The 71,805-nt window shown below is 43.1% G+C and overlaps 1 protein-coding gene across 1 annotated transcript; it reads left to right on the top strand.

The window, feature by feature from the left end:
• Positions 1 to 12,616: 12,616 nt before the first annotated feature.
• Positions 12,617 to 54,831, top strand: BCAS1 (brain enriched myelin associated protein 1). Its single transcript, XM_050313925.1, has 11 exons — positions 12,617 to 12,685; positions 12,790 to 12,871; positions 20,883 to 21,439; positions 26,889 to 27,044; positions 27,553 to 27,597; positions 30,063 to 30,197; positions 33,444 to 33,479; positions 33,780 to 33,983; positions 39,305 to 39,472; positions 48,455 to 48,721; positions 53,925 to 54,831. Exons 1-11 carry the CDS (start codon positions 12,617 to 12,619, stop codon positions 53,997 to 53,999), a joined length of 1,794 nt encoding a protein of 597 aa, XP_050169882.1. The 3' UTR covers positions 54,000 to 54,831.
• The last annotated feature ends 16,974 nt before the right edge of the window (positions 54,832 to 71,805 follow it).

Raw genomic sequence — 71,805 nt, forward strand, 5'->3', positions numbered from 1 at the left:
CCTGATGCCATCTGAATTATTGAACAATCAGGCCAATGAACCAGTGAAATTACCATTCCAGGTGAGACCTTTGGTCAGTCAATGATCCTGTTGTCTCCAGGAGTGATCCAGGAGAGATTGTCTTAGATCCTAAAATGTTTGATCTAATGCTATTTCAGAAGCACCTCAGCAGTAACCACTGTTATCCTGGATTTATTTTTTCGTGTGGCAGCCAAGGTGTCTGAAATCCTCACTTCAGCTGTGCTGAGGCCCAAGCTTTGCCATTGGGGTTGGTCGTTGTGTTCCCCAAGACAGCAGCTTTAGAGAAGATGAAAGGCCAAAGCTATAAGTGATACACGGAAAGTTGTGAAGGAGACAGGTGTGGCAGCAGGAGCAGCATTTACCAAACTGATAAACTCCACAGTTTATCAGGGATATAAAGGACTGAAATGATGACACAGCTATGTCTGAACCAGTACTCTATTAAACCCAGAAAACCTCAAGTCCATAAGAAATTCTAGTTGTAATTCCTGGCCCCATTTCTGTGCAGATGACTTTCCTGATCAGATTGTTGGGGAAAGTGAAATGCAAAGCAGGCCCAGTGTTCCAGGCACTCCCCAGTGAGTCACTGCTGCAGCCACGACATCAATGGGAAATGCTGACTGCCAGTTTTCCATTCTTTCCCAGATGCTCCTTCCTCAACATCTCCCTTCACAACTCTTTAGCTGTTGGACTCACCCCTCTGAGCAGCTCCTTCCCCTTGGTCATCTGCCTGCAGCTCCCACCTCTCTGAAGTGCCTGAGGAATGCCAGGACACTCCGGTGAGTTTGGCCCCCAGGAACCCTCATTTGTAATTCAGAGAGCCCGAGCTCCTTCCAGCTGCCTACACCATTCACTTGGAACTAGCCAGGCACATATTTTCCCAAATCCATTTGCAGAATTGCCAGACAACAGGCTCCCATTGACTCAGGGCGTTCTTTCTGTCAGGACAAGTGCAGGAGTTACGCGCTGTCATCACAGCAGGGCAACAGAGAAAGGCCTTTTGTCTGCCTCGAATGGTTCAGTTTTGTGCTGCAACACGGTGGGCTCGGCCAGTCTGTCAAGAGAGAAATGCAAAGTGATTCAGGTGAGGTTACACAGCATATAAATGTAGGGAGTGTGAGAGCCAAAATCATCCCATGGGTCGGGGTTTAACCCCAGCTGGCAACTAAGTAGCACAGAGCTGCTCATTCACTGCCCTCACACTCGGGTGGGATGGAAAATGGTAAAACTTATGGGTTGAGATATGAACAATTTGATAACTGAAATAAAGAATAATATAATATATATAATATAATGATGGTGATAATGATGATGTTGGTGATATAATAGAAGAATGAAGGAAGGAGGGAATAAAGGAGGGAAGCAGAGAGAGGAATAAAACTCGTCGTCTGTTTTTGGCTAAAACGCTGAGCTCAGCTGAGCGAGTTGAGCATCTCCCCGCTGAGCGCGGCTTAACGCCGCCACCTGCCGACAGTCTGCCGGGCATCCCTCAGCATCCCTGAGCTTCCCCGAGCTTCCCCGAGCATCTCTGAACTTCTCTGAGCATCCTGCGGCACCCCTGGGCATCTCCCTGGGCTGATGCTAGGAATGTGATAAGAGGCAAAGCTGTAATTGTGTTTTCCAGGTGGGTAAAAAGAGGTTAGGTCATTCAGGACGGGTCAGCTCGGGTACTGGTCGGGAGTGTCGGATATTAACCTGTCAGCTCCTGGAGAGCTCCACTTAAATGAGGTGAATCTTCTTCATGTAAACCTCAAAAACTGATACGTGATTTTGAATCCAAAAGCAACTGCTCCAAACTGCACCAGGCCTAGAAATCTTCTGAATTTATTTTTTTTTTTTTACTGATTTTGAATTTAGATGTTGCAAATTAAAATAAACCATTTTCCCTTCTACCCTGGGAGTATTGCTCCTCACTACAAAATTAGCAGCAGAGATCTTCCACCAGCACCGAGCACCTGTGGGAGGATTCACACCAAGAGCTGAACTGTGATGGATGGAATGTGGATCAGAGATGTATTTACCTCCTTACTTCTTAATGCACAGCTCTCACTTCTGCTTTTGAGGATTTACACTTTTAAATATTATATAAATAAAATATATAAATATTTAATATTTAGTAAGTTACTATCTGGCAGTATTATCCCCTTCAAAATTGTGTAGTATCACTGGATTTGAGTATCACTGATTTTACTGCACGTGGTTAGACTGTAGATCCTTGAATTGCAGGCTGAACTCTGAATATCTGATAATTCCTCTGCCTCTTTTTGACATCGTGACAAATTTTTCACACTGATATTTAATTTCTTTAAAACCCCAACATACCAAAACATTTCTGAATGCATTCAAACACAAGCACCACCAATTTAATAAAACTACACAATCCCAAGGTGCACATTATGCATTTTTTTACACGAAACAAATGGTTTCACGAACCAGGAGGATTTAAAAGCCCTGAAATTCCTGCTTTGTTTCTCCCAGCTGAGCTCCTGTGCTGCTGTAATGTCACTGGCTGCCAGGGAGCTGTGCTGAAGGACAAGCCTGGCTGGAAGCTGGAGTTATTAGCCTGGAATAAAGCTTCAGCTCATAACAATCCATAATTGCTGAGTAACACGGTGAGGTCACACGGTTTAACAGGAGTGCTGAGATGACAAGCTCAGAAAGGGAAAGGGGCAGTGCAGGAGCTGGCACAGGTCCTATCTGATATCTCAGTGGCAGCTCATCTCCAGTAGCAGCAATAAAATCATATGAAACTCTTATGCTTCACAGCTTTTCACTGAGATCAATGTTTCCTTGCATAGTTTGAAGCTTTTATCCCTTCAGTGTCTGAAGCTGGGGCTGTCCACCCTTATGTTTTCACTCGACAGAAATCAGCAAATCATATTTTTCCAGGAAGAAAAATTGGCTCCAGCTGTCCTGATCCTGTACTGACCTAAAGGGCCTCTCCTGCACTGAAGAGCAGCAGCAACTCTGGGCACCACGGCAGCTGCAGGAATTCCCACCTGGAGTTCTCCCAGATGATGCCCTGTGAATATGAAACACCAAACAAAGTGCCCAAGGGGCCAGTCAGTCAAGTTTTCTTGGGAGAAAAGACGAGACCAAAGTAAATAAAAGAAAATGTAGGACCTTCCCCTCAGCCCAAAGCCACAAGGGTGGTGCAACAAAGGTTTGAACTCAGCACCAGGACAGAAAGGCAGGACTGTCAACACCACTGCACCCGTGTCCAGCTGGCACCAGGCACCTGCTAAGCCCAAATCTGGCTGTGGGGACTTTTCTCCTGAAAGCCAGGTCCTGTTTCCAGCTGAGCCCATCCCATTGTCTGCTGGAGAAGTCTTAGCTCCTCCTCCGGACAGAAGAACATCAGAGACACAATGCACATGGATCCAGCACCCTCCTAAAGATAAATCCTTCTCCTACTGCAGGTGCTGCTGCAGGTGCTGATGTGTCCAAGCCAGTTTTTCACTAAAGTGAAGAATTAAATTCATGGTTTACAATAAGTGGTTTTTTCCCCTGCTTTTTGTTTTTTTAGTGACCCAAGCTCCTCAATTTTTTTCCATGTTTCAGGCTTGGGAAGGGAAAGGATGATAGACTGACAGGGAGAAAGTACAGGCAGTGGGCATCAAAGCTGTGATGGCTGGTGGAAGTTGTGACCCAGCCTGTGCAGAAGCTGCATAAAGGAAGTGGAATATTTAACATAGTATTGTTATCATCACTGCATACTTGATAGAAACTTAAAATGCTCATACAGGAGAATAATTGTGGTTCAAATGTCTGTTCCACCCACTGAGGCACTACGTCTACAATAACTCTCTGTTTGAATCCTGACACAGTAACCCTTTATCTGTTCTAGGAGCTCCCACATGAAGAAATAGCTGGTATAGATTTTGTAAGTCTCTCTCTCTAAAAAGCAATAGTGAGAGCAGGAACCTGGGTGGTTTTTTTGTGATGGGGGAAGGAGAGTCAATCCCAGATTACCAACTCCTCTCCTACATCAGCACTGTGAGCCACAGCCAGTGTCTGCAGAAAACAGAGGTTGCAATATAGTTTGAAAAATGATGTTTGAGGCTCTCTCTGGTGAGCAACTGTTTCTCATTCAGCGTGGTGCTCCAGCTGCAGTGTGTGAGCCAAATTCTGCTCCCACATCAGTGTGGATCTGGAGGGATTCCACTGGGTTTGGAGACCACAGTAACCCAGGCTGCAGCCTCGCTCGTGGTCCCTGCTGAGAGGTATGAGAAGCATGGTAATAATTAGGGAGGATTCTGCTTCCCTGGAGCTCCCTGCACTGAAGCAATTATTCTCTCCTTTTCATTACCCATTCAAGACCACATTGGCTAAATATAAGACAGATTCAACAATTAATATGAGCTCCGTAAGAGACAGCGGGGAAAACCTACTTGCTGAAAACATAATTCTTCAGTAATCACCAGGAATCACTAACTGTAAAGGAGCCAGATCCAATAAAGCTTCAAACTTAAGCAGAATTTAAGCAGAAACAGTTTTTCCTGTAGCTCTGAGTCAGGCATTTCAGTTTTGGAGGAACACAGGTTTAGATGTGTTTTCCCTTGTCCCATTAAAAACAGCACCTGCTCCCTGAGAGTTTTAACAACAGCAATCACAGCACTACCTCTGATTTTTTGGAAACCTACTCTAAGTAGGTAACTTATATTGAACTGGCAGATCCGAACCTCAGAGGTCTCACTCAGAGTTTTTTAGAAATGCAGGTTCCATCTGAAGACCAAACCCTGCTTGTGTTGCTCCCTCTTCTCCCTTTCTTCTGCACTGACTGTGCCAGTGTGTCGAAGCTCCCACTGCCAGGACAGCCTTCCCTGAGACACGGTACTAAAGGATGCATTTGGGCAACATTTTCATTGGGGAAAACTCTCCCTGGGACATTCAGATCGTATTAAATGTGGTTTGGATGTTCAGGATAAGCTGAAACCACAGGAAGGTGGAAAGAAAGATGATTACGTAGCTCCTGGTGTATTTATAGAGTTTTCATAAAAACAACTCTACATCACCAACTCCACTCACTTTGGTGTCTCCTTCCTTTCAGTGCTGACTGGAACCAAATCACCTCCTTCAGCCTTGCAACCCTGCTGCAGTTCTTGTACCTCAACTAAAGAAGGCAGAAACGTACCAATTTACCCTTTCCACAGCCTTCTTGGACAGGACTCAATGAACTTGGATTTTTTCACTGCAAACGAAGCATCTCTTATCTCCCAGCTCATCCCTGTGTCCAGCTGTTTCCCAGCCATCAGTGCAGGGATCCCTGTGGATCTCAGGGGCCGTTGTGTCACCCCTTGGGCATCTGTCCAATCCTGCCCAGGTGCTGAGGGCAGGGGGGGTTGGCCTGGCTCTGGGATTCAGGTGGCTCCAAGCTCTCCCTGCTTGGGATCCAGGGTAAATTAAGCAATGCAAACGTTGAGTTGGTCCTCTCACATCTGAAAGAAGTCCATGATTCACTTCATCCATCCTCTGGGGACTGAAGTGGGAAAGGCTGAGTCAAAGCTTCTTTTGTATTCCATCTGAAACTGTCAGAATTTGACTGGAGTTGTGCCTAATTTTTTTATTGCTCGGCTGTTCTCCTGCAGGTTCCTTCTCTCATCTCTCTCTCGTGTTGCCAAGGGTGTATTGCTGCTCATCCCTCCTGCTCTGCTAAATAAACCTTGACAGGAGCAGCCAGATGGAAGCTCTCACCTTAAATTAACACATCAGCCCCTTTCAAGACCACGTGTAGCAAAAGCAGATGCAAATACAGACCAAGAGTAATCTGCTCTTCCCTTGTCAATATTTGAATGGTCTTGGCTCTCATTCTGGACAGTAATAAAAGAAGCTGGTTAATCATTTATAATTGTTGGGAGCTCTGTGCCATTAATGAACAGGAAGTTTTATGCAGCTGTCAGATGCACAAGCTGAGCATTTCCTGCAGAGGAGAAAGATTTATTTGGTGACAGTTTCATTATAGATTTTTAGAAAGAAAAAATAGCATTTTGATCACCAAAAAATCGAGCAGGAAGCACACGGTTTCCTGTGCTTTGGAGAGGATTCTCTGTGGCTGCCACCCAGCTAAATAATTCCCAAGCATGAGGCAAACCAAAACTCACCATGTGCCCCTCTGGAATGTCCTGGGTGGATACATGGGATGTCTTTGAAATGGCTGTAAAACAATAACAAAACCAGAGCTGAAATACACCTCAAAGAATGGATGGTTAATTGTCCACCAGGACCACATAACTGGGGAAAATTAATCAGCACAAAGTTCCCTGTGATGTCTCTAATTTAATAAGGTCACAGCAGTGTAATCAGCAGGAGCATCTCGGTGACTGCACAGCAAATTAGCTCTGGGTGTAATTGCACCGATGCTGGAGGAGTCACAGAGACATTTCCTCTGGTATTTGCTGCAGTTATTTCTGCTCTTGGAAGTGCTGCCAAACCAGGTCAGAGAAGGATGAGCCACGAGGAGGAGGGAGAAGCTTTGATCTGCACACAAACAGCCCTGATACCGTGGAAAAGCACCCTGAGACACCCTGGGTATTCCCACTGCCTGGCTGCAGGCCCAGGGATTGCATCTGGGAGAGGACAGCACCTGAGACAGGTATCACCACCACCCTCTGGTTCACCCAGCACAGCCTGTGTAGGACCCAAAGGACATTTGTCCCCTCACTTCAGCACTCGGGTTAAACCCCCAAAGCAAGGCAGTGACCTTTGCTTTTAAAAGTATCTAAATTATTCCTGCACAGTTTGAGTCATGAAGGGGGAAAATGCCTGGATGAATAATGGCAAACACAATTTCTGTGGGAAATAAAGGCAAGAGTGTAAACATCCTGCAGCAACACTGCCATCTGTTTGGGCTCAATTCAAGGAATAGCCTTTTTTGAGGAAAAGGAGTATTTTTATTCTTAAATTCACAGCACATGCCATAAGATGAAGTATACAATAATCTAAATTATTTTTTATAATGCACATTAAGTTTTTAAGGCTGAATTTGAAGGTATTTTAGGAGCAAATACATCCACAGAAAGCAAAACATGATGCAAACATATCCTGAAATTAATGACCTTTTCTTAAAGAAATGAAGAATTTCTGGAATTGAATATTTACATCATGATAGTATTTCCTGCATGATAATATTTAAACCCAAGAAAAAATAAAAAGAAAAAAGGCAATGAAAACTAGTCCAGTGTCACTGCATGGGTGAGGTTGGTAGTTTGTGTCTTAGCCCACAGGTAAGTTCTGTTGCCGCTGATCCAGAGACTGTTCCCAAACCAGATTCTTTCTCTGACAGGATTATGAGACTGAACTCATGGGGTATCATCAGAGCTCATAGCAGGCAGGTATTTACACTATCTGAGGTGATAAAATAAGGGGAAAATAATCAAGATGCTTTAACCAATGCTTGGAGAGATGAGGGAATAGGAATATTCACTCCTCCTCCCATGCAGTGCTGAGGTGTTGGATGCAATCAGATGCTGTTTCCACCCTTACAGTTTCTTCATCATCCCCTGAAGCATCTGACACCATTCACAGCCAGCACATCCCCCTTCTTACAGATCTGTTTTCATTTCTTTATCATGGCTAATAACAGAATTATACTCAAAACCAAAAAGCAACACTGAAATAAAAATGCCATCCAGGCGATAGAAGTAAGGTAATAGAAAGAAAGATCACTGGGATTGCAATGGTGTTCCTTTCAAATTATAAAATAAGGATTTTTTTCTTGGTATTGCGACAGCTTGTGGGAAGCCCACTTTTCCAAACCAAGTTTTATTGACTAAGGTGGTGTGAAAACTCAGAACAAAAAGCCTTTCCCTGCTCCAGACACCCCCAGTCCGAGTGTGGGCTTAGTGACTCACCTGAGGGAGCAGCAAATCGTGACAATAGGCTTAAAATATCAACACTTAGTCAGTCTGCACATTATGGAGGGATATTAAGAACCACTTTGACTACAGCAAACAGTCTTGTCATCAAAATCTGCTTGGTTTTGTCTGCCATGGTGGGGAAGGTCCGTGTTTGGAAGGGGTTTGCAGGTGTTCACACGATGTCAGAATTCCCAAAGCCAGAGTGTCCATGAGAGGCTACCCCAGAGCCATGAATTCAGGTGTGCCTTGGAACAGGTTTGTGTGGCCAGAGTGCTAAGAACAGAAAATACTTGGGGAAGGCTGGGAAGGTGGACGGGGCTGCTCCACCCTCGGTGTGTTTGCACCCAGTGTTTGTGAGCACTCCCTGGGCTGATTGTGGAGGCAGAGCAGGGCAGGGGCAGAGCTGGGGGAGCAGCACCTCACCTGGACCAGGTCCAGCTCCCAGAGGGTGTCCCAGCCACCCTTCCCCAGGTAACTCCTGCTGCTGGCTTGGCTTTTCTTGGGTTTTGCTTTTGCTCTTCCTCCTCTGCTCGAGCAGCTCTGTCCTGTGCTTTCCTACTGAATGATCCTGGGATTTCCTGCTTGGCTTCTCTTGTTTGGGCTTTAAAGCACCTGCTGTAACTTTTCACTTGCAATTGCACTGACTTTTTTCTGCAAAAGGACACAAGAATGCAAAGACCAGCTTTCTGACAGCACCTTTCTACCGGCCAGGCTGGGATTGTTCACCTTGTGGCATTGTTGAACTGTTCCCTCCCTGAATGCCCAGGGTGTGAATGTTTGAACTGTTTTGTTTTTCCCATTTGGCTCCAGTGCAGAGTGGCTGAAAGAATTGTATTAAAAACTGCCCCTAGAGCCTTGAGGGCTGTGGTTCTGCATGCCCTGGATGCACAGGCAGCTGCCAGGCTGCTACTCGAGTTGTTCTTGGGTGTTTCTTGTTTGCTGTAGGTGAGTCAGCTCAACCCTTCCTTCTCCTTCCCTTCACCACTGTCTATTGTGTGTCCATTCCTCCTCCCCAGCCACTGGCAGGGCTCAGATGCACTTGGCCCCTGCTTTCATCACACCCAGCACGTGTCTGAGGTGTCAGTTCCTGCAGGACAGCAACTGAGAGCTGCGCTGAGGGAAGGTAAGGAGACTCTCTAAAACTCTCTCCTATTATTAGTCCTTTCTTGGCTCCACTTGAATCAGAGCAGGAGCTTCTGCCTTCCTACCTGGACAGGGACCTGTCTCAGTGCTCACCTGGGTTCCAAGAGGCAGGATGTTCATTGTTCTTACTGACATTTAAGTGCAACATATGGCAAGTTCTACTGAGGAATTAATTGTGTACTTTTGACATTAATAGACACTGTGACACAGGTGATTGTGATATTGCAGCTCGGCCAATACATTAGAAAGGTCAGGCTCAGCTGGCTTTAGCCAGAGTACACAGGAGATCACAGGTTTTGTCGTAGTTTTCTCTCACTGTTTTCAAATCTTTTACCACTCTGCCAGTACCAAAACAATGATTTTTGAGAGAGAGAGAGAGAAAAAATTTAATTTTCCCAAGCCTTGAACTTCTGCTCAGGCACACGATGCTTCATATAACACCAAAAAAAATTTAAAATACATTTTTTCTTTTGTATTATTTTCTGCATTACAATAGAAGCAGTGAAGCATAAGTGGGGAAAGGAATTGTTTCAGAGCCATGTCTGATGGAGAGGCTGGTAGTTCATGTTCCTTTTTAAACCAGTTGGGCTGCATTCCACCTGGCCTGAAGGAGCCCCCCACGAGGATAAGATCCTTGAAATTCAGAGAAAAAAATCTGTTTCTAGAAAGGAGGTCTAAGGATGAGAATGAGCTTTCTCCAGCTCCTCCTGACTTCTAAGGGCTTTCTTCTCATTTTGAAGAATGTTCTTGCATCAGCATCATCTCTTTTCCTTCTCAATCATCAAAAATCGTCTGGTTCCTGTAAATGCTGTCAAATCTTCTCTCATAGACTCCCAGGTTTGGTGAAGGTTTGCTCTGTACTCACAGATTACTACATTTCTGTGCTTCTCAAATGTAGAACAAAGGGCACAAATAGGTCTCTCTTGGTGGTTGTGCTGCTAAGAAATATGATTAATAACTGAGACACCCAAAGGAGAGGCCAAGTGAGCACCCTGAGGGTGGTGTTGGGCTCACAGCTGGACAGATGTGCTCAGTGGTTGACAATGTTTGAGTCTGCTCACTGGGAACAACCTCATGGCCACATCCTGAGAGCTCCCAAAGGCTCCTGTCCTCAGACAGGTTCCTGCGCCCTGGGAGTCCTCAGTACCTTCTGGAATGGCCAGAAAATAAAACACAACAAGTTCCACCTCAGCATGAGGAAGAATTCCTTCCCGTGGAGGTGGCAGAGCACTGCAGCAGCTGCCCAGGGAGAGTGTGGAGTCTCCCCCTCTGGAGACATTCCAAACCCACTTGGACTCGTTCCTGTGTCACCTGCTCTGGGTGACCCTGCCGTGGCAGGGGGGTAGCAGTGGGTGATCTCCAGAGGTCCCTTCCAACCCCAATATTCTGTGATTCTTTGGTTCATAAACACATTCTGAGTGCCCTTTATTTTTCAGAATAATCTCTTTGCCTTCACATTTAAGGATTTCATCCCATTTACTCAGCTCTAGAGCCCCACATGGGTGCAATGAGCTGCAACAGTCTCTGCAGCAGCAGTTTTGAGATGTGGTGGCAGAAGGGAAGAGCTGTGACATTACTCACTTGGCAACTTGAAACTCTGCCAGTGTGATACCATTTTGTGTATTATAATTTCTGCTGATGCTCAGATTTGTCTGTAGGTGGCAGTGACCTGTCATTTTCTCCTTAAAATTGGGCAGAAACACATGTACATATATATCACAGAATCACTGAATGGGTTGGGTTGGAAGGGACCTTAAAGATCATCTCATTCTACCCCCCTACCATGGGCAGGGACACCTTCCACTTAACCAGGTTGCTTCAACTTGGCCTTGGACACTTCCAGGGATGGGGCAGCCACAGCTTCTCTATTCCATGATTCTATATCTGCATGGAAAACTGTGTTTGGTGTTTTGGGATCATATTCTGAAAGGGTAATGCTGCAAGTTCTCCCATTTTTAGGAAAAATAAAGCCTCCAATAGCTATCCAGCTTTCTGTGAGAGAGAGTTCTGGTGAGAATATTCTAAAATTCCACATGACCACTGTGTGTGTTTTATTTTAGTGAGAATTATAAACTTGATTTTAGAAAATGGGTAATTTCTTCTAGAGAAAAACCTGCCAGAGCTCAGGGCCTGTGATCTCTGCTCTGTATCATTTAAAGATAACTTGATGTGAGTAGACCTGCAACAACAGGAAACTGGAGTGGCTGAGAATCAAGATACAAATCGTTGTTGAAATAAAAAAGAAAGAGAGGAATTTGCTTCTCTCTCTCCCCACAGATACAAACTGATTTTACAATTCATGTTAAAAAGGAAGCAAACTTGCAAATATTCCATCTTTTGCTTGTCTCCTGGCATAAAGTAGGCTTTGTGAATGGAAAACAACAGTAAATCCTCCAGATTCAACAAGATACTAAATTTACCATCGAGACTAAGCAGTAGGATTTGAATCTTGTTTTCTTCTCTTCCAATGGAATAATGTTTAAAGTTGCTAGGAAACAGAATTACAGAACAAGGACAAGAGGCCATTGTACATCCACAGGGAAGCTCTGGCTGTTTTCCACCACAAATCAGAACTTCTGATTTATACTGGAAATATCAGCTGAGGAGATAAAACCCCTGTAAAATAACTCTGCACCCTGAGCTTGAGCTCAGCAAACAGTAACTGGAAGCAACACATTCCAATTTTGGTGAACGTGATTTAGCAAAGCTACTGTTTTCCTTCTTTTATCCAATGGCTACAGGTTGTTTAATTAAAATTTAATCTAATTAAAGGAGTTGTTCTCATCCATGCCTCTGCAGCTTCACTGACTCATGCAGGCAGAAAGCAGAGCAGTAATAAAGCAGGAGGCACTTGGTACCCATGGAGGCTGTGCAGGACATCCAAAAGGATGAGCACAGCTCCAGCCCTCTGCCTTCCTCTCTCTGGACACCCTCCTGTCTCAAGGTGTGGCTCAGAATACTTTCTCTTCACTGTTTGTTTATTTATCAGTATATACACATCCATATCCTGAGCCAAAGTCTAATAGGAACTTCCCTCTTGACTTCAGAATCGCTTGCCCCTCCACCACATTACAGGGAGATTATGGGGAAAGGAAAATTAAAACTAAACAAAAAACCCAGAAGGTTTATGTGCACTTGTACACAGGAAAGAGGCTGCAATTCAGAGTTTACATGGGTGATGCCTTTACATGCTGTCTCTTTTCTTTTTGCTTTTTCAAAAGTGAAAACCAAACAAAGATATATGAGCTGTTGTAATTTATTCACAGATTTAAGTGTTTTTCTGCTGCTAACTCCATGTTGCTCTCTCCTCTGCCCTAATGAATGGTGCAGGTGTGATTGCAACCAGTTTTCCTCAACAAACAAGAAAAGTTTGTTGGTTTGTACCATTTTCTGTGAGCACCTGTGAGCCCTGAGCATAATGGGCTTGGGGTAAAGACTGGTTGGTGCAGCTTGATGATGGGGCAGGTGGGGCTTTTTAGGGACCTCAACAGCCTGTCTGTCCCCATTGGCTGTCCCTTAATTGGAACTAGGCAGCAAATTCATATTAATGAGGAAGGAAAGGTTATTTGGGTTTTTCCCTCCACCTGACAGGAACTATGGGGAATACAGTGAGTGTCCCAGAGGAAGCTGAGGAGGACAGTACCTGCACAATCAAGAGCTACCAGGTAAGGGAGAGCTACCCACTCTCATCTTCCCTCCCTGCTTCCCACTGCAATTTTTAAACCCTGTAAGGTATAAGTCCTAAAAATTGTATTATTTGCTATTTCAGGCTCTCTCTGAATCTCCTGACACCGTTAAAAATGGATCTGCTGTATTTGCTCAGAATCATTCTCCAGCAATGAATGGTGAAGGTAGGTACAGGGAAAGGTGCATTTGCCCTTCTTTTCCCATGAGACAGAGGTTTATCCCTGGGCAGCAGTCAATATTGGGGCATAGTTTCAAAGAAGAAGAGGAGCTCTTGTGAGTCAGTATGTGTGGCTTAACAGAAGCTTGAAAGCTTCAAGATAACAAAGAGTAAAATAAGAAAACACTTCTGAAGTCCTCTGGAAGCTGTTTAATAATTCTAGGAATTTGCTGGCCCACATAAAGTGGGTTTATAGAGTGAAGAGTTTGGTTAATGTCAAGTATCATAATGCAGGAGTGGTTTGGTGCTGGACCTTTCCATGCTGCTGCACAGATCCCAGGGTTTGTGCTTGGGCTCTGGTGGAACCTGTGTCTCCAAGGAACCCAGATCTGGGCTCTTGAGAGGGTGTAAATGCAGCAGTGGCACCAGTACAAGGGGATGTTACCAGTACAGGGGGCTGTTAGTGAGGATCTGTGTTTGTGGGGCACACAAGGAAATGTTTTGCAGGCTGCAAAGAGAGTACTTCATGTGTTGAAAGGGAAAGCAGGAAAGTCCATGTCCTGGCTGCATGTTCTCATCCACAGGGTGGTAAAGTCTTAGGAATCACCTCTGCATTTTTATAGGAAACCGTATTTCTGATCCTTTCAGTAACAATTTCCAGTGACTGAAATGATAGTAATATGACTCTCTCTTATTCATTTAAACATTTCCATCTTGCTCTCTGTTTTCTGGTCCTGTATTCTTTAGTAGGTGCATTGCTTTGACTTCAAGGATGCCAAACAGTTCCTTGTCAACAACTAAATTTGTATGAGGATATCTTTTTCTGTCTTGTTTGTCATTTTAAAATAGCAGTTTGCTGGGAGAAGTCCTGTAAGGTGGCAGGCATTATACCTGCAGTGATGTTGTTATATCAGAATTACCTCTGGCCCTGAGCCCTGGCAGTGCAGTGCCCCTCCTGAGTCCAGGAATGCATCTTAGTGAATACTTAATATACAGAAACCTGCCTTGCTCTCCTTGTAGAGGTAGCAGACCTTCCTGAAGAGAGCAGGGACAAGCTAAAATCTGCAGTGAGAGCTTCATAAAAAACATTGAACTGTGTCAGCTGCTTGTGTTTGAATTCTAGATAACTTAGGGTATATACAGTAGTTTATTCTTTCCCTCATGGTAATGAAATAAAATCTGTGTCCCTGTTCCATACAAACTGTGAGTGTAGCAGCTGAATAGCTGGTGAGGGTATGGATAAATCATGGCTCAGTGAGTGCATCCCATTTCAGCCCTGTTTGGGTGGGGGTCATATGGAACAGGAACAGGTTTTCAAGGGATCACCCCAGGGCAGGTTGGACCCTGAGCTGTCCCTGGAAAGGGAAGCCCCACTTCCAGTGCTGACATCTCAAAAACCTGGGGTGAATTACGTGGCCTGAGCACTCAAAATTTGTTTCCAAGTAGTTTTGAAAACTTATCTCCACATATCATAGACAATTGCTCTCTTTCAAAGACATGTGTGTCTTCTTGCTTGTCAGCACCTCATTAATTCCTTTTTCCACCCCTTGTTGACTTTGGGGCCTTTCAGGACTCAGCAATGCTCCTGTTCACAGCTCTACAGGTTCAGCCACATTCACCTTACCAGCATTTCCTTTGCACTGGATTTCTTTCTGTTTTCAGAACATGATAAACCCTGACAATTGTCTTAAATCTCTGTAAGAAAAGAAAATACTTTCTTATTCGTTATTAAGAGAACCCTCTCAGCCTGTTACATGAACTTGAAAAATCTGATTTTAGACAAAAATAATCAGCCTGTTCTGGTGATATGCAGAGGGCACTGATTACAGCTCTGAATCTCTGTTCCATGGCTAATTTCCTAATACGGTCTCACTTGAAGGCAGTTTAAAGAGTCTTCTACTAGAAAAGCAAAGCTTTTATCTTTGTGTTTCTGGTGGTGTAAACCAGCAAAGTTCTGGGGAGTAAATAAAAGCCAGATGATTTACACTGTCTGAGGACCTAAAAAATGCATGTACATTTTACTCTTAATACATAAAATGAAGCATATGGGATTGTTTTACTTAAATGGATTACCTAATTGATGTAATTACTAAATCAGTTTAAGTAGCAAGTTGAAAAATTAGACTGTCCTATGTTGATACTACTTGTATCTTAACTTTATTCATATTTAAAAAGCAGTTAAATTCATTAGCTGTTTAGATACCACTGAAATCTGACTGGTTTGTGCAATATAATCAAGGTCTTGGTGGAATAAAAGTGCAAGTGCTGTTTGGAGATGATAGACGTTATTACTATGGAAAGCATAATTGACAGCATTTCTAAAATGAAAGGATACAGTAAATAGTAGTGTAGTGGATGTTATGGTCATAAAGTGAGCATTTTTGGGGAAGACAAAGGCTTAAAAAAGGTAATTGAAGCAAGAGGGTTTAATGAGAAGTGTCAGCTAGTGGCTTGTGGTCTTTGTCCTGTTAGTTTGCATTTCTGTGATGGCCAAAGATCTGCCCATGTGCTGTGCATTAGGGGGTACAGTTGATAAATGAGTGTATGAAATCTGTATCTGTTAATATAACAGAAAAGGAATCCAGGGAGTTAACTCCATATGACCAGAGGAAGGAATGTTACTTGGAAGAGCCCCGTCAGCATCTGCTTCACATCTGGGGCAGCAGATTGGGGCCGGGTCCCTGCATTTGCTGCTTCTGCTCAAACAGGCTGACAGCTGTGTGGGCTCAGGGATTCTTTCCATGACTTGCCTTTCCTGCTCCTACTGAGTGTCAGGGTTGCAGACACTGCACAGAGGATGAGCATCCACCTTCTCCCCCTGCAGTGCCATTTCAGCAGCACCAGTGCCCTCACTGCTGCCTCAGGACTCGTTGCTCTGCAAGCTTAAGGAGAGCAGAGTTAATCCTGACTTTTCCTAATGTTCTGTGCTGACCTGTTAGTACTTTAAGTACTTGGTGGGCAACAGGTAAAGGGAAGAAGGCCAGAACTAGAAGCTGTATCTCTGATTTCCACAACACAGAGCAGAAATGGAGCAGGAGAACACAATGGGAACAACTTCACGTGTGTTTGGGTGGTAATTTCATGCAGATCAAAACAATGACCTGCCTCATAAAAAGCACAAAGGAATTACAAACATTACAAGGGAAGAAGGGTTTAATGAAGATGCAAATCCTTTGTCCCAGAGGATAAATCTCATTCAGCAAATTCTGCTCCTACCCAGCACGTAACAGAAATCATGTATTGCAACAGTTCTGTGTGCATGTAAGGCCTGAAACATGTTGCCTTTTAGGTATTTTTTCAAAGAATGATCATTATTATTCTTGCTGCTGGCTTCTATGCCCCCATTTCCATTGATTTCAGTAAATCTGTTAGGTAAATAACGATGGCAGTGAACTTAGTAAAACAAAATTATTTTTGGAGTATAAATGAGCTGTCAACTTTTTTGCATGGAATAGTGGAGCAAGATTGCAAACGAATATTAGTATGTTCTTTCTTTCTTTAAGAAAGGGGGGGAAATGTCTCATTTTGTACTTCTATAATGCACCTGAAAAATCAGTCATTTTAGCCTTGTCACAACAGCTTTTGAGGTCTTTTATGTCAACACAAGGTATACTTGGAGATATGAAAATCCTATATCTACTGTAGAATTATGATGCTGTTCAATCCTAGATAACCGAAGGAAAAATGAACCTACCAAATATCTATAAAAATCTATGAGAAATATAAATGTGAAAATTCACTCATTGCTGCTGTGTATTTAGGTTTTTAAGCCGAGTATTTGTGCAGTAATTCATTCAGGGCTGTTATAGCCCACTGTGCTGGCCTACACTGATGGAATTGTTGGTGCCAAATGTTGCTTTGTAGCCCTTACTGGTTCCTTCAGGGCCATTAAAATCTATTTTCCCCATGATTAGCTGAATCAAAAGCAACAGCATTAGCAAGTGTTTCCTCCTAGGATTGGTTTTGTGGCATGTTCATGTGCTGGTGGCTGGAAAGATGGAAAGAGACTGTTTACAGGAGCCTGGAGTGACAGGACAAGGAGGAATGACTTCGAGACTGATAGAGAGGAGGGTTAGATGGGATATTGGGAAGAAATTGTTGCCTGTGAGGGTGGGGAGTCCCTGGCACAGGTTGCCCAGAGAAGCTGTGGCTGCCCCATTCCTGGAAGTGACCACAGCCAGGCTGGATAAGGCTTGGAGCGACCTGGGATAGTGGAAGGTGTCCCTGGAATGAAATGAGCCCTAAGATCCCTTCCAAACCATTCTGTGATTCTGTAACGTTGCACAAACCATTACTCTGTGCAGTTTTTCTGAAGTCAAGGGGAAAATGATGGTCTAATATACCAAATTTCAGAAAAAATATCCTTGTGATCTTCCAGAAGAGGGAGTTTGTGCAGTTGTGGTGTTTCCTTTTTAGCATATCCTGATGAAGTGAAGGGAAAAGCAAGACAAATCTTCTGCACTGTGACTGTCTTTTGTTAAATACTTGAAAGGAAAGTGCCTGTGCAGTAGTAGCACGAAATGCAGACTCACAGCAGTGCTTTAAATTGTGTATTGATTTTCATTTCAGAGCAGCTTTTAATCTCATTCAGAAAGAGCAGCTTTGATCTACTTGCAGACCTGGCCTAGAATTTGGGAGGTTTTTCTTCTCTTCCTAATTCTGCCTCTGGACTGGGAAATAATTTTTTGAAAGAATGGCACTTCTGTCTCTTTAGAAACAAGAATATCGTGCACTTTTCATCCAAATACTGGTGTTTCAAAGCTTTTCTCTTTCCGTTTGCTGTGGCTGGGCCATGAGTCAGACTCCTCAGTGCAGCCCAGCACAGCAGTGTCTCCTCACTGCTGGTGGGATGTGCTTTGCCTGTGTCTGAGCAGACCTGCCCTGAAACAGTTGGAACTGTCCTGGCACAAGAGACACAGCAGAGCTCACGCCAGTGATGCTTTCCAGGTCTTTCATTCCTTCCATGATAATTAGAGATAAAAGGAGCTTGATAGATCCATGAGCTACTCCTTGTTTAGTTGGTTTGCTTACTGATGAGCTTATATTCCTATTTTTATACTGAAGCCAGTTTTCCTGTGTTTCATTTGTTATCTGTTACATAAAGCAGAAGTTCAGGATCTATTACAATTATTTTCCAATGGATATTGTTTCTCCCTTCTTTAGCTGGGAAAAGGCTTTGCTTTTTGCTTCCTTCCCAAGTTTCCAGCTATAATTAGAAGTTAGTGCTTCAGTTCTTTTTCATACATTACTACAGGGGCTTAGGAAAATATAACTGATCCTTAGTGGCCCCAGCTGAGTAGCTGAATAGGTGGTTGAGTAGCTGCTAATTTGTGCCTTTGCTTTGCATGTCAGTACATTGAAATAGGTGCTCATGAAATATTGCAGAAGAATATTGCTGGCCAAGGATTCTTGCCAGTGGAAGTTATTTTCTCACATGAATAATAGCAGAGAGAATTCAGGGAAAGAAACTTTCTCAGTGTACACAGAAAGCGAAAATCTCTCTCCTGGCCAGAACAGGTTGTGCTGAGGCACTGTGGCCACCCTGCCTTGCCCTCAAACACAATGAGAAAGTAAATGGCACGTTAAAAATGCTGGAAGTAGAGGAGTCAGGAGCCAGGTCCCAGCAGCTGTCAGGTGCTGGTGGCAGCTGTGACTTCTGACCCCACAGCCCTCACTCTGTCAGCTGTTGCCTCCACTGCTGTAAAGTATTTTGGTGAAGTTCCTCGAGGTTTATGCTGTCACACTCTGGGACTGCCCCTCCTGCAGAGCTACCTCCAGCTCTGGGGTTCCAGCACAGGAAGGACATGGAGCTGTTGCAGTGAGTCCAGAGGAGGCACCAGGATGATCAGAGGGATGGAGCAGCTCTGCTGGGAGGAAAGGCTGGGAGAGTTGGGATTGATCAGCCTGGAGAGGAGAAGCCTTTGGGGTGACCTGACTGTGGCCTTCCAGTGCCTGGAGGAGCTACAGCAAAGATGGAAAGAGACTATTTCCAAGGGTCTGGAGTGACAGAACAAGGGGCAGTGGCTCCAAACAGACAGGGAGGAGGGTTAGATGGGATATTGGGAAGAAATTCTTGGCTGTGAGGGTGGGGAGGCCCTGGCACAGGTTGCCCAGAGAAGCTGTGGCTGCCCCATCCCTGGAAGTGTCCAAGACCAGCTAGGATGGGGCTTGGGGCACCCTGGGCTAGTGGAAGGTGTCCCTGCCCATGACAGAGAGTGGAACTGGATGGTCTTTAAGGTCCTTTCCAAACCATTCCATGATTCTTGGGTTTATGGAAGCTTTTACCCCCTGCTACTCAGGATCAATCTGAAGCGTGAAGCAGGTCACCAAGTTAAGGCAATGGGGAAGAGCTGGGTGTTGGAGCTTTGTTCTTCTCCTGGATTTGCCCAGGAATGGGACCAGGAGTGTATCCAGGGTCTCTGTCCCTGCCACATACAGACACATTGTACAGTACCTGCTGATGCTTGGGTGGTGTTATGCAAAATCCTTGGAGGAGGTGGGAAGTTGGGGTACTTTTGGTGTGAAAAGCTAAGAGGTGGCTTTGAAAGCTGTGATCTAAAAACATTCTGCTTGCCTAATCTTAAAAAAGACTTTGACAAATGCAGCTGAACACCAAAGGTCTGTGCTGTGTGTGGAAGACAGGTGTTTCAGTCAGGTTTTGTTGATATCTGGGGTTTTATTCCTCTTAAAGTAAAATGTGAAAGGCATAATATTGACTAGACTATTACAGTTATAATTTGAAATAATTTCAATTTTTCATTGAAACTGTCAATTTTCACATTCTAATTTAGCGAGTCAGTTTGAGGCTGTCAGTTTTTCACAGTTATAATTAAGTAGATCTAAATTCATTCCTGAAATCTGTGCTGATGATTGACAGGGAAGTCAGATCTATATTCTAGTCAAACGAGGGAAGAGAAGCTGGAACTGAGGGGGAGCTGTGCAAGGTTTACCTCTTGACAAGCCTCCTCTCATTTACTGGGGTTTTGCACCACATCATCTGTGATTCAGTCTCCCAGCCACAAAACAGATACAAGAAAGATTATTTTTCTTTTTTCCTCTTGCTTCTTTTGTCTTCTATAAAGCAGAAGCCACCTCCTTCTGTCTGCAAATCTGATCCCTAGGGAATTTCACCTCGCCTGTACTATGAAAGTGCAATTGTATTACAAAATATACTTTTAAGGTGAAAGATATTTCACATCTAAAGTGTGATGTCCCTGTGTGTGCACAAGGGGGAATGATTTGTGAGAATTTTGGTGAGGGAAATGTGATTCATCCGTACTGTTAGTGGGTAAAAAGAGTCAAACGTAAGGACAAGAAGGGTGGCTCGGATGTGATTTATAAGTATTTAAATCAGGCTTAAAATAACCTACAGGCTATAGAGGAGTGCAAGTAGAAACTGCACTGTGAAGAGTAGGCAGCAAGGCAAGGAACAGTGCTGGAAAAATGAATGAAATAAGTCATGACTACAAAGCCCACGGGAGAGTTTGGCCAGCCAGGAAACAGGATCAATCCTTGTGCTTTATGTTCTTTTTTCCTCTTTAGCTTTGACAGAGGAAAGTGTAATATATTAATATATAATCATCTCAAGTTTTACTTAATTTTTTTTTGCATATGGCTAATTTTCATGTAATCTTACTGTGGTGTCCACTGGGCTAAGTAGTAAAAATATGGGTTGTTATCTGACTTTGGCAGCTGAAAGGGGAGGTGTGGAGAAGGTATAATTTGCACCAACTTGGTCAAGTTCAAGTTGAATGAGAAGTGGCAGGAAAGAAAATCAGCCAGGCAGGTGTGATGGATGAGCAGAAGCTCGTATGTAGCACGGGAAGGCACAGGGTCCCAGGTGAGCTGCCCCTTGTGTGGTCCTCCCCAAGACCCCACATTTGGGACCCAGTTTATTGGTCCTCCCCGAGGCCCCACATTTCAGACCCGATTTGTTAAAGCACCGTGATTAATCGTACACCCAGCACACAACTCCTTTGCTGTGCCGGATAATTCCTGTTCTATCCTTCTGTTTGTAGTGGATGCAAAGGCGAGTGTTGCCCGGGATAATGTGGCCGTTTCTTCCCCGAAGACAATGGAGCAGGGCCCCGCTGCCGAGGCGGGCGGGCAGAGCCTCGGGAGCGCTGCCAGGAGAGCTGGGCCAGCTGCTAAACCCCGCTCTGTGCTCGCCTTCTCGTGGGCTGTACCAGGGCGTACTGAAGATCCAGCGGCGGATTCATCACTTGGATCGGCGAAACTTGATGTCAGCCCTGTGTCTCCCAGCGGGAACAAAGCCCTGAGTGAGGGAGCAGAGGTTCCTGGGGCAGCTGTGCCGGAGGAAGGCTCCGATAAAAACCTGAGCCGGGCACCACTGCAGGACATCGAGCTCACGGTGTCACCTGAGGGAGAGGATGTGGCCACCTCAAAGCCAAAGCCAGTGACCTTCTTTGACAGGATCTTCAAACTGGAGAAGGGAAAGGAAAGGAATAGAGCACGAGGTGATCCCCAGGAGGAGCGGCAGGTGTTGGACGTTCCTGACGGGAGCATCGCGGCTGCGGGATTACAGAGCACCTCCAATGGTGTCCCACAGGGGAAGGCAAGTGCTGCTGTAGAATATCCATTCACTAATGAATATTGAATATTGGGAAGATTAATAGAGTAGGACAGCTCCATGTTGGGATGGCTGTGAGTGAATGTGTTGCCACAGGTAACGCCTCGCAGGGCTATCTGGAGAGAGGGTGGGAGAGGAAGCTGTGGTAAAGTGGTGAAGTCCTGGTATCTGTCTCATGGCTAAATGCTGGCACTGACCTCGAATTCAAACTAGATTTTAACTCTCTGAAAGGTTTAGTCAAGATTGTTGTGTCCTTAAGAGCTGGACTTGATGATCCTTGTGGGTCCCTTCCAACTCCAGGTACTCCATGAAATATCTGTGCCCCTGCTCCAATGCCAGGGTGAACAGTAGCCAGCTACCAGTGACAGCAAGAATGCCTGAAACTAAAAAACTAAATGCTTTAGGAGCATGGAGTTTAGCCCTGGATGGTTTTAAAATAGTTCTTTGCTGTGTTTTGTGCCATTCTTAAAATAGTCCCACCTCTTGAGCAATAGCTGCTTGTTACATATCCTACATATTAAAATAAGGAATATGATACAGCAGCAATTTTTTTTACTCCTGCCTATTGTGATTTTTTTTTTTTAGTCAAGGAAATCTGGTCCATTAGAATTGATTTTACAGGATGGGATTGTGATATAAGAAACTAAGTATTATAACTGTGAGAGCACATTAGTCAAAGGAGCTGAAAACAGGTATGAGTTGAGATTTCACACTTCCTGCAAAGATACTGTAGAATTAATTTTTGGGTAATTAACTTCTCAATAAGTCCATCTCCTGGATGGGGATAAATGGCATAACTCTTATTAGTTCAGCTGGAGAGGTGGAATACACTAATTGGTGATCTAATTCAAATCCTGTCCAATGTTAGGGACTGGAGGGAGGAACTGCTCCACTCATCAGAACCTATATATAGATGTTATTTTTATAAAAACTGGTTTTATTGGCCTAGTTCAGACTCACAAACAAGACTGCTGTGTGATCACTCATGCTCTGAGTAGTGCTGAACATAGTTCACCAGATGCTCACTGCTCGCACTGCCAACATTGCAGGTTGTCCCAAAAAGTCTCTTTGATCCTCTGCCTTGTCTTCTCTATCCTAGACCTTCCCAAATTTGAAGATCACATTTCTTGTATGAACTTACAATTTTTAATATTTTTCTGAAGCTTCATTTGTAAGACAAAACATTTGCATTTATGACCACTGCCCTTCCAAACTGGCCCCATCACTAGTGTTTCAGACAGCTACAGATGCATGCCTAAACAATCCACACTCTCCACCAAGCAGAATATCAAGTCATTCACTACCTAAACAGAACAGGGGAGATAATTGAGAATGAATAATCTGTTCAGTGCACACTGGCACTTCTGTGTGTAGCCTGTGAGAAGGAAGCCTTTCAACACTGTAAATTCCTGAAGATTTTTTTTGACCAACACAGACAATAAGTTTGCCTTGTGGCTTGCAGGAATTGTTACTTTTACAACCAAAATTCCTATGTCCTATTTTGCTGTCGTTGCAGTGACACTACTTTCACACTGTCGAGTGTGGAAGGTCACAGTTGGTGCTGCTGAAGTAACACAGTGTGAAACTCTGATGGAATAACAATCTGGAGGAGTTGTAACCAGAAGTCAGAGTTAAACACTTGGTGGGAGCAAATAGTCGTGTTGAAAGCCCAAGTAAACCTGTGATGACTGTGTGAGCAGCCATCAGGGGACAGGACAAGATAATGTAAATCTTATTCTGCCAGTTCTAACAGCTCCTGGAAGCACTGTCCATTCAGATCAAGCTTTTTTTGTATCAGTACTGCCCATATTTCTTACTAATTCTTAGTGATTTGGAGTTGACTTCAAGTTGTCCTGTACCTACCCACATCTTGGATCTCACTAATGGGAATAATCCGGACATCCCAGGCACTCCTCAGCTGTGGGTGATATTTGGTGTCTGAGTGTTTCAGGATTCCAGCCCACACAGCAGCTTTTTGGAGCTGCTTTTTGGGAACCTGCTTGAGGTCAGGTCTGCTGGGTATCAGAAATGCCTGGACATCTTATGTGTGTGCTTAAAGCTGTACCATGGAAATGCTTGAGCACTCATAAAATCAGGGCTCAAGTCACTCAGTGTAAGTAAGTGGCAGAAGTGTATCACAGGGGAGTGAAATTTTGGCCTTATCCTTGAATTTCTGGACTATAATTTTGTATTTAATTCTTCCAACATGAAAGGGAAAATATGTTGGGGGCAGAGAGGAGTTAAGGACCTTTTCTGGGAAAAATATATTAACTAAACACTCCAATATGTTGTCAAATTTAAGTCCATTTCTAAAACAAAAGCTCTGGCTCTGCCTTGCAGCACAGTTGCCTTCTGTTCCCCGAAAGTTTCTAGTTCTCATGTAGGATGGGAGAATGACTAAATCTAATTTAATTACTGTTACTGTAGTAACTACAAACTGTTACCAAATAATCATATTAAAAATCCAGATATTGCTGCCAACAGTTCCTTTTTCTTTTTTTTTTTTTTTGGTGGATTATGACTCGTGGTATCTGTAAAAGCTAAAAGCAAAGCAAAGTTTCCCTGAATTGATTGCCAACACAAAACAAACAGCATTGCTGGTAAGTAAGAGAGAGGCTCCACAGTTGTAGCTTAAGAGCTGCACAAACATTCTGTGTTTGGTGAACCACTCTTTATTTTTGTGGTCTACAAAACTACATTCAGAACACAGCATAATTAAAACAAGGACAGAATTCATGAATTCATGAAGCATTTACTATGTAAGCCAAAGAAAAGATAAATTATATGCCTGAAATGTTTCACTGAGCCATGATTCATGCAAACAAAAGTGCTGGCAGGAATACATTCTTTTGATATGTTTGGGTTTTTTTCTGATGACTGAACTGAAACTACAGTATGAGTATTTAAGGTGTTTATTACCCCTAAATTTGGCTCCTCAGAGAAATGAATTGAACATTTACATGGGATCTGTTAACTCCTAATACTGACCTTCTGTTATTTCTAGACTTTCTTTCATTATTTGCCCCCAGGGCTTTGCACAGGGAGCTACTGCAGAGGCTTTTGTGGTGATTTTGTGGTGCTGAAAACATGATAATGTAGGACTGTGCATTATCTCTCCTTGATTTATATGCTGATGGCCCGAGTCTGTGCTCCTTCCTGCAGCAGTATTCCCTTGGGAGCACAAGATGGATCACAGCATCTGTCAAAGCCTGTATTTCAGTTGTATCTTGGTAATTAAGGGCAGCCTTGGACTGGGAATCCTGGAGTGTGAGGATACTCCTGCAGTGGTGGGTTAGGGGGCACATTTGTGCTCTGAAGTTGGAGCTGAGTGATTTTTGGATAGTGCTGTGCCTCAAGCCCTGCAGTGTCTGCAATGGCTTCCCAGGGAGGTGTCCTGGGACAGCTGGTGCTGCCAGAGGTGGTACCTGGCACTTCTGGAGCTGTCCCATCTGGTATCTGCTGCTGGAGACAGCTGTGTGCAGCAAAGATCCCTTCCTGCTACAGTGCAGCCCAACATCAGGCTTGTGTTGCAATAAAAAAAAAAACCTCTAATTTGTTTATTATTCTTGATAGCATCAAACAGTAAAGAGCTTGATGGCATCAAGTACTCAGCTGTGAAGCTGGTTTTGTTTAGCAACATATCTTGTGCCTCCTGCTCCTCTGATCTCTTGCCTCATGGCTCTATTGGCCCTTTAACATCTGAAAGGGAGCCAGCATTTGTCATAGGAGCTCTTTAGATGCCATCCCTGGCTGTGGGGCTGCCCTGGCCACGCATGTTCTGCATGGGACAGATTGTTCCTGGAGCCACTCTGGCCTGGAACTGGCAGCTGGACAAAGTGGTGTGTTAGGCCCTTGTCAGAAAGTTCTGAATATTTGAGGCACTCAGCCACTGTGCTGTGATTCTTCCTGGGTAAACTTGGAAAATGGTGGGTGGAGAATTCAATAAAAATCTGTTCTTGCATTTAAAGCCTTGTGTATTTAACTCCCTCAATGCTGTGTGGAGACTGACCACTCCATGCTCAGCTTTCCTGCTGTCAGTTTATCCCTCTGAAGTTCTAAACCATTTATGCATCTTTAGGCAACTCCTTCCACTAGTCACCTAGAGAAAACTCTGTCCTCTGCAAATATTATGCAAATGCTGTGAGATTTTTAATTGTCTAGCAGAGGGAAAGGTTCCAGAGCACAATTTATTTTGTTTGACTTTTCACACCAAAAAAACCACTGAACTGTAATGGGTAGCTAAGGGGAAAAAAACCCTTGATGTCACTTAAACCCCCAGGAAGATGCTGTTTACTGGAGATACCTAGACAGGCTCATCAGTATTTCTTGTCCTGGTTTTTCCTGTGGAGTAATCTGGGCATCTGGTTTGCTACAATTTCTTCTCTAGTTGTTCTTTCCTGGTGACCCAATGGATACTTGGGAACTGTGGATTAAACAGTTGGGGATGGTAACTTCTGCTGAACAGTTATGGAACTGCCAGGATGGTCTACTCAGTTTTAAATCCTCACCAAAGTCAAGGTGCCACCATTGTGTCAGTCACAATTTACTTTAAAAATTATCAACGCTGCATTTACAGTGTGGATGGATTGAGGAAAGGAAGGAGGATTATTGGTAACACTCAGACATCACTAACCAGGTGTAGTACTAGTAAATATTTAATAAAGGAGATGCTGAATGGAACATGAGGACTTGTCTCAAGCTGCTCTCTCATAATAGCACTTGTGTTGAATTCACCTGTGCAGGCTCAAGGCAAAGGTGGCCAGAATAGCAGGCAAATTCAAAGTGAAAGGGTGCCAAAACTAGTCATAACCCTCGTTTAGGTGTCTAAACAGAAACTAAATAATAATGCAATATTAATTACATACTTGAGTGCTTGAACACTGGAAAACACTTTCTGGGCTCTGGGAACTGTAATTCCAAGAAGAGAGGAGGCAGCTCCATCTGGCTCAGTAGAATTGCTTTGGGTCATTGCCTTTTTCCTTCTTTTAATCTGTGTCATGTTTGTGTTTGCTAGATAAAAATTACTCCTGGAATGGCAGAATACAGTATCAAAAGCAATCTTTGTATGGTACAATCAGGCACTGGGCTGTCAAGGGCCAAAATCTCAGCCTTTATTCCCAATCTTCGTAAGTTCAGCCTTGAAAAGAGAAGAGTGGTGTTTAGGATGCTGTGTGTGACTTGATTTGTGTTTGTTGTACTTGGTAGCTGAGAACAATGTTCCCCCAACCAAGAGCCAGTGCTGAATATGTTAGAAAAGAGGGGAAAGAGATGTATAAATGCTCAATTGTTCTGAACATGTAGGCTGGGGAAGTATGGTTGGAATTAGGGTTGTGACTCTGAGCAACAGAATGCAAGTCACAAAAGTTACTTTTGCATTCCACTGGAAATCAGGCAAACCAGGACTGAGGAATCTCTACCCCCCCCTTTTTTTTAGGAGATAGATGACTGCAACCAGAAGGACCCACGGGAGGACTCTGCAGGTGTCCCCAGTCCCAGTTCTGCTCAAGCTGAGAAGGCAGAGGTAAAGCAGGACAGCCCCCAGGCAGCTGCTGCAGGAGACAACTCCGTCATGAGCTTCCTCAAAACACTGGTGAGACTTTACCTTTCCTTTCCATCTCTTTAAGCTTTAAATTGCTCCCAAAAATCCCATGTGAACATGAGCTGAGTGTGTGTTTGCTGACAGGGGCAGTGGGGAGGGATGAAATGAGAGGTGTGTGGGTACAGTGCAGTTGTGATCAAATGATGGACACCTGCTCTGGAAACCTTTACTTCTGCACAGATGCTTCTAGACCTGGAAGTATTTACCTGTCTTAAACATCTTTTGCGTGAAGAAATTTATTTTGTTAACATCTCTAAGCTCATTTTTATGAATTGATGTATAAGTTTGAATAGTAAATATTTGGTCCAGGCATTTTTCATTTTAACCATTGACTTCAAGTTGTTCTCAAGAAATGCATACAAGTATTGCTTCCCCCTCATGTGGGAAAATTAATACTTTCACCTTTGTGCTAGAAAAACCTGCTGATTTCAAACATGCTATCTTTTAGATCTTTTGAAAGACTGAGTGGAGTGACTGTTTTTTCTCAAATACTTTTAAGGTCTCCCCAAGCAAAGCTGAAGCCAAAAGTGATTCTGAAGACAAGGTAGGGCAGGTTCCTTGTTCAATTACTGGCCAGTAGATGTTTTTGAGACAGCCATTTCCTCTTCATTGTGTTGTTTTTTCAGCAATTGATGTCATTTGAAGTAATTAAAAATATTTTTCCCCTGAATAAATTTAAAAGGAAGATGAGAATAAACAGTGCAGTTATTCATATCTGTTAGAATCAAAATCTGAACTGTTGCATTTTCTGCAAGCTTGATGATGACTTGATAATGCTCTTGTTGTTGCTCTGACTTGTCCTTGATCTAAAACTTCAAGATCCCTGCAGTGAAAGCCTCTGGACTGCACAGAAAAACTCCATTTGCCCATAGAGCAGAAGTTTTTCTTGCACTGTGATAAGACACAAAGAAGAGAACCCTAAAAAGAACAATATAGATATAGATAAAAGAAACATATAGATATTAAGTAGCCAAAATCACTGAGCATCATCATTTTTTTCTCTCCTATTTTTCTATCCTTTTGTCCCCGTCAAATTTTGATAAAACCTGGTACTGAAATGATTGGTTTCTGCAGAAAGCTTCGTGAGGATATTTGGGGGGGGAGGGGGTATACATCACTCCCCAACTGTAGCTCAGTAACTCTGAAATAACTCCAAAAATCGTCAGCCAGGGCTAAGGTCTTCCAAGACATCCAGAAAATGCAGTTCTCAAACTGCCCTGGCTCAGTGGGACCTGCAACTCTTTCAACAACTGTGAAAAATCCGGTTGCTCAGTCCCGTTGACATACCTGGCTTTATCATGTGCTGCTGGAACAGGTGACTCCTGGTGCTGGGGTGCTGTAATTTGGAAACAAATATGCTGTTTGGGTTTGGTCTGTTATCGCACTGGGAGGGTAAACAAGCCCAGATGACTAGCAGGATATGCAAACTCATTATGCAGAGGTTAAGTGGGAGTTCTCTTCTACCAGGAATTCCTTTATCTTCATGATCTTCCTGATCTGACATTTTCACTTTATTAAAGGCAAAATAAAAATGTTAATTTATCAGTTTTCACGTAGAAAAGCTACAGATCTTTTCAGCTGATAGGAAATAATTGTAATTTTTTCCCTGAGAAATAGCTTGTGTCTTAATAGTAAAGATGTGTTTTCCCCTCGGAGAAGTCTGAGCCTCTCCCAAGTGCTGTGGGGCTCTCAGGTGGCTGCTGTGCTTTTGAGTCATAGAATATCCTGAGCTGGGTCTCACAAGGTTCATCCAGCTCCAACTCCTGGCCCTGAACAGACACCTCAACAATCCCACCCTGTCCCTGAGAGTGTTGTCCAAATGTTCCTTGAGCTCTGGCAGCCTTGGGGCCCTGAACACTGCCCTGGGGAGCCTGTTCAGTGCCAGCCACCCTCTGGGGCAAGAACCTTTGCTTTTTGCAGCGTTGTGCTGCCAGCAGGGATGTCTGTGGCTCTAATCAGCTGGACGAACCCATGTGTGCTTCCATCAGCCTGGGCACACCCTTAATGACTGTCACTTCATCGGTGTAAACACTGAGTGAGATTGGAGTCACACTTCCCTGGGAGAGCTGATCCTTTGCAAGTTCAAACAAACCAAGAGGGTGTTCTGAGATCTGCCCCAGATCACTGATTTGAGCCTTCTGTATCAGACCATGAGTAGTTCCCATCTTGCTCTGCATTTGGGAATTATGAGAATTTTGCAGGATACTGCAGGAAAAAACCAGCCAGTTTCCATGTGACTGGTCACAGCTGCTTCACAGCACAAAGCTTTGGCAGAATTGGTGACTGCACTGCAGGACACAACCTGGAGACCAGGATCTCAACTTCACGTGCTCATATGTGTCACATTCTGTATCCTGGACCTTTCCTCCCACCCTGTTAGTTAAACAACCCTAATATTTGTCCCTGCACAGGGCAGCCCAAGAGGCACATAGCTGGGATTGTTGGGATGTCCTGTACAGGGCCAGGAGTTGGACTCTGATAATCCTTGTGGGTCCCTTCCAGCTCAGGATGTTCTATGATTCACATTGTAAACACTGTAGGCTGATTCTTTCTTTGGAATTTGGGTCTCTTCATGCTTTCATAGTTCCTGGAAAGTTTTGTCAACTCATTTTCAAGTTTTTTGCTGGTTCGAAGCTTTTTACTTCTTAATTCTTTTGCCTTGTTGAACTGTAACAGAAAAAAGAAGCTTGCAAAGGGACAAGCTAGTTACCTTGGGTCAACAATTGAAGTCTCAGCCTTTGTTGGATTTCAGTTTCAATTTAATGGAGATTTTAGAGGGGAAATTGGGGTTTAATTTGTCTTAGCTTTTATTTCTCTCCTCATGTGAAAGTTTAAGGAGAGCTGAGTAATCATTCAGAAGGAAAAAAATAAAAGAAAGCCCCAGGACTTGTTGTCCAGGGCAAAAAGGAGATGTTTACCTTTAATACCACGTGTGTGAGTGTTTGAATGTCTTTCATGAACCAAATAACGTTGCAACAAGTGCTCAACTGCCACTGGTGTTGTACAAAGGGCTCGAGAGCAGAGAAGGGCCATGGTGGGCAACCCTCTCCGAAGGCAGAATCCCCAACCAAAGGAGCCAAGAAAAAGAAGGCAGAGAGTCCCAAGCTGGGACACAGCACATTTAGTAAACTCTTTAGGCACAAGGTTGGTATGAACCTGGAGCAGGAGCAGAGCTCTGAGCGGTAACAGATGGCTCCTGTCAGAGAGAGGAGTTGTTTAATTGGTGACTCCAATCAGCATCTGGCCAGATGTGCAGTGCTCTGGGACTGCTGTGTGAGCATTCCTGGACTGTTCCTCTCATTGGGCCATCTGTGAGCTCAGGGTTCTGAAACAACTCCTCTCACCCTCCCTGCTCTGTGATTCCCTGTTACTAACCCTGACTAAACCTCCCTGGCCACTACAAATAAAATCCAAGGTGCTGACAAACAATGAATTATGTAAATATGAACAGAGCCTGCAAATGTAGAGCAGGCTGCAGGGCTCAATCCAGCTACACCTCAGGCTTTGTGATCATTAGCAGGCACCATCATGTGGCTAAAATTGGTGAATTGGGCCATCTGGTACAGCACAGAGAAGGTTGGAACATGGAATTTCTTTCAGAAATATGTATTTCTCACTGAAAACAAGAAAAGTAATTGTTGATTGCAGTCCAAGTTTAGTCTGAAGGGAAAAAATCTGGTTTTGAAGGGTACTTTAAAGTGTTTAAAATACGCATTCAATCAAAGGGTTGTTTCAGAGGATCAAAAATAACTGAAAACTTTTGGTTTCAAGCTCTGTATTTGGGGATTTCTGCAGTCTCTGAAGATAATCTACCATGGTGCTCCATGGCAGAAAAGCAGAGAATTGTAGCTTTTTAGCCCAAAGAATGCAGGAGCAGAGACCCTTTCACTGGGGGAGGCAAGTAATTAATATTTAATGCTCACTCAAGACACCCACATGGAATTTCTGGTGAGTAGGGGGCTTTATAGTCAAGGGCCCAAGTCAAAGGGAGTTCTTTAACACATTTTCAACACAGAAATGTTCTTTCCATGTCACATTGTTGAGATCAGTCATCTGCACGTTACTGAAGGAATAATAATATTCCCAATGGTTTAAAGTCTGCAATTCTTGTCAGCAGCTTAAAGTTAAGATCTCATATCATAAGTACTATGTTAATAGCTAATAGTTTTGGTATTTATTACAGTGAAAATATTAATTACTTGTTCATAATGAGTTAGGGCTTCCTGGTAAAAACCAAACCTGTCTAGCATTTTATAAGACCCTTCTGCAACAATGCAAAAATCTTGCAGTGAATTGTAGGGAGAGATGATTGGCTTTCATTGGAATATTTAATGGAACTTTAAAAAGTTATGGTCTGGAATGACAGCAGTTATCTTTAAGGGAAGCAATAGCATTAAATTTTTACACCAATAAAATCTGTCTTATAAAATGTCATTACTTTTAAAACAGCTTTTTCTTGTTTCCAAATTTATTTTCACAGTTTCCTTTCCACATACAAAATGCAGAAGCAATAGCTGAGAGAGCATTTATAGTGTATTAAGAGTAAAGGGGATGGATTAAAATGGTGCCAACAGTTTGCTTGTGAGGCTGATTGAAAGTGGCAATTCAGATTGGAGCAGTCAAGTGACAAAAAACCCTATAGTTTGTATCTTTTCCTCTGAAATGCCTTACCATGATGTGTGAACTAAATCTCCAGGTAACAAATTCCTTTATCTGAAATGATAATTTTAATGTATTTATTCATATTTAGTTTTGAGCACTTCACTGTCTCCTCTGAAAGTTTTCTCTGCAAGTCTTCCAAAATAAACAGCTCTGTATATTAATTAAGATTAGTTTGACTATTAGCTTTAACAGAAACATTGTTTTTCAGTCTCCTGTTATGTGAATACTAACTTGAAAGCAACTCCTGAATGTTGTTTTCCAACAGTGATGCACATGCTGATATAAACCCCTAACACAGTGTGACTTGTCCGTTTGACCTCAGACTGAGTTTGGGTGGCATTCCACAGCTGGTCCCTGTCTGCCCTTTCATTCCCATCCCTGTGTACTTGCCTTGCATTTCATGCCAGTTTTGCAGTATCACTGTGCTCATTTATGGGGCTTTTCCTTGGAAGAGAAGGGTTGATCACTTTGAGCACTAGTGCTGAAGCCAGTCCAGGGTATTATGCTTGTTCTTCCCACTTGCTCAGGGTTCTGTTCATCAGAGCTGATCACAAAAAAGATCCTGGCTCCTGCAGAATAACTCTCACCTGCTGTCTCAAGAAATCCCCAAAACCCAGGGGTGCTGGGCTCAGTTTATGGCTGGCTGATGTTTTATGTACAACTCAGGTAACTGCTGGGTGTGAGGGCTGAGAGAGTGCTGTATCACTGACCAAGGAGGGATTTCCTCCTGGATTTGTGTGTTTCAAGAAAACCAGGAGATGCAGGTCTGAGGAGGAGGTTTTTACAAAAGGGAGCCTGCAAGGAAGATGGAGAGACTTTTTACGAGAGCACAGAGTTGACAGGACAAGGGGGAATGGCTGACAAAGAGTAGGTTTAGATGGGATATTGGGAAGAAATCCTTTTCTGTGAGGCTGTTGAGGCCCTGCCACAGGTTATCCAGAGCAACTGTGACTGCCCCATCCCTGGAAGTGTCCAAGACCAGGTTGGACAGAGCTTGGATCAATCTGGGATAGTGAAAGGTGTCCCTGCCCATGGTAGGGGACTATAATGTCCCTTCCAACCTAGGCCACCCTATGGTTATATGAAAAGAGTAAATCCCAGCCAGTGCCCAAAAGCATGAGAGGATGAGTTAAACCAACCTGCAGCACCTGCAGAGCTTCTCCTCGTGGAGCTGCAACTCTGCTCCTGAGTTACAAAGCCATGGCTGTTCTGTGCCCTTGCTTTCCAGGCTGTCATTTGCCTGTGTTTTATATCCCAGAAAGTGAAGTTCCCCACTTTGAAGATGACAAGAGCACATCCCTGACTGGTGTGTGGCTCCCCCCATGGAAAACACCCAGCTCTGGTGTGTAAATGTACACTGGAAGCTGCACACACAGACCTTGTGCAGAAAAATCTCTGCTAATACCTTCAAACCCTGTGTAATGTGTTACCTGGACAGAATGGGAATATATATGGGAATGCAGATATAAATACACCTATTTTTAAAGAACAGGTTGAGGACTGCAAGCACAGCAACATGAGCACAAAGCAGTGCAGGTAGAAGGATGGGACCTGGCAGTGCCTCTGGAAGCCTCTCCTCAGCCTGGGATCAGTTTCCATGGCTGCAGGAGCCAGGACTTTCACCAGTGTTCACTAAAAATAAAATAATTTGTCACACAGACAATTCCTGAACTGTGAGCACTGACATTGCCTCAGACAGACTTGTCTTTGTGTTTTCTTTCCCTTCAGGCTGCAAAAGAGACCCAACAGACAACCAACACCAAAGTGAGTAGGATGGCTGGAGCTATCTGTGTGAATAATGTGGGCAAAGGGGAATTATTCTCACTGTCTTCCTTAGTCTGTCAGACAGTGTTTTAATTCCTTTATCAGTTACTCCTCTCTGTGAAGGGTGGGATGCTGTGCCATTTACTTCCTCTGTTCAAGATGTTGCTTGATTTGAAGTGGCAGAGATGCACCTTGCTACCCGTGTGACCTGTGCAGTGGTGCTCACCTGGACCAGGTGATGCCCAAAAACACTCTGGGTATTTTGTTCTCCACAATAACCTGTGTCCCTATTTCTTTCAGAGCCCTGAGCAGCAGCCTGTTACCTCTGTAAAACCAGACAAAAATGTCCCTCCCTCCCAAGAGCCGCCGCCAGCGAAGCAGAACCCGAAGGTCCCCGAGGTTGCAGCCGCCCCTCAGGGAGCAGCCAGTGAAGCCCCCAGGGAGGGGATGAAGGAGAAACCATCAGCCACCCCCATGCCCCTGAGCAAGCTCTTCTGGAAAAAGGTATGGCTGGATTGTGGAGCTGCTCCATCTCCACGCAGGGAGTGGAGTCACTGCCAAGCACTGTTACAGCAAAGCGGTCAAACCTGCCCGGGAGAGCAGCTCCCATGTGCTAAACTTTATACACACATACACACCTGTGTCTTTGTCTCCTGGTTTCCTCAAAACACACAAATCCAGGGGAGGGATCCAGTTTGTTAAATCCTGTAATTTTTTATTCATGTGGAATAAGGAATGTTTTTCTCTGTCAGTTCAACGCTTTTGTTGAAAATCCCACAGAGATCACAGCATTCTTTACCAAATCATATCGTGAATAGGTAGATCTGTAAAAGCCCATCTCTCTTTTATACCCCATCTTTTGGAACTGTTTGCTTTAGTTCCAAATGTCTGAAAACCTTGAATCTGGTGGGTTTATTCTTACTCAGTAGAAAATGTTTCATGACTGAGCAGATCCAGTCTTTAGGTCTGGGCATTTAGTTGCTTGGGAAAACACATTGTTCCTCAAGTTAAATAATGGTTTTAACTAAAATTAGAGCTAACTCTGAAAACTGAGTGTTTCCATGATCCTCATGATTTATAAAGCTGAAGGTTTATTCTTTCCTTATTTCAGTTAAAAGAAGGGCTGTATTAAACTCTACTGAAACACTGTATGTCGAATAACTAGTTTTCTGGGCTTCTGTTCAAGTCCAAATCCCAGAAATTAACTGCTTCCAAACACCCAGATGCTGCTGAGTGGCCCTGCAGCTTCTTTAGCTTGAGCTGTGATTCTGGAGATACACTTTGAATGTGTTATTTATGTTTTTAAAAAAAAAATGTGTTTAGTAAATAGTAAATATGCATGAAAACAAACCAACCTTGAAACATTTGCTACTTGGCACTTAATTTCCTGGGGAACTCAGTGAATAGGTACTTGGAATGAGAAGGAAGTTAGGAAGAAAAGGGAGAGGGAGGGTTTTTTTATATAGTTATTGCTACAGAAATCTCCTGCTCTTAAGTAGTCTGGCTTATTTGAAAACAGAGCTGGGAAGCAGGATGTATGCTGAACATCAGGATGAAATAAGGGGAAAAAAAGAGGCCTTCTGGCAGACTGTTGTGTGTAGTTTCAGTGTAAAACAGAGTAATAAACTTGGTCTGAATTCAGTAATTTCATTATGAAGTAATACAGTCTTTTAAAGAAGAAAAAACATGTAGGAAAGGAAGATTTTCTTGCCGAAAAATAGGGAAAATCACTCATTTGGGGGAGAAATTGGTGGTGGTGGTTTAAAAAAAAATAATCTGGTAAGATTTTGGTAAAATTTCCAAATCTTATTTTGAAATATTAACCCAAATTAAAGTAGTTATTGATACCCACAGTGAACACCAGCTCTCCATATCCCATGTTAGAGCTAAATTAGCTCTTGGTTCCTGCCCTGGGCTGCTTTAACTTTGTAACAATCTTCAAGTGAAGTCCTGGGATTTCAAGCCTCTCAGGGGTACAAACCTTGTCCCAAAATTCTTTCACTCCTGTAAGTTGATAATGCTGCATTTTTTTTATCCCACACCATCACCATCTGCTTACCAGAACAGAAAGTTTTGCAGAGAATTCTCTACAAGCAGATTTTTGTTGCTGCCAAAAATATTAAGGACTGGTTAAAACAGTTACACAAATGCACTGAATTACAATAGTATGTGAAACCTGAACTCTGAAAAATGAGCCTGGTTTTGCTTAGTTAGAACTTCTCGGGTCTTGAATCATGCTGACACTAAAGTTTCTGCAAGTTTTCTGGGGTGAATTTCTGCAATAGAGAACTGGATTTGGTCCTAAGAATTTACAAAAAATCTGCCTCTTTGAGCACTGAATCCTTAGCTGTAAAAGGCTCGTGTTTCCTTACTGAGATTTCTTGACAGAGAATAATATTTCCATTGATGAAAGCCCTTGGTGACCCAGTCAGTTTGAAGCTAAAAAAAAAAAATGAGAGTAGAGGTACCAAAAAAATAAAGTCCTTAGTCTACAGTTAGGTTCAAACTCAGCTTGGTTTGAAGAACCTGTGGGATGTTTTTCTGCAGTGATTTTATCCTTCTGGCACACTCAGTGCACTGTCCTTTTGCTGGGACAGAGAATCAAAGCTGGTAACTGTCCCAAGAGGTGTACAGTTCAGCATGGTTAGTTTTCCTTTTGAACTAACAAACAGCAAGCACAACACTCAAAAGATCCAGGACTGGGATCCAGCTTCTCCCTTTCCAGGCAGTCTCTTAAATGTCCACCTTCTGATGAGCTTTCACTTCAAAGTGAAGCTAATGAAGTGCCTGTCAACACATTGCAGTTGATGCTGCTGCTCTGACTGCAGATGAATAAATATGGAAAGGGAAAAGGAAAAATTCCTTATTCAGCTTCTCAGCTGGGAACCACTTTGTATTTGCTCCATTTCCTGATCGGTCTGCACAAGAATTTTTGTAACTGCTACTCAAATGTTTGTCATGCCAGCATTTCTTTTCTAATAAGGAATACTGATAGAAAACTACAGGTAATGATTTCCAATACTTGTGTTGGAAAGCTGGTTTTAAGGCCTGTGTAGGTATTTCATCAGGGCAGAGGAACATGATGCTTTGTATTTACCTGATCAAAGCAGGCCAGTAAATGGTGGAAGGTGATCAAACCAGCATTATTTGGATTGCTCTGTGAACTATCTTTAGAAGCAGATAGATTTATTTAAGAAACTAGACTTTTAAACTGTTGCTTCTCTTCTGTCAAACAACTGCAGAAAAATCATGCTCTTTTTACTGAGGGGTATTTCTGTGCTGATACACAAACAGCAAAATGTTTTTTTGCTGTTGGGTGAAGGAGAACAGAGTCCCAGAAGGGTTTGGGCTGGAAGGGACCTTAAAGACAACCCAGCTCCATCCCCTGCCATGGGCAGGGACACCTACCACTAGACCAGGTTGCTCCAAGCCCCATCCAACGTGGCCTTGAACACTTCCAATCTTCTCAACAACTTCATGGCCTCCTCTGGACTTGCTCCCATTGTTTCATGTCCAATCTCACCTTTATTTCTGAGCTTGCAATTGTGTTCCATCATAGGAAAGCAAAAAGGGTGGAGTGTGTGAGGCAAATGTTAAAACTACCCAGGGCTTACCAAGTTCCTGCAGCAGTTTATGTGCTCCCATCCTGGAATATCCACCATCCACCATGTGGAAGAGGAGTAGATCCTGGCTGGGTTTTGCTGACTAACTGGATGAAGGCACTTGGAAGAGAATTCCCCCATGGCTGAGGGAGTGAGGGGGGCAATGAGGTTTGGGGACTGTTTCAGCAGCTGGTACAGCTGCCACCCTCAGAGCAGTGCCACGGACCTTGACCTCCCCAGCCCAGGGATTTAGGGGTCAGATCCCACTCCTGGGCTGTCCAGACCTGTGTGGTGTCAGTGGTTCATAGTCTGAGCTGTCACAGCCCAAGATCTGCTCAGTGGCACCTTCAGGCAGTGGTTGTAGGTCCCAGGGGCTTTGGAGGGAGGTCCAAGCATGGTGAGAGCTAAAGCTGAGCTGCCTTAACTGCAGCAACCTCTGGTGGCTTTGCCTTGGCCAGGGAGGGCAGGAAGGTGGGTTCAAGTCTCTCCAACCCTCCCTGCTCCCTGCCTGTGAGCCTGGAGCAGATCTCAAGCCTGACTGCCCTTTTAAGTGGAAATTTCTTGAACAAAAGGTCATCTTGTATACGTTGTTAAGATAAAAGAGCTGCTTCATAAGGAAGGTATGACCCAGGGAAAGCAGAAGAAGTGCTCCTTGTGTCTAAAGAAATGCAGTGGGGAGTGCCAGCCCAGACTGCAGCACGAGATCAAAGCAGGGTGCAGTGTTTATCTCAATTTGGAGGAAAGATGCGCCAGCCAAAGGAAAACTCCAAGTTATCCAGGTCACAAAATAAGTTACACTCTCATAAGGTAACAATTTGTGTGCTCAGGAACCCAGATAAGAAAATGGTGTAGTAATAGTTCCCAAAACAACAGGAGGGTTTGTAAGAACCCTCAGAGTAGACACAAACTTCCCAGCACAAGTGTTTTAAAAAGCTTATTACTGAAAGAAAATGAGGGACACTGTAATTTAAGGGAATAAAAAAATGCTTTCCAAACAGTGAAATAAAGAGCACAGTAAAATACTGTCATAAAACACAGTTAGCAAAGATAAGCTAGAATATTATTTTGAAAAAGAAAGTAAAGGCTGCTCTGTAACAGGAAGAACAAAGGATGGAGCTCATCTTACTTCAAACAAACATATCTTGAAATGTTTCCTAAGTTTGGCAGAGTGCCTTTAACAAAAGAAAAATAAAATAACCCAACAGCCCTTCTGTCCCCATGGTGCATAACTGCACTAGCTGCTGACTTAGACTGAATTTATTAAAATTTGTGTTTGAGGAAGCTGGAGGCAGAATTTGGACCCGTGAATGCAGCAGCCTCAGCTGCTGCAGTTTATAGGTATAAGGAGAGAACTTTTATGAGAACATTTATGCATCAAAGCTGATAGAGCCAGGCTGTTTGCAAATTATTATTATATATAAATTGGAGTTTCTTCCTAAAACTGGTCACAAAACTTGACATCACTTTTGTTTTTCTCTTAAGTGAAGTAAAGAAGCTGAGCCTGTGGTTCTAGGGAACAGTTAATGTAACATCATTCAAAGTTTATTGACTTCAGCTTTGTCAGGCTCTTCCTATTTCACTCTCAGTTCCTGCCAGAAACACCTTGGTGACTTCCTTGAATGTACCAAATGGAAATTGTTCTTCAAGTTTCTTAGGGGGAACAGGAACAAAAATTAAAAATTCTTCTTAATTATGTTAGAGAACCTTTGGTGGAAGGGGTTTTGTCATAAGTCTCCATTTACCACCTCAATCAGCTTTGAGAAGAGGACTTTGTGATGTGTCTGGAGTTTCCTCTTGGCCCAGCATGTCTGAAATAACCTGATGTGATTGCCCAACTTATTTACAGGTTTTACTCGAGTGTCATCTTTTCAGGATACATAGTGCTGTATGTAATTTCATTTAAATTTTCTTTTCAAATTGTGATTAAGTCTAGATTCTTGTGCTTGGGAACTGGTACTGCAACACAAGAAAGGCTGTTTCTTCAATTTATATAAGCTGGTGGGATTTAAACACTTATTTACTTTTTTTGGGATGAATCAAGTTCCTGAAGCAACATGCAGAGATCAGTGGAGATGAGGATGCTTTATAGCCACGTTTGTTCCTGATGTACCAAGTTACTGCAGTGCTGTAGCACTTTGTAACCTCTTTAAAAACCCCAAGCAAATCCTCACTGATTGAGTGGGAATGTTTTTTTCCCCTTTTTTTCACCTTTCCCAACCCCAGAACTCATCGGAGGAAGCAGAGGCCGTGAGCAATGAGAAAACAGAGGCGTCTTTCGAAGCGGTGGCTCCCGACAGGGACGAGAGCAAGAGCCCGGAGGGCTCAGAGGTGAAACCCCGAGCAGCGGAAAGCAAAACGCCCAAGGCGAACCTGAGGAAGTTTTTCAAGCTGGTAAGCGAAGCGCTGCCGGGATGGGGGCGATTCTTGGGAAATCCTGCGCCCGGGCGGGCAGAGCGTGACCCCCCTCCCCGCGATTCCCCGTCCTGCATCTCCCTCTCGCGGCTCCTCCCGGAACGTTCCGCGGTCCCTTCCCCGCCTGCCCGGGGCTGCCGTGGCCTTTTCCCTGCTCCGGGTGGCCCAGGGAGCTCTGGGGGTTGAGCCACTGAATGAGCCTCAGCTCCACCAGCCGCTTCCCCCCGGATGATGCTCTGGGAGGATCCCATCTCCAAATCCATCTCCCGTTCCTCCAGCATCCCTGCCTGGTGCTGATTCCTGCACTTGCTTCAGGGAGTTGCATTTTTAGGAGCTCAACATTTTTTGGCAGCTTATGTAGGTTAGCTAGACTGGCATGTGAAAGGATGATGTTGTTGCTGCAAAGGTCTGTTATGTGGAAAAAAAGAAAGGCATAAAGTAGAATCTAATCCTTCTTCCCAGAAGACCAGAGGGAAGAAGGAGACCACTGAGGTGATCAAGTGCCTGGTGTTGTGTTGTGGCTGTAGGTGTGAAATTATCCCGATGGATTTGTGTACAAACAGCCAGACAATATTTCTTAAAAGAGTCCAGAAGAGTGGCCAAGAAAGAAAATAATCCAAGTCTAGAAATAACACGTCTCTCATTAAAATCGTAGCAGGCCTCGAGGATTTATATGGCAATCGATCTATTTTGGCAAGGTTTACAAATGCATATGGAAGATTTCTATTTCTAGTCAGTGCTGGTTTATTTTCAGGCAGCTACATGGTGTGGATATCAGAGTAGCTTAAACATTAAAATGTGAAAAATGTAGTTTCTTTTAAGCTGATGTAGTGGCCAGCCCAGGTATCTGCCCACAGGTGAACGCCTGGTACATACCTGTGAACAGTCACAGTGTCACAGGTTAAAATTCATGACTCAGACTGTAGGAGTGCACACCACAACCCAAATCTTGATTTAATTTTTTATTTCCAAAACACTAGCAATTCTTTTATTCTCAGCTGTTTGCTGGCCTCAGCCCAACCTGTGATGGGTTAATCTAGATTTTGTTCTTGGGAGATGATTTACTGCAGGGCCACTCCTGTGTATTCGAGGATCCGAGCAAAAAATTCTTGATATCAACCAGTAATTGTGCACCCAACATGCTTTTAGTTCCACATAAGACTTCATAAAATCAGTCAGTTTGGAAAAATCTCCAGCTTATTCCTAAATCCAAGGGAACTTGTGGTTATCCTGCATAGAGGCCTGTCAGTGGCACAGGGTGGGCATGCAAAAGGGGAGTCAGGAGCAATGCGTATCAAACACGAACAGCTGTGGGGATCATGACTTCAGATTATGTCACTCTACCAAAAAAATAGCACCCATTAAAAAAATAAAGCTGTTCCACACCCATCTTAGTCACCATGGAATAAAACAAAGCTGTGTTAAAAGCAGTAGATGTATCACTGCTCTAATCAGAGCAAGGATTTAATCCAGATTTTGGCCTAGAAAACAGAACTAGTACTAGAGAAACATTTACCTATGGGGAAAGAGGATTGTATTAATGGTGTTAGTGGTTTTGCAGCTTTTTGGAACCTTCAGTATTCACCTTCTCTACTTTTGGCTATCGATTTCCAAACAGATTGAGGATTATTTTAATATCTGTTTTATCCCTGAAGATTCCTGGGCTGTTTCCTCTCAATAACTTTGGGATTCCTGGATCACTTCCATGCTGTTGTGCACAATCAGCTGCCCAACAGCTTTGTGCCAGCTGCTCAATCAGGATTTCTGATTCTGAAGGCAGACACAAGGATTTTAAGCCACTGCTAAACAAGCACCTTCTGTAAAGCTTTTGAACTAGTGTTGCACATGGGTGAAATGTCTGAAATTCCAACACAGGCTTGATTTTTCTCACAAGGAAAAGGCAGGGGAGCTCCAGTGCTGTGCAGAGCTGAGATGAACCTTGTAGAGATGTCTAATAGGGCTTTTTGCTCAGCAGAGCTGCACTGGCAGAGTGGAAGGTGTAATTTCCACTCAGAAAAGGCTTCTACTGTAGTTTTCTCCTGAGGTCTGGCTGCCCTACAGGAGTAACCATAAAGTGGAGGGAGAAATTGTTCCCTGTGAGGGTGGGGAGGCCCTGGCACAGGTTGCCCAGAGAAGCTGTGGCTGCCCCATCCCTGGAAGTGTCCAAGGCCAGGCTGGACTGAGCTTGGAGCGACCTGGGATAGTGGGAGGTTGTTAGAGCAATAATCTCTCTCATGAGAGGTTGACTTTTAATTTTATATTAATATGATTCTTTACTGGGTTTCTCTTCTGCCTGCAGAGGAAGATCCCAAGGTATTCTCACAACATCCACAGTTATGTTACACACATCACCCACCAGGGGCCCAAGGAAAGTTAGTTTAGCATTTTAGGATTCAAGACTGAGACCTAGAAATTAAGATTAATTCTATCGCAGTCTATTGTGAACCTCTAACAGGCAAGTCAGTTATTTTCCAGATGCATCAATTTTGACATTATTCTGCTCAGAAAGCCCAAGCACGGGGTGATAGCAAGGAGACATTTAGATCCATCGTGCTGTAATTGCTGCTGTTGACACAAGGAGAAGCCACTGGGAGAACCAGGAGGAATTTCCCTTGGAAAAGGCAGAGTGTATCCCAAAAACTGCCTACTGAGTAGCTCAGTACAGATGTCCCTTCTTATTTGTGCTGAGTTATTTGCACTTGCAAATGTCTCAAAAGCCAGTGCTGTGTTTAAAATAGGAGAGGGTTAATTAATGCTTTAAAAGCTATTGGGAAATTATAGTGAAATAAAGTATTAGTCTAAATCCTTGGAATTTAATAAGAGATGAAGAAAGAGCACTGCTCTTTTATCAAAGCAATACACCTGTGTGGATTTGAAATCCAGCTGAAAGTCACTCCAGCCTCATTAATCAAAAACCAAGCAGTTATTGTATTATTTCCAGGGTGGGATATATCAGAGCCAATGAAGGTGTCCTGAGATGTTACACCTGAGTTAATCAGTCCAGGTCCCCTTTGAAGGCACCAAGTGGAGGTTGGGCAGGTCTGAGAGCCCCTTAGGACACATCAGATGATGTGAGCCCTGAAAGTCTCTGCATGGGATATAAACAGGTGCAGAGATAAATTAGATAAATCCTTTCAAAATGGCTGGTTTGAGATACTTTGTGGAGATAAGAAGGGCGTAAAATGGCATTTTTAATCAGAATGAGATAATTACCAACTGGAAACTGAGGCTGCAGTTTTGTCCTCAGCCAGGAAGTTTATTGGCAGCATGAATGGTCTAGGATAGTGTTGAGTATGGATGTTCCCAAGGAGAGTTTATCTTTCTGGAATAACTAAATATTGTTTCCACATTGTCTGCTGTGTCTGTGCTGACCTACTTCCCCATGTAAATAAACTTTTAGGTAACAAATAGTGTTTGGAATCAAGAATAACTCTTTTATGCTGTCACAATTTATCTTTTCCTCATTATTCTCGAAATGTAGCAAGTGTGTTGGATGTCCCCACCTCCCTCCATTTAAAGAAATGCTGATCCACCCCTTATTGCCACAGAAAGCAGGGGTTTTTTTTGGGAAGCTCTGGGCAGCAGCAATCTTAAGTGACCAAAGGCAAGGATAAGAGGTCAGCAGTGCTGGAGAGAAATCCTTGGGATTGCGTCTCACTGACGACAAGAGGGAACTTTGTCTAGACTTCAAGGTCTTTACTCTGTTATTTTTGGTTAAAAAAAATAATAAATAATGAGGAAAAAACAGATAGATGGATTACTAGATGTTGGCTAAAGCAGGGCTATTTTTTTCTGGGTTTGGGGTGTTTATGGTGGGAAAAGGTAACAGTGATGGCTGTTACAGCATAAAGACTTGCTGCAATGCAAATGCAAACTAGATCTTATCACAGCACATCTTTGTACACTCTGGACTGAGTTTCTCTCCAGCAGTGTAAAGACAGACCACGTTGTGCTTCCTCCCCTCTATTTCTGCAATCTCTTGCACAGATAAAGCGTCACGAGCACAAACACAGGAGGCAGAGCAACAACGTGTTCCAGAGAGAGAATTTTTCCCACAAAAGTAATGAATTGTCACGCAGTGGTTTGAGTTTCTGTCCTGCTGCTGGCACATATTGATTTTCTGCGGTTTTATAGGAAAATCAGGGACTGAAATAGGTCCTTGCAATAACACCATTTGTAGGATGGAGCTGACACTGTTGTGCTTCGAGTTACAAATCTACAAGCTGCAGAAAACCACAATTCCGCCTGATCTATCTTTAGAACAAAAGTCACATCCTTTCATTGTTTTCATTGAACTTAGGCAATGAAAAATGACATTTAAATTTGGGCTCTTTGAAATTCTGGAGTTTATTTTACGCTTTGCTGCTGAGCTCTGTGGCTTGTACGGCACTCAGGGGAATACCACAGAACACGGTTCTTAATTACAAATGTACACACCACTCCTGTTCTTTTTGTAGCACTAATTGTAACTAAACCTTAATTTAACTGCCTCAAAGCTTGTAATATGTACCCATTGAGCTGCTTTTGTCAAATAGGGTTTTCTAATTTTTAAAGCTAAATGGAAACAGGGGATTGTACCTTAAAAAAAGGTATTCCAGAGTCAAGGTTTGCTCTGAGTGACCTCTCAGTGCTGCAGCCTCAGGGTCTTCTTGGATTGGGAAGAGTGGGCACCAAGGAGGACTGCAGGCACAAACTGGGAAGCAAAAATTGGGAATGAATGGATGCTGATGATGAATTATAAAAATATACCTATAGAGCTGAGTGGGTTTTAATTATTCACAGGGCAAGCACTTAGTGGGATGGTTGGGTAGAGAGGAAGTCCCACTAGATCTGGTAAGACAGATTTGGCTCTGCAAAGCAAAAAAGCTCTTTCCTAGAAAACTACAGTGGCAGGGCTGATAGCACTGTCTTGTTTAGTACTGATATGATCTCAGGCCACTGAGATCTCACTCATGTTTCTCATTTTTCTTAATGGGAAAATTGACTTGCAAGAAACAGTCTCACAATAAAAAAACCAGCAAAATGTACTTTGGGGTTATGGGTATTTCAGAAAGGTTGGAGTTTCTGAAGTGTCTGGTTTTGTTTTAATGTTGTGAAGAGTGGCCTTAAATCAAACCTTTATTCATGTGTGTCTTCTGAGTGAATGAACCCTGTTAGAAGTCCTGTAACCCTTTGTTATTTTAGTCAGTCAAGGGTGATGGAGGGACAGCCAGTTCCGAAGTGGTAAATGGCCCCAGTCACCATGTAAGTGCCTGGATTTTTTCATCTTTTGGTGATGGGTTCTTGCCACCTCCTTCCATACAACTCTACCTTTTGAAATGTAAAAATCACTGAGAGAAAAGTGCTCCATGCTCGCTAATTTCTTTCCTTATCTATTTATTTAATCCATTCATGCAGTTAAACAAGATTTTAAAGGGTTACTATTAGATGTTTAAAAAGCAACAAACTTTTTTCCATGTCTGTTCCTTTTCTTAAATTAATTAGTGAGTTTATGATCAGTTTTATTCCTCTCTCTGGCTGCTATTTTACCTTCTGCATGTAGCTTGGCTCAGGCGGTGAAACTAAATACACACAGCTAGAATTATTTTTACTTTGTTGATTTACATGTCTTCTGAGGAGAAGATCATTTAGGTGCAAACTCTGTAAAAGAGAAATGAAAGTGAGAATGAAAACTGTTTGCTGCAATTTAACAAGAGCCGGGGTAGTATTTTTTTCTTATTCCATTTTTGTTTCTTTCATTCTCTGTTCATAAAAGCTAACCCAAAACCTTCGTGTGACATTTACATTATATTCTGCATGACTTTAAAATGTTTCAGAAAAATTCTATTTTCATTAGAAATACAAATACTGTTACCTTGTGTGAGAGCAAAACCCTCAGCTGTTGCAAGGCAAGATACCCAGAAGAATTACTTTGAGTAATCTTTCAGTAATCAGAGATAAAACAAAGCTCTGTGTATGGCCAGTGTTTCCTTTAAGAGAAAAACTGAAGTTGTATTAAAAACTGACACTTCAGAATTTCCTTTTTTAATTAACAGTAAAACTATTTCTCACGCTTCCTATTTTCATGATGTCCTATGACACGAAGGTTAATCTTTATGAATTAGTCACTAAAAGCGTCCCAAATACAGAAGTCTTGTCTTGTGACATTTGCTCCTTATTTCATACAACAGTTTTGTGAAGTGATCTGGGTAAAACAGTGAAAGATATAGTCCTGGATCCACTTTTTATTATTTTAATTAGCAGTCAGTTGCCTTCCATTTTTTTAAACCACCGTATCATTCTTCCTCCTTCTCTACCCTTGCCCTGATGTAAATTTAGAACAGTTTCATTACACAGAAAAGCCCAGTGAAAACTGAATCTGCTGTTGGCTTTTTGGGGGGATTTCTGTGAAAGGATCTCTTTAAATCATGCCATTGTATACCTGGAATGCTGTGTTTCTTCTCCACTTTCCATCACTGCCATTCTGAATGCTACAGAAATTTATTGCAGCACTGACACAAAATCTGCAGAAATTTCAGAGTCTGCCTTTTCCACTTAAAAATCAGCCTTGGATTAAGGTCTCCTGTAACATGATGGGGAAAATACTCTCCTGTTCATCTTTTCTTTTTCTATTTCAGTGGCACTGTCAATGTTGAGAGAGGAAAGCAATCTGTCAGGTGCAGCTCACCCTTTAGAATAAGAAACATTAACATGTTTCATTATTCATAGGCTTCACTTCATATTTCCTGAGCTGCTCCCATCAATATCAAATATGCCAATTTCCTGCCTTTCAAGGTTAATATGAAACACCTCAAAGAGATTATCTGATAGGATTCTCCCCCCCCCCCCCTCTTATTTTGCCTGGAAAATGTATGATGAATATTTTTAAAGAGTGTTTTGTTTGACTAACATCAAAGGCCCAACCTGCCCATAGAAACAATCCTGTTGCATCCCACTCGGATTTGGCTCAGTACTGAGCAACCGAGCACGTGTGGTGAGGAAGACTCTAATTTTTACACCCACAGATTTCACAGAGTGTTCATAAGGGTCAGAGGTTGTTGTGGCACCTCTGAACTCAGAGGTATCCAGTCCCAGAGCCGTATTCAGTCTCACAGATGTATTTTGGGTGCTGTGGTTGTTTTTGAACTGAACGTGCACGTTTGCAACTGCACCGAAGAAACGTTTCGAAAGCGAACTGAGACAGATAAGAGTAAGAAGGGGCAGCAGCTGAGAGCTCCTGGACTGAGAGTTGAACTGAGTCAGACGGATAGAGACACAATTAAATCTGACTTTCTGTTCATCCTCGTGCTGGGAAAGCTCCTGCATCACTTGAGCCACTCAAAAGTGCATCTGAGCAGGTTTCTTTTCTCAGGTGAGGTGAAGAAGACACAGGTAGAGTGTGGTGTCTGTGCAGCCTCACCAGACAGTTTTCCTTTATTCTGAACTATTGAATTTGCTTTAATAACGTAGTGACACTCAGGTGGTGTGTGAGGTCACTGATCATCTTCATGGCTTCACGTGGCTCCTGCAGATCCAGAGCAAGGACAAACTCCTGACTGGATTTTTAACTCTAAGAGCAGGCAAATCCAGATGTAAAGAAATAAATACCCACACATGTCTGGCCTTTGGAAAAGGAAATAGTTCAATACAAGCACTTATTTTGTGGAGGACTTGAGTCTACTGGTCAAGACTGAATGTGTTAAATGGTTGCAGATTCTGTAACTTAAATTTGTGGGTTTTTTAAGATTGGGTTTTAAGATTTGGGTTTTCTGAGGAAGGGTGATTCAAGTGACAAAGGCAAGCATTGCTACCTCCTCTCATTCTTGTTTCCCCAAAATTAGAGTGGCTTGAGGGTATTTTTAAAAATAGATACAAGAGGTGTATTTGCATTCTGTTTCTCTAGGGTCTCTACCTTCAGGTTTTTCTCTGAAATAATGATATCTAAAAATGTGTTTGTTTTTAATGAAACCTGAGCCTGTCATGTAAGCACAAAACCCCAGGCCTTTAGAAGAACACCAAATATTTCAGGACTAAGGGTAAAATCCACAAAGCTGGAAAAATTAAACAGCATTAATTTCTGGGCCATACACTGAGGGGAGATGTAAGATTTCCAGCTTTTCAACCTGGCAAATTTGTGCTGTTTAAATGATGTTAATAAATAAAGCAATATGATTTTTTTTTCAAAAGAAAAAAGAAAATCCCATTTCCAAACAGTTTTCCAGGCAAAACATCATCATTTGCTACTCTCCAAACAGTGACAGTTTCATTGTCTGATCCTTTGTTTATCAGATACGATTTTTCTCCTGTGAACTTCAAACATATCCTGCACTTCTCCAAGTTCCAGAATCTTTTCCTACACTATAAATAGTTTGCTCTGTGACTATGTTTCTTTGGAAGATTTGCTGTCTCTTCTTTTTCACTTGTATATGGAATTTTCAAAGATGCTGTGACCTTCCATAGCCAAACCCTGTGCTGTTAATTTTTGGGTGGAGCGTTGCAGTTTTGCAGCAGATTGGTTTTGTTCTTTGATTTATGGTGTCTTTTTCTTCTTTTTTCTCCTAAATCTTTCCCTTGCACTTTTTGGGTGCTTTCACTGCTTAGGATGCAAAATCTGGAGGAGTCTTAGTGGGCAGTGCCTGCTTATGACTCTGCATCTCTCTGTGCATGTTCTCTGCTTCCTAAACCAGCTTCAGCAGAGACACAGACAGAAATAAAGCAGGTTTATGCAGAATGGTTTGATCTTGCAGTCTTTGCTCATGTCAGTAATTCCATCAGCTCCCTGGGAGCCCTTCCCAGAGCCAAGGCTGCAGGAGTTCATCCCAACATCTGTAAATGAAAACCTGTAGGACACCAGGCTTTCTCCCTGCCAGGTGGCCTGCCTTTTCTTTTTTCTTTTTTTTTTTTTTAAACACATTTATTGGATTGCCTTCCAAAATATTTCTATTTCCCACTGAAAATAACTCTTGTTTAAAACCCCTGCAGACGTTAAACCCCACAGAGAAGCCACTTGCCCCGGCTGAAGGTGACCCTGTGGGCCAGAGGAGCAAGGAGAGCTCCAAAGACAAGAAGTCCACGGTGGAGCTGAGCAAGCAGAAGGGCAGCAAACAGGAGAGCAGGGAGCAGCCAGACCCCCGGGAGCAGCCGGCAGCCGACACCGACTCCATCCAGAACGGAGGAGACGCTTCCAAGGAACCCTCCTACAAGAAGACAGAGAAGAGGCAGTCCCTGGGAGGGTTTTTCAAGGGCCTTGTATGTTGATTCACCTTCTCTTTTTAGTATTTCCCAGCTGTTAAACAGCCTGCAGGTTGTTATCCAGGGGGGATTTGTGCTCTGAGGGAGTGCAGCTTCACCGGGTAGCTTTGCAGGGCTTAGGCAAAAGAACAGCAAGATTTTGGGCAAAGGAGGGAATTTTGGGCCTCAGGGTGCTGATTCAAAGGCAGGGTTTGCTATGGGAGAGCTGTAATTGTTCCCACACCACTGTTTTTGGGGTTCATGCCTTGGCTATGGGGATGACTAAACTGCTCCTGTAGCAGGCACTGAACCACCTACAAATTAGGGAGTGTTTATAAGGGAAAAGTGGAGGTGGTACTGGTTTACCAGAGTAACCTGCCTCCCTAAACCACCCTGTTGGTGGTTCAGCTTTTGCTTCAGAGCAGCTAGGATATGCCTGCAAAATGGGAAAGCCCTGCAAGGAATAAATCAAGGGAGACCACTGTGATGGGTACGAACCAGCATAGTGGTCACAAGATAAGTACCTTGTGTTACCAATCAGCGATAGACTCGTTAATGCACACAAAAAGTACACATGGTATTTTTTTCTTCTTGCTTTTTGTTAACTCTTTGCCTAAATTTGCTGTGACCCCTTCACTGAAACCTGAAATGCAGAAATGAAAGAATTCAGCACACTGAAACGCTGAGTTTCCAGGAGAGTCAGTGTTACTGGTGCCAACTGGTCAGAGCATTAAATAGATGGAGATTTATTTTTCTGCCTGTCCATATTCAGGGACACATGTAGAAACAGAAGCACAGGTTAGACCTGGGACTGCCTCTTAAGCCTTGGCAAGAGGCTTTTGATAAATCAGGTAGAAGGATGCAGCTTAAACCTCTTTGCTCACATTGTCACAACAACAATGAATCTGCAGCGCTAGGGGGTCATTTTTAGCATCTTTTGGAAACATTATGTGCTAATCGAGCTTCACCACAACTTTCAAGTGATGCAAAGAAACCCAACAGATGTGTCTGTTGTCTGCAATGATTCCTAGTGAACCTGGCTGCCCTAAGAGATGTGCAGCTTTCTGTCTCCTTCCTCACTTCTGTCAGGGTAGAAGTAGAGCTGGGCAATCCTTCAAGAAGAAAAGTCAAGCAATAGAGATTGAAATACTGACTCAGAGTTGGAAACCAGCCCTGTTAGGACAGTGGGTTATAAAGCCACTACCATGCACACCAGTGTGACTCATTCCAAGGCAGATGTTTTTCCACATCAGAAGTGCTTTATTTGCACCATTTCACAGAAGTACTGTGTATCCTGCAGAGGGTGATTTGCATCACCAAAATAAGGACATATTACAAGGGGAATTAAGAACAAAAGAGAAATAACTTCCTGCAGGAGAGATTAGCAACAGCTCAGCCCACTGCCTCGTTGTTCTGGGGTAAAATCCTGGTCCATCATGAGGTTTTCCTGTATTTCCAACAGAGCAAAGTGCTAGAACTCACCTGGAGTAAAAACCAACTTGCATTGGCTTCTGCTCATCTTGTCTTCTCCCAGTGAAGCCACGAGGAGAAATCTTGTTGCTTAATATGACATGAAAAAGCCAGAGTTGTATAATGATACTGGTTATACAGCTCTGTGAAGGTCATGTGTTTTTCTGTCTTCACCCCCTTTGCCTCCAAGTTCTGTGTGGATTTTCATTGTGCCCAACATTGGTGCAAGTGTGTAATGTGAGCCACACTCACAAACACGGTGTGTGGGTGTCATATCCTGCTCTGGGTATTGCCAGCTTCTAGGAGGAGCAGGGGTGCTGTTACTCAAACTGCTTGGATGGTGGTGACATATCTTTTGTCAGCTGGAGGGGATGAAGGCAGCCACATTTTTCCAGCACAGGTTGTCTAGAAATTAGGCAAATGTTACCTACCTCTGTTATTTCTGGAGAAACGTAAGATTTGTTTCTCTGGTCTGGAGCTGTCTTGAAGTTGAGCCCTCCCTTGTTGCATTTCTCACTGCGTGAGAAAGGATTTGTCTGTTGATAGTCACTCTTTATTTTGTATAGTGTCATCCATTCAAGCTGTATCCAAAAATCCTTCATAGAGTTTAACAGCAGTTACAAATTTAAAATTATTCCAGAAAGGGAGATATGAGGAAGTGCAAGAAAGCAAGAAAACAGTCTTTCAAGAGCAAAATTACGAGAGACACAGAGAGAGGCAGGAAAGGTGTCTCAGATTCAAAAGGCAAGAAAAAGCTTTTAGATCAAGAGAGGAGATTGTGAGGAGGTAAAAAGACCATTTGTGGAATAAAACACAGAAAAAATGTAGAGGAAGTAGAGATGTTCTGTGAGATTTTTTTGCTTGCCTCAGTTTGGCTGTATAGCCCCTTATCTCGTGTTGCAATTATAGAGGCCAATAGTACTGCTGCAGCTTCCTTCTCCCATTAATAGAAGATAGTTCTTAAAAAAAGGTTTTTGATAACAGTTAAGCTGCTTTGGCCAGTTTATTGTGCTTTTAAAGTGTCAGCGGGGAAAAAAAACCAAACCCATAACAATGAGGTCTGTGTATGGAACATCTATCATGAAAAATTACTACCTCTCTTTGAATATCCTCTAGAAAATTATCCATACCTAAGAAACCGAGTTCTGCAACACTCCTAAAAATAATCTACATCTCCCAGGTGATCAGACTCAGCCCCAGGAAGGTGTAATCATTAATCTCAAAGTATTAGATCACACACTCAAACCAATGCCAGAATCTCCATTTCAAGATAAGAGCTTGAGTATTTGGTGACAACTCAGCAGAAAAATTCAGCTTTGTGCCTGATAAAAGGGAAGCAGGAGATATTTAACAGGGGCTGCAGCAGCTCCCGTGCCTGTGCCCACTGAGCTCCTCCTATTCTGCTATTTCAGTAGCAGATATTTTAACACCACTCTCTTCTGGATCTCGATTCTCTCTGGGAAAGGGCACAGAGCAAGAGGATGTCAGACTGCAGGAATGCAGCCGATGAGAACACTGCACTTCCAGCATCTGCTCCCAGTTGGGCCAACAAAGGCTGAAATTTTGGCTACAAATTGAGCCACTTTTGCAAGCAAAGAGTGTTCCAGCCCTGCATGGTTTGAGCACAGCTGATAAGGTCCAGTGGTTGTTCCTATGGCAAAAGAGATTAATTTATAAGCTATATAAAATGTATTTAGTGAGTCTTAGAGAGATTAGATTAGAAAGAAGCAGAAAGGGGAGGGGGGGGAAGGTTAATGACATTGTTTTCTGAGCTGGAATAACTCATACTCAAGTTGTCAGAAGCTGGGAGAGCCTTAGCATGTGGAAACTACTGGGACCTGTTCTGCCCAGAGTATCTGCTCCACTGATACAGGCTTCTCCTGGGCAAAATCTGGGGGAAAAAATGTACTCCAATACCACATCATTCCTGTGTGTGCACTTTAAAGTGCTCTGCCCAAAATAACATCTTCCACCTTAGCTACCAACTTCAACTGCACTGTAAGACAAGAGCCAGTGGTACCTGTGCTTCTGAATCTGAGGGCAGAGCTGGAATTTGCCCATTAGAAGGGCAGGAACAAAGTTCTTTATTTCACACCTGGCTTGGAAATTCCAGTTTAATGAGAATCATGAGCCACTCTCCCTCAGAGCTTCCTGCTTTAATCAGCAGCCACCTTGAAAATGGGTGCAGCAGGGAGACTGCAGCATGAGCAAATAACATGACACCTCTGCAACTGTGCTAAATGAGTCAAAAATGGGGATTATCTCAAATGAGCTCCCCCTCTTGTCTCCTCCCTCCACCTATTTATAGGAAGAATGGCAAATAGTATCATCCTGTTTCCTAGATTAGTCTAGAAGTGGCTTAGTATCTTCATGCCCAGACAGGAACAGCTATAGCTGACAGACTCCATTATTGTTTTAATGTGGGAAATCTTTTACCTGTTGTGTAGGTTTTTAGGGTTGCTGGATAAATTCAGAATGACTAGGTCCTTAGTATTGTTTGATGAATAAATGATGATTTGCTACACGTAAATGGCAAAAAAAATTTATTCTGCTGTATTTATTCTTCCAAACTCAACATAAGTGGAAGCAGAAGCAAACCCATTGCAGCCAGTTGAGCTGCACAAGGTCACAGTTAAAGACAGGGGATTCTTTAGGTCCATTGTGATTTTTGACTGCTCTCTTTCATACTTAGATTCTCAAAGGTGAAAAGTTAAAAGAAGATCAGTGAGGTGGAGTGTAATCATTATAAAACCCCCACTGTTTTTACTTCCCTGAAAGGGGTGAGGAAGTTGAAATCTTTCACTCTCCATGTCTGACACAGAATTGTCCTGAAGTGATGAGTCAGGTTTCTAGTAGAAACATACTGTGTGAAAGGACAATTCACATATGATTCTGCACAGTTCCCATTGTAGGGAAAGCACACAGCAGCCACCTTTAGCTTTGTCATGCTGGTTTTTCTGTTTAGCATGCAATGATTTGGGCATCTGGCTACAAACAGCATTGGCATCCCACGCACTGTTAACAGTGACCTCTGAAACACTGCTTGTGGGTCCATTTTGCTGTCACCTTCTGAAGTTGTGATGACTTCAAGGCCAGTAAAATTAGGTCAAGCACCTTAAACTAAAGCCAAGTTTTTATCAGTTACCAGTGAAAAATGTAGTTGGTATAGCTAGAGCTATACATTTCCTTCATCTAAGCTGGATTAGTGTCTTGAACTGGTGCCAAACCCAGAATTATATTTGCAGTGTAAGAAAAGCTTTATCACTTTAACATTGTAGAATACCTGTCATGCATAAAAGTATTTAATGTTCCCTTAACCTAGAGCAGACCAAGGCTGGCTATAATACACTATTAATCATGCTTGAAGGACTCTTAGCACGGTTTCAGTGAAGCATTTAGGCCGGGGAAATTTTAGAGAAAGTTATGCCAAAACCCCTGTGCTACAAGCACGGCAGCTTGGCTCTGGGGTGTTAGCCCAGTTTCTGAAAACAATTGTTTTCCATGCCAATTGAGAAAATTATGTTAAAATAACCACATTTAGGCAAAATCACAAGCAGTAGATTTCTGGGGTTCTTGAGAGGCAGACAGTGCTCATATGCTTATACATATTAAATAAAGGGCAAATGAAGAAAAGCTGGGAGGTGGAATAAGTGGGAAATGTCTGGTAGCAAAACTCTAAGACAAAATTCCAGACTTAACCAGTTCTGAAATATTTGATAGTGTTTCTGAAGATCTCCCTCTTAATCCACAGGGTTCCAAAAGGACGTCTGATGCAGAGGTGCAAACAGATCCAGTGTCCATCCTACCTGCTGGGAAATCCAAGTAATGGCTCCACGTGGCTGCTGGAGGCTCAGCAGCTTTCTGCGAGCTCCCTTGCAGTAGACATGACTCATTCTTTTCCTTTACATGGCTGTCATCAAGTGCCTGAGGCTAAAGCAAACACTGGTGTATCATTTAAGGTATATCATTTACAGGGTTTGTTCCTTCGGTGTTAGAAAGCGACTCTAAAGATCACCAAGCAGTGTGCTGCATGTTTAAAAAAAAGGTCATGTGGATGATTTTAAATCTGTAGAGGGTAGGGTATGTAAGGTAGGTAGGTGGCAGTGAACTAAATAAAAGGCAGGAAAAAAAATGCACGTGACAAAGGAACGTAGATTGGGCAGCAAGGCATGAGCAACAAACCCTCTGCTTTAGAGAGCTTTAAAGCAGCCAGGAAAAACAAAAATCTCCTTTGATAAATCTTATACTCAGATGTAAAAACAACCAAGTCACTTTTTGTGGTTTTTCAATAGAGCTGAAATTAGCAGAAAAAAAAAAGCAAAAAAAAAAAAGCCTGCCGAAGAATAGAATCAGTGGTTATAAAGTTATGCTTCCTATTGGTTATTAATGGAAATTAAAACGCTAAAATGCAAAGGCTTTACGTGATTGAGACAACGTCTCTCTCGTCTGGGTGAGGTGGGATAACAAATTAAAAGCTATTTAAGGTTCTAATAGGAACACAAGAGGGCACCCACGTCCCCGTGCACTCCTAACACCAGGCTGTACCTACAATCCTGGGATTAATGTTTCTCAGATCATAGGAAACTTAGTTGTTTATTCAGATATTTGTTTTTATCCATACTTGTAATTAATCCTAATAAAAACCAAAATCAAAGCTGTCCAGGCACCTCCCTGCTTCACGAAACTCCTGTAATAACTGTAGTTAATAAGTTTTACAGAAAATTAAGATTTCTGTTTGTTCAGTCCTGGGCAAACCTGTACAGGGAACCACAGGCCTGATATTTTAATCCCCACTAGCATCTGAATGATACAGTAGTGTATATTTTGACCTCCTTATCTTTAAATAAACTAATACTTATCCTTTGGAAAAAAAAAAATCCTTTGCTGCTTTAATTTTAAAACAAAGTTTGTTATTTATGTCCCTGTGGTCTGATGATTGATGTGACATTAAGGCAGAAATGAACACATACAAACCCTGCCCATGGAGGGAATAGCTGTTATTCATTCTTTATGGGAGTGAAGATTATAACTGGAAATCAGGGGAGAAATCTGTAAAATCTGCAGAATTCCAGTTCTAACTAGTCAGGGAGGTAAAGAGCTTTGTTTGTCCATGAGCCACTGTAGGTTGGTTGTGTTTTTGCAAACCTGCAGAGTTGGAGTGAACAACCAAAACTTGCTGCTGGTTCTATGCACAGGGAGCACAGACAAAAGGTTCTTCAGCTCTAATGGCACTTTCTGTTCCCCTCCCTGGCACAATGGGCCTCTCATGCCATATAAAGTGATATCAATCAAGAGGGACCGTTTGCATATTTCCAACCTGATTTGTAGCATCCTATTTGTACATCTGTGTGGGACCAGTGACTCCCCCACTATGGCAGCATGAGAGAAGAACTGGGCTTATCATGACCAGCTTTGCTACACACAGAGAGAAAGAAAAAAAAAAAAAAGTTTTAGGCTTTGTCTACATTACATGAGCTTTAATTAAATCAGTGCATGTAAGGCTACATACAGGGAGACAACCACCATGGTTACACAGTGGTATGAAAGTGCCAGATGTCAGCACAGTGTGTGTTACCAGAGCAGAGGAATAAGCTGCTGACTTCATCCTGCTGTAATTGCCTCTGTGTTAGAATAGTATTTAGGCATTTTTCAAATAAAAATATGCTCTGGCTATTCAGTTACATTATAGAATCACAGAATGGGTTGGGCTGGAAGGGACCTTAAAGATCATCCAGTTCCACCCCCTGCCATGGGCAGGGACACCTTCCACTAGCCCAGGTTGCTCCAAGCCCCATCCAACCTGGCCTTGGACACTTCCAGGGATGGGGCAGCCACAGCTTCTCTGGGTAACCCGTGCCAGGGCCTCCCCACCCTCACAGGGAGGAATTTTTCCCTAATATCCCACCTAACCTTGCTCTCTGTCAGTTTGAAGCCATTCCCCCTTGTCCTGTCACTCCAGGCTCTTGTAAAAAGTCTCTTTCCATCTTTCTTGTAGCTCCTTCAGGTGCTGGAAGGTCACAATTAGATCACCCCAAAGCCTTCTCTTTTCTGGGATGAAAATTTAGACTGTGTATGTATTATTATATTATAGACAGTGTAGACATTAATGTTATATTTTGGACAGATCAGACTTTCTGTGGAAGAGAACAACCCTTCCCCAGCCCACTGGTTTAGGAGCAGGTCTGTGCTGATTGCCCTCTGTATTCCCGAGGCAATTAGAACTGCTGACCACGTGACTGGACCGTATCACTTGGCAATGGGGCTAATTTCAGGAATCAGGAAATCCTCTTGGCAGAAAAACAAGAAAAACAGTGAGTTTGGCTGTAGATGCCCCTCATGCCACGGAGCTATTATTGCAGATGAAATAACGGTTAGTGTTGGCACTGCCTCCCACAGAGAAACTCCCTGAATTTTTTGATTCCTCTCTGATAGCAGGAACAACACAAGCTTTGAAGAAGCCAGTCAGCCTTCTCATAAAGCAGCAACACATGGAGCCCCAAGAGGAAGAAAGGTCTTAGGAGATGCATCCCCAGTTCAGTTGAGCTTCCGCATTCCACACGCCCTATAAGAAACATAAAAGTACAGCTTTTATGTTCAGGCCCGGTAAAGCTTAACAAGTCATTTGGAAATCAAAGCTTTGGAAGAGGCTGCAGTCCAAGACAAAGGAAAAGAGCAGCCAAAGCAATACATTGCATTTAGAGATTGTTGTCAACAAATAAGCTCTGGCTTTATGCATAAGATCTTTTGAAGCAGCTCAAGCTGTTTCCAAGGATCTTAAGGTGTGTTTCATGTAGGCAGTTCAGAAGAATTTAAAGCAGATGATGCTTAGTATAAATATATCTCATAAATATAAAAGAGGATGGATTGAAATAGCTACATTTTGTGTAAGAAGTGCTTCCCTCCAATGGACAGATGTTTCTCTCCCTCTCAATAAGAGAGCAGGTTCCCAGGTGGAGTTCCTGGCTCTGCCTCCATCACACTGTCCACAGGACAAGCTCCCAGTAGGCCAAGCTCATCACTGCACACAGGGCTTGGGTGCTGCAGGTTTTCCTGACCTGAGAGCAAATTATCTCCGTGGAAGTGTATCTGAGCTCAGTTGTTCTTCTCTGGAAGGTGTCCAGATGTGTAACTGCGCTGCCTTTCAGGAAGGTTCTATAGATAACTCCTGGCAGAGCTGCCCTGCCCACCACGCTCAGCCCCAGCAGGACAACGAGATCTCCGGTACTATCCGTCCATTAACCAGCTGCTAATTACACACACCAGGTAATTGCACTTTAGCAGCTATTACTTATTTGGTGTAAGCACTATCTACAGACCAAAAAAAAATCCAAAAGCCTGGTGGTTTTCCAGCCTGCCCTGTCTAGAGGCTGTCTCTTGAGGGGTGTCAGGAGGCCCTGCTGAAGGTCCTGCAGAGGTTGCAGTGAGGGCCCATCTCCATGTCCCAGACCCATTTCCATGTCCCAGACCCATTTCCATGTCCCAGACCCATTTCCATGTCCCAGACCCATCTCCATGTCCCAGGCCCATCTCCATGTCCCAGGCCCATCTCCATGTCCAGCCAACCACCCGCCCAAAGTCTCCTGTCCCCAGGGTGAGGAGAGGGACCGGCAGACTCGCTACGCTTCCCCTGACACAGGGGACAGAGGGACACTGAGGCAGTGCTGAGGGCTGGGTCCCTGTGCTCAGGGACAATAGGTGTGTGATGGCTGCTGTGACCCTGCTGGGAGTACTGTGGTGGGGCATCCTGGGGGGCTGCAAAGTGTCCATGAAGGATAAGGAACCAGTGCAGGGGGTCACAGAAAGAGAGAGGCCTGGCTGCACATGACCTGTGGGGCTGAGGTGTTGCTGGCACCAAATCATTGCTGATTTTTTTGGGGGACACCACACCTGGTGCCCCAAACCTGTCTATGGGCTGCCAGGCCCCCTCCACCTCCTCCACCTCCACTCTGTCCTGGACAAAGCCGGAGGGCTGCCCAGGAGCTTTGGAGAATCCCAGCTCCTGCGAATATGTGCCTGAAAAGACCATAATTGCACTCTTGATCCTGTATAATTGGATCTTGGGAGGTTCCTGTTGGCCACCTGGCTGCTGAAAGCATTTGTTCTGATGAATTAAGTGCATCCATCCATCACACTGGATCTGCACTCCCGGGGAGGTCTGCAGAGCAATAAACTCCTCCGAGAGTATCTAGACTTTCTCCCTGTTGACCATGCCAGACCTGTATCTACCCTCAGCCTGGTGTTACTCTGGAGCAGCTTTCCAATTGGGAATCTGATCAGGATCTTGTAAGTATGAGATTCTTCACTCTGCTCACACTGAGACCTGGATCTGACATCTAAGGGAGTAGCAAAGCTACTTCCAGGGTTTGTGTGTCTCAGAGCTCTGCACCCAGGGCTCAGAACATGTTTTAAGAATACCTTAGCACCTTTTTATATGTAAATTTTACATCTGGCTTTGAAGCAAGGGGGGCAACAAAATCCATGGCTTCATCCATGGAATAGGAAGCGTGAGAGGAGATAAACACAAAGGGTTCATGTGCAGATGGGCTGGGCTGTGGGAACTGACCCCATCTGGGAAGTTAGAGGAGGAATAGCTTGAACTTCTGTATTGTCATGCACTAATTTGAGAATATCAGTGAAAAATCTGGATTTGCTATAGACTCCACCTCTTCTGGATAACACACCCCGTCTTTACTGGCAATTTCAGCAGTTTAGCAGTTCTGAGAACACAAAAACAGGAAATTCTGCAGCAGCCTTGACGGAGGCTGAAGATGCATAGAAATTCCTTAAAGAAGTGTTATTTTTTGAAAACAAACTATCAAAAGCCTTGAAGAAGAATAAACCTCTTATCAACAGTCTTTGCTTTTACTTAATCATTTCCTATTAAATTTGTCACCTACTGAAGTGCAGAGGAAAACAGCCTCCTGCACAGGAAGCAGGAGCGATTGGGCTTGGAACTGGAAAAGGACAAAGTCCGAATTCCTTCTTTATCACATCCCACTGTGAGCAGGTGATGCAGCATTTGGTATTACTCCTTCACCCACCTTTACACAGCATAGGAATGAGGTCCTTTACTACCATCACAGTGCACAGGGAATGATAAAGACAGACCCCAAACACGATGACGTTTAAAACACAATTAGAATTTTGCAGACTCATCTTTGTTGCAGTGCTCCACAAATTTTGGGGATGGTTGTGATTACTTCATTAGGGTTGCTTGGAAAACAGAAGGGAAGTGGGGATTAAGTTGCAGAGTTTTCACTTTTTGTTTTTTTCTGTCAGCAGTTTCTAGTCAATTGGAGAAATAGATTCTTAGTTGGTATAATCTGCGATTTTATTACTTCAGTAAATGAAACTGAAGTAGCCCAGAATGTTGAGGCACTGTCACCACAGGCAGCTTTTGCTTTGCAGCTTTTGAGCCCTGGCAGTGACTGTCACAAGAGAAGGAAAAGGATTGCTTGTGAAATATTTGCTTGTAAAATTGAGCTGAAGCTTAGTTGTTGTTGGGTTTTTTTAACCACTGATTCACAGCATTGGAAAGGCATATAATTATCAAATGCCCTGTTCCTATACAAACAGATTATATAGCTTCTGGTAAACAAAAGACTGAGAGAAATAAGAACATATCTCTGTCTGGTACAGCTGAAAATCATTCTATCAGTCATTCACTTGAGAAGGCCCAAATCAAAGCTGTCACGATTCCTCTGTGGGCAGGTTGTCACTGAGCACTGCATTCAGGCAGTGATTCCTTTCCAGGGCACAAACAGAGGCTTTGGAAGAAGGTGTGGGATTTCACCTCCCCCTGTGTGGGCTGGAAGGGAGTGTGGGGTGGCAGAGCAGTGGGAAATCACTGCAATCGCTGTGAGGAACAGCCAGAGTGGAGCTTGCAGATGTCCTGCTGCCTGCTCCTGCTCCCAGATCTGTTCCTTCTCAAAGCCTTCTCACCCAGCCTCTCTGTAGGACACCGTAAATTCCCATCTCTGCATAGTTTACACTATTTCTAGAGAATCTATGAACATGAGTGCTTGTTGACACCGCTCTGGAGGTGATACCATGTCGTGTGTGAATGCACATCGTGGCTGAGGAGATCAGGTTCATGTAAACATCTAGATAAATAGACACTTGGTGAGTTCCTGAGGCCAGGTGGTTCTCACTGGACTACTACTGCAGGCTTGCAGGAGTAAACCTGTGCTAGCTCTGCAGCTATTTTATAGCTTTAGGTATTTATTTCTATAAACTAAAATCCCTGGTGTGAGCTGAGGGTGGCTGAAAGGTGTTCTCTCAGCTGTCAGACAAGGAGAGCAAGGAGAAGCAGACTGTACCCTCTCAAACTCCTGCAGCACAAATTAGCAGGCATCCTTCATCACATTCAGTAATCAAAGCTACATAACTTTATGAACACCTATTTACTGACACAAAATGCTGTATCTCTATTCACATCCCCAATCAAACACCTGTTATTAGATGTTGTAGAAACAATCCCTGTACCCAGAGAACCCACTGATGGGTCACACCTGAAGCATTTTAGTGATTGCAGTTGAGTGCTTGCAACTGTGTGAGCAGAGCAGCCCTGCCAGAGACACAGCTACACAAACTTAATTCCGGTGTGACTAAATCCCTGCAAAAGCTTTTATCGATGTTGTGACTATACCTGAGAATCATCCCTGGCTCTCTTCTCCCACCTTCTTGCCTCCACACATTCGTGCCAGAAAAACTGCCAAGTAAAAGTAGGTTTTATCTCTGTTAACCTGCTGTCGAGGTGGGATCTGCAGGTGTCAGAGGGACCTGCCAACATTTAATGACTGCAGTGGGGTGAGGCAGCTCAGGTGGGGTTCATTTCTGAGGTGAGGAGAAGGTTTAAGCTCCTTTGGAAGGGATTGGGAAGGAAGACAGAGCTAACATGTGAGCTGGATTTCGATGCGAGCAGGTAAGAGCTGTGTGTTCTCCAACTACCCTTGGGGTAGATAGGATGGTGTGGGATGGTTTTGTTGCCTTCCAATCTGAGGTGTGTGCTCAGCTATTCACATGGAGTCCTCTTCTGGTTTCCCAAGAAGACACCAGTTCTTGATAAGCTTTTTTGTGTTCAGCTTTCTCTGGTGCTTGTGGGGTGATTTGCCTGGAAGTGTTGTGTGATGCCTCAGCTCAACCCCTCACTAAAGCCTGACCCTTGGGAAGCTGTACACACCTGTAACCCAGTGCAGCCACTCACTCTCCCACCTTTTTGTTAGAAGCCAAAATGTGGACTTAGCCAGTGAACTTCAACCCTGAAATCATAAACAACTCTACCAATATTTAATTAAAGGTAAATGGCAATAATAAAATGTAAATTCACTGAAGTCCAGAACTATGTGGGAACGTTCATCACAAAAATAACAAGCTTGTTTTTTAAAGTTGCCTTTCCACGTGAAATGTGCTGGGAAGTAGGGGAAATGTCACTAAAGCCTCAGTAAGAGACCCAAGCAGGGCTTGTATTGAGTATGTGATAAAAACAATGGTGGATTTTGGCATGTCAGCATCAGAAAATCTGCCTGTGCCAGTGGACATAAAATACTGTTTCTTGGGTTAATCTTGCAGGGGGTTGTTTGTGTTTTTATTCTTTCTCAACAAACAAAATTCTCTGTATCTCTGATATTTGTGATCTACTTAAAATATTACAAAGAGGTTTAGAAATGGTGCAAAAAGGAACCTGAAGTGTGGTGTGTTTGGGGCCAGGGGATGTGGCAAGGGGAGGGTTAAGGCAAATCTGCCTCCTTTCCTTGTCCCCTGTCAGTCAGGAGAACTGACCTGCAGTGATGTAACATAATATGGACACCCAGGCTTTTAACAAATGTCACTTTGAAACAAAGCATGTGCTTTTAGAGAAAGTTGTTTGTTTTAACTGAACCCAAAATCAAGCATTCATCATCTTGTCTCCTGTAAAGCATATTGTTCTAGCTTGGAAAAAACTGAAACTAAACCATATGCTGAAAGTGGAAGAATTTAGAAAAACTTGCTTTCTTTCCCTCCAGTCTGTGCCTCATTTTTTTAACTTCAAGGCAGGGGGGAGAAGGAATTGCTATAGACAGGGTAAAGATGGTAGTTGCTATTCCCAGTCCTTTACACAAGAGTAGGTGCTTTCAAGTACTTGGAAACAAACATTGTACTAAAATTACTACTGGTTGCTGGCAGAATTACTCATAAATGTCTGTATTCTAGGATGGAAATAGTATTTAGGGTTTTGCAGAAAGTGTTCTTTAAGTGTTTTGTTCACAGACGTATCTTTGTTCTTATGTACACGTGCTGCCAAGAATTTCCTAAGCAACTACTGATTATGCATACTTCAGTTTTGGGTATTGGGCTTGTAATTTCTCAAAGAACTGAACCTTTTATGAATGCTGGTTCTTTGGCAGGGAGACTTTGTAAAGGTCACCCCAAACTGGCATTGTTACCATGCTTCCAACCTTCTACTTTACCTTGAATTTACTCCTCCAAGTTGACTCTTCAAAAGAGTGTAGTGTTACTCCTATAAAAGTTGAAAAATACTATGTTAATTTAGAACTGGATTTCGAAGTTTAGGGGCAAATCACTCTCTGCTGTTGTGGAATATTTTCTGTGTTTTCAGGATCAAAACTTTATTGTTGATCAATCACCTTTAAGAGCTTTTTTTATATCTGGCTTCCTCTTAACACATTTAGTTGATCTCTGCCCTGCCATCAAGGCAACATGAAGTACTCCTGAAAGGTTTGCAGTCTGAGATAATCAAAACTAATGTGAGCAATCCAGTTGCTATCACCAACAACCATCTCAGAGAGTAAAGTGAGATTTCTATTCCAGTTGTTAGTCTGAATTTAGATTTTGCTGTTAACTGTCTACAGAAAAAAAATTATTAGTTGGCAGTTTTTGCAAGTTGATCTTCAAAATAGACACCTCAACTGAGATAATGCTTTATTTTTATTTATACTTATTTATACTTCCTAGTTGTAATTGGGCTTGCTTACATTAAAGCCAGGGATACAGAGAACATGTAAAAAGATACCTACATTTACTGTTTGATTTCACTTTTTCAGGTGTAATATACACCTGAGACATCTCTCTATAAGCCAGGTTTGTTAAATGTCTCCAAGGGACAATGTTTCCCACTTCACCATAGCCCTGATTCACACGTGGTTGTTGTTCCAGTGAGAGATGTCCAGGCTTAGGCCAGACAGGCATTTTCTTTTTTCTTTTTTGTTTGATTGTGGTTTTTTTGGTGGTGTTGTTTGGTTGGGTTTGTAGGGGGTTTTTTGTTTTGGTTTGGTTTTGAGGTTTTTTCCGTGTTGCATTTGATGGAATATTTAACTTTCATTATCAGAACTAGTCCTGAGCTGTTTATGATTTAATATCCGGCCCATGAGGAGGTTTAGGCTTGGGCCAGATGATGAATATTCTATAAAAGCTGATGTTGCTGCACTGCATAAAGGAGCAGCTCAGGTGGAAAAGGGAAGGTGCCAAAAGGGAGGTGTTCACACTGAAATGGACTGCAAACAAGCTGCTGCAGAACCATCTGCAGGACCTGTTCTCAGCAGCCAAATATTAAAGATTAAGTAGATAAAACAATCCTTGCTATTGAAAATCAGATTACTGCTTTCATGCATGTGTATTGGCAGTGCAGCCCTGCCACAGATGGACACTATTAAAGGGAGTAATCAAATACCAACATGTGTTTCATACAGAAAGAGACCCTGACCAAACTGCCTAGCAGGAGAATTCTTGTATTTATTTTTATATCAGAGACGTAACCAAGATTTAAGCTTTTTTTTTATGTTGATCCTGAGTTGGTTACTGGGAACTCCCTATGTGTGATTCTCACAAGTCCCAATCCTAAAAATGCATAAGGCATTTTTAATTATTTTGAAGAAAAACTACAATGCATAAAGCTGGGTTCACACGAGGTCTTGTCACTCTTGCAGGCAGGTTCCAACGTGTGCTGGGATAATTTAGATGTCAAAAATTGACTCACTTTTCCTGTAATTAAATGAGTGTACATCAGGATTCCCTAAACTGAATTTAGTACAATCCCAGAGTGCAGAACAGATGCAGTACTGCAGATCTCTCCCAGCACAGTGAATACTGCAGCCGCTTACGGAATTACTTGGCATCTGATGTTTCTGAAGCTGCCTGTGGCCGGAGCAGGGACAAGGGCATTGTGCACAGATCTGCAATCGTCACACCGCGGTCCCATCAGCTCTGTTCAGGCTGGGCAGAGCAGGCTCCTCCCCTGCCTTCCTGGCAGAAAAACACACAACATTGTCACTTCCCTGAGCTGCTTCCTCGTGCAGCAGCTGAATCCCATCCCCGTCCAGCTCCGCTCCCCCCGCCTTTGTGTCCTGGGAATGCTGAGTGACTCCATTCCTGCCACGGCCTCTTCAGTAACTCTGAAAAAAAACCCAACAAAAACCAACCAAACAAAAAAAAACCCAACAACAACAACAAAAAGTTGCTGCTGTTATTGCAGGATTTGAAAATTATTTTCCCAGAATTACATATATTTTTAACAACAAGTTTATCAAAGTTTGCTGCCTTTTTTTTTTTTTTAGTATTATTTTTTTTTCTTCCACATAGCCCTGCTGTTCCACTGCAGTTAATCTGTTTGTCTATAATAATGTTAGGTTTGTTTTAACTTTTATGGAGGCGGTTGATCAGATCCTGTGGATTACTGAACTCAATAAAATCTCTGTGCCCTGCAATCCTATATTACACAGTATTTCTTGCAAATTCACTAAATGTCAGCACAGTGGTACCAATAAAATCACACAGGCTGCTTTCCTAACAGGGCAAGAATGAGTTGTTCTATCCAAAAATGACTGTCTGAAGCAGATTTTCCATGAACTGTTTTGTCAGTGTGTGCGTGCATGCACACACATCCAATCCCGGCATTCCTGGGACCTCATGGATTAAGTTCCCCTAAGTATCCATGATATAATTTCTTCCAGGACCAGATTCATGTGGTAATGTCATTGTTACACAACTGCTTTTCTCAACTTTAAAATAATTACATTAAGTACTAAATAACCAGAAGTTTTCTTCCTTGCCTTCCTCGCTCATTTTTTTTCCAATGTGAAATTTAAAAGCCAAAAATAATTGGAAAAAAAAGTTAAAAAAAACCCAAACAAACAAACACAAAAAAACCCAACAACAAAAATACACAAACAAAAGAAAACGGTCTTCTGCACCAGAAGTACAGACATTATGTTGCATCAAAAAGAATTTTGTTATCTCCCCTTCCCCACCCCCGAAACAGAAGTTGTTTCAACATCCTGGCTTGTCCCTGCTTTCATACCAGCAATATGTTCTTTGGCATGTCCTGAGCATTACAGCAACAGCCCAGCCTGCCAGACTTTAATAGCTCTGCTATGTGATTATAGTTTTCAGGCCATACCCACTTTATTGACACAGTTTCCTTTTACTATTGCTTAATATCACTTCCCTCCTCTTTCTGCCGCCCCCTTCCCCCCATTATCCAGCCCCAGCTCTCTCTCCAGTGCCAGTAGAGGGCACTTGGATTTAGTTTCTTGGACTAAAACTATTCAAGCAGTTGCACTTAGAGTTTTTTTTTTTCTCCGGTCGTCCCATTCATAGGAACCTGGAGACTAAAAACAAAACCCAAACAAACTGATAATCCATGCTCCCAATTTCCGTGGAGCTCAGAGAGGGCAGGGTGGTGCCCGGAGGAGCTGATGGATGTCACTGCAGGCAAGGCACCATTTTGGTGAACTCCAAGACGTGTTTTCTTTAGGAGGATCTCCCTGATCGTGGAGGGAGGATAATGAAAGGGTCGTCCAAGATGTTTTCAGAGCAATTTCTTCACAGTGGTGCTCTGGGTAAATAACACTTCTGCAGCCTCAGCGAAATGGGGGCTTATCCCAACTCCAGCTGAGCACAGGGCTGCAGTGCACACCTCCAAACCTCCCTGCTCCCTCCTCTCTTTACTCTTGGGTTATTTTTATATTTTTTCAGGATTCACAGCTCAAGCTGGATGTTGTGTCCAGTAATCTCTGTTCAGGTTTCCTGTTAATCCTCCCCTCCTTCACGAAGAATAAAGCAGTGCCACTGTGTGGTTTAATTCCAAACAGTTGGCTCAGAGAGCTCCTGTTTGGGGTCTCACTGGGGATGGGGTTTCATTTGGTGCCTTTTTTGGGATCCCACTGATTAAAAGCTGATGTGTGACTGGCAGTGGGGCAGACAAAAGCAAAGGAGTGTCACTGAATGGGAGAGGGGTGATGATAAAGGGGAAATGAGACCTGCCTTGTAAAAACTGAGGTACATCGGACAGAAAAAAAGCGCCTAAAAATGTATCTATGCACACTGTGACATGAATGTTAAGCAAGTGCCACAGAAGTGCTTTTAAATTAAAAAGAGAGAGGATAAATGAGAATAAGTGCCTAATGTATATGAAAAGATATATTCCCCACTCCATTCTCTCTTTGTCTTTCAAATGCAGAAGAAACAAAAAGGTCAAGAGAGATTTGGTCGATACCATAACACGGAAGTCACTTTTTGTGCTATTGTGAATGTGTTATTGTTCTTCTCTTGCTGCCTTGTTCATATTAAGAATGAAATAAAAACAATGCTAATGACAAGAGAGGGACAAAGCCTGTGCTGGGCCAGATGGCTGCTGGGGAGGAAACTCTTACCTGTGTTTTTTACCACATTGCTTTGAAGAAAAACTGCGCTGTTTATTCTCACCGTAACCTTCTCAGAAAGCAACTTTCAGTTTTCTGCTTGAGCCCTGTGAAATGTCTCACTGAAACCTTTCCCTCCCAACACTGCCATCCAATTGGGAAAGCTGGTACCCCACAGAAGTTACTGAAGTGTGTCTGGAACAAAACACAAGTCACGTTGATGGCTGACAACAGAACACAGTTAAAGACAACTGATTTGAGATTTACATATCTTAAGTGTGTCCGCAGTTGTACAGTCAGTTATGTCCTTTCAGTTCCTGTGGAAGTCAGATAACTGTATAGCTGCTTTGTGAGATACATAATTGCCTGGTTATGTACATAATTAATTAAATACTGTGTGCAATCATGGCTGCATGAGCAGAACAGGAGTGCAGTCATACCTGTCACAATAAGCTGAGCTCAGACAGACAGCTGAGTTATTAATGCTGCACATACTGGGACAACTGGGATCCTTTACTTGTCATGTAACTTCAGCAGAAGAGCTGCCATGCAATCAGTTGCTTTTAAAAGGAAGTATTCTTCCTCTACAGGCTGCACTGACCCAAAGTATTCATAGTCCTGCCCTAAGACAAAGCTGTGAAATAATTTACCAGCGTTTCTGGCGTTATTTCCAGTACAAAACTCATTCTGGTTTAAAAAGTGCGCTCCTTGTGCATTATCAGTTACGACCTTTCAGGATAAAGCAAAGCTTTCAATCTCTTCCATTCACTGTGATTTGGAGAAGGCATTGTCTTTGTAAAGTCTTTTTGTCCAGCAGTTCACTCAACAGGGTTTTGGTCTGAGGCTGCAACTTTTAGGAACTACAATATTTCCTGAGGCTGGAAATGGTGAAACCCTTCTAAAACTGACTAATATATATTTCAGTTTAATAATGGAAAACGTGTATTCAGAACTCTCTCTTTAAAGGTAAGGGATGTTCCTACTCCTCTGCTATCTGAAGTTCCTGGTATTCGGTGTCAGCACTCTGGTTCAGGCAGATGTGAGTCACGGATCCAGAGCAAATCTTTGTGTGAATGAGGCAAATGTTCGAGTTCTTCAGTGGGTTCTAACCTGCACATCACTGCTCTGAGATTTCTTTGGTGATAAGTATTTAAATCTGTTGGTTGAAGCAATTAGCAGTTCACCCTTTAATCACAACTCTCGCAGGCTAAAAGACAAGGAATGTGCTTAGATAACAGGAAAAGAAGCCTAAATTTAATTTGAGGTCCTTGTGCTTACAACTGCTATGCTGTGTATATCCCTGGGATATATTTCTGACTCTACATGAATTTGAATCCTATGGTGGACGAAGGCTGAGTTACCAGACTCAGAAAGATTTTTATTTACATTTTTTTAACACACAGTCTGGAAGGAGAAGGAGAATAATAATTTGTTAGTTGGCCTAGTAAAAAGTATTATGTTTTCCTATAGCTTTGCCTGCCATAAGGAAGGGTGGGATAACCTGTTTAGGTTTTCCTGTTGCATTTCTGCCAAGCAAACATTATCAGTAGTGCCATTCCTGCAAGTCAGCTCATCCTCTTGGAAGGGAAGAGGTGACACAGCTCTGTGGTTTTTTGGGTGCTTAAGGAGTGTGGAACAGTGCTCAGGATGGATGCAGGGTCCCACTTCCACTGCTGGATGGAGTGCAAAGGCCATGGATGCACATCTTCACCTGGCTGGGGCTGCAGAGCCTCTGCCCCATGGCCAGTGTGGGGCCCATGGGATGGTCCTAAGCCCACTGTGGGCACAAGGAGCGAGGTTGACAGAAACCTTCTTGCTTTTGTGTTCAGGTTCATTTATTTAAGGCCAAAGAAGCCAGGGCAGTCATAAAAAGGGGTTTGACAGCAAATCCTGCATTGGCAGCAATGAGTGGAGATGGAGACCTGCCTGTGGTTTAAGAGTTGGTGATAAGCTACTTCCAGCTTTTCCTCCATGGGGAGATATTAATTTATTACATAAAACAGGGAGTGTCACCAGAATCAGAGTGGGTAACCAGCATAAATCTGGTTTATGTGCTTCCCCTTAGTGTTCATGTGCCTGCACAATACAAACAGAAACAATAAAAGCTGTGGCTAATAGGACAGTAAGAAGCAGAGCAGAAAAGGGCATATTTTCAGGTAGTTCTTTTCTTTCCACAACCCCACTACAGTGAATGAAAGCTTGAAATATAAAGCACAACAAAATGCATATTGGACACTGATACACAGAACTTGCTAGGAGTGAAAAACAAAACAAAAACTCTATTCCCATGCACTATTCCACATCTGCCTGACAAATTCGATAGTGTTTCCTTGCTTCTAATAAAGATCACACAGAACTAATACTCTATCAAAGCTTAAAGCCCAAATAAATGCAGGGTTCACCTCCTCCTAGAGCCTGTGCCCTGGTTTTATTGGCATGCACAGCACAGGCAGTGTCGTGAGAGGCTTGTGAAATGCAACTTCCCACATGCAGCAAGGCTTTCTGATCAACCTGCTGCAGATTTTCTTAAAAGATATCAGTGTTCTTAGAAAGAGCATCACTTCTTTTAGGCTCGTCAATAAAACTCCGGAGAGAGGGAGAGAGGGCTGAGAGAAGAACAATCTAACAAGTGCAGCCAAGAATATAGTTTGCAGGGCACAGAGTGGTTTATTGGAGCTGAGCAATTGATATTTTGCAGAGTGGTTTACTCCATGAAGCAGGAACAGCAGTTCCTCCTTCAAAGCCTACCAAGTGGCAACAGAATCGAGGCAGAAACCCTAATTCTGGAACCTGATATGTCCAGAAGATGTGGAGGTCTCTGCCTAGCCTGTGTGTGGTGACTGATAACCTATCTGAAAGCTCCTGCCTGTTTGGGCCAGGAGCCGTTGGTGTTATCTGTGTCAGAGGTAGCTATAGAAAGAGAAATTGCTGATTTTGTTTCCACACAGAAAGTGGTTGAATACTGGTGTGCTCAGAAAGAAAAAAACACTCACGGTATCTGGGGTAGGGTAAGTGACATTTATAACGTCAGTGAGAGTCAGGTTTGGGTTTGGAAAGAGTAGACCAGGCTGAGTAAAATAAGTGACCCAAATCTGAAGAGTGTAACATGCTCAAAACTTTCTTCTTCTTGACTTAAAATATCACTCAGTGGGTCTCACTTTATCATTTAGTATTAAATGCCTTAAATGTAGGCACTGGGTAGTTTGTTTAGATGAAAAGTAATATTTTGGCGAATGAGATAAAAGAAGCCACTTACAGATTTGATCACAATAATCATGAAGAATCTAATTTAACCCTTTTTTCATTTTAAATCACCTGATTCAAGTTGATTTGTTCACAGTGATTTGTCAAATAGCTTGTGCAAACAAACTGTGTCCTGTGATTTTTCTGTGGATGGTCCAGTAGGAGGTTGACATTGTTCAGTTTTTTTGTCACATGATTGGCCACAAGTCACATTCTGTTATTTCTGTTTCCTGTTTGACAATCGAAATAAGAGATTTTCAGGGCTTGAAAATTATCTCATCTACTATGCAAATCAAAACTCAGCTGCTGAGAATTGACCCAAGAACACTTTCACTTCTGACTGTTCGACCCAGGACATGTTTGGCTTCAGGACTCACGGTGGAGCTGCTTTTCCTCAGTATTCTGGAGAATAAGGATGCACGAATCTTTGCTTCTCTTGGTTTTAGTTCTTTGGTAATGCTTTATGCATCTTTTGGTTTAAAAGCTACATCCGGGCAGCTGCTCATTTGATGTATCATGGGGCACTTTGTTCATCTCCCTGTGGAAAGGCTCTTCAAGAGTTTCATATAAAGGCTGTGCAGCTCCAAGCCTGAGTGGGTGGGTATTGCCACAGTGCCATGAATTGCACTCACCAAAACAGAATCACAGAATGGGTTGGGTTGGGTTGGGTTGGAATGGACTTGAAAGATCATCCAGTCCCCATTCCACCCCTTGCCATGGGCAGGGAAACCTTTAACTATCCCAGGTTGCTCCAAGCCCCGTCCAACCTGTCCGGGGACACTTCCAGGAATGGGGCACACACAGCTTCTCTGGGCAACCTGTGCCAGGCCCTCAACACCCTCACTGCCAAGAATTTCTTCCTAATATCCCATCTAACCCTCCTCTCTGTCTGTTTGAAGCTATTCCCCCTTGTCCTGTCACTCCAGGCCCCTGTAAATAGTCTCTCTCCATCTTTCTTGTAGCTCCTTCAGGCACTGGAGGGCCACAATTAGGTCACCCCAAAGGCTTCTCCTCTCCAGGCTGATCAATCCCAACTGTCTCAGCCTTTCCTCCCAGCAGAGCTGCTCCATCCCTCTGATCATCCTGGTGCCTCCTCTGGACTCACTGCAACAGCTCCATGTCCTTCCTGTGCTGAGATCCCAGGGCTGGAGGCAGCTCTGTAGGTAGAGTAAATTTAAATTAGACATCAAAACTGCTTGTGCAAAGGCCACAGGAACATTGCAGGTCCCTCTGGCCACACCAAAATAGTACCTTTCATTTGTGATGGGCCCCAACATTATTGCCTACTAGTAATTGGATTAAAATAGAAAAAAGTAGTACAAATGAATGATGGCTGAGGAAGAGGTTTGTTTCCTGTAGTCTACATAACACTGCTTTTAATAATCTTAGCCACAGTTTTAATATCAGTTTAAATTAAAGACCACAAGGTAAGATCACACTCAAACTGAATGTTGCTAAACTAATTCTATGTCTGCTCATGAAAGACATTTTTATAAAGGTATGGTTAGTGAAAAGCAAATGTTCAAGCAGTGTCTGTCAGCAAACTCACAGCCAGTTGACAAAACTGGACTTGCTGATTGTAGCTCCCTTTGAAAATTAAGAGGGTAGGGGGGAGACATAAAGAAAAACCCATGACAGAGAAGAGATGTCAGCCTCTAAGAATAATACAATGATGTACATTAAACTCCTGTTTTCAAACCCTATAAATCATCAAGCAGCACATAAGGACAGGTAGCGTGTGCTCTGTGTCAC

This window comes from Myiozetetes cayanensis, unplaced genomic scaffold, assembly GCF_022539395.1.
Source record: "Myiozetetes cayanensis isolate MyiCay16 unplaced genomic scaffold, myiCay2020 scf19, whole genome shotgun sequence".
Lineage (NCBI taxonomy): Eukaryota > Metazoa > Chordata > Aves > Passeriformes > Tyrannidae > Myiozetetes > Myiozetetes cayanensis.

Excerpts from the sequence above, each read along its gene's own strand:
- BCAS1 (XM_050313925.1), top strand. The coding sequence starts at position 12,617 with ATGGGGAATACAGTGAGTGTCCCAGAGGAAGCTGAGGAGGACAGTACC. Across the intron at positions 33,984-39,304 it reads GCAAGCTCTTCTGGAAAAAG|AACTCATCGGAGGAAGCAGA; the intron begins GTATGGCTGGAT and ends TCCCAACCCCAG. Across the intron at positions 48,722-53,924 it reads GAGGGTTTTTCAAGGGCCTT|GGTTCCAAAAGGACGTCTGA; the intron begins GTATGTTGATTC and ends CTTAATCCACAG.